Raw genomic sequence first — 66,738 nt, 5'->3', positions numbered from 1 at the left:
TCGGGGGCTATTTCGTCCTGAGCCCGTGTATTTTTTTCACTGGTCTCAAGTTCTCAACATACAAGTCAAAGTCAGTTTATAAATAAATATGAATATTATAAAATGGAAATATTATTCCTAGTCCAATTTCATTTATAATTATTTATCATTAGTAGGAGTCTTAATAATATATTTTGTGTTTAGCCGGCTATGGTGATGATGACGATGGCAATGATCATGATGGCTATGGTGATGACGGTGATTATGATGATGGTGATGGCTATGGTGATAATACTGACGGTGATTATGATGATGGCAATGGTGATAATGCTGACAGTGATTATGATGATGATTGTGATGGCTATGGTAATAATGCTGACAGTGATTAGGATGATGATTATGATGATTGTGATGGCTATGGTGATAATACTGATGGTGATGATCATGATGGCTTTGGTGATTATGATGATGGCAATGGTGATGGCAATGATCATGATGGCTATGGTGATAATGATGATGGTGATGGCAATGATCGTGATGGCTATGGTGATAATGCTGACGGTGATTATGATGATGGTGATGGGGATGATCATGATGGCTATGGTGATGATGCTGATGGTGATTGTGATGATGGCAATGGTGATGGCGATGATCATGACAGTGATTATGATGGTGATGTTAATAGTGGTGATGGTGATGTTAATAGTGGTGGTGATGATAATGATCGTGATGGCGATGATGACTTTGATGATTGTGATAATGATGTTGAAGGTGAAAATTAAAATATTAATTTTATTTGCGCCCTTTCAACCCACCACACATTAAAAATGTTATCCGATAGTCATTACCATACAAACAAAAACAGAAAATAAATGATCAGATATATATTTTGCGGGTCACTATAAAACAAAAACAAACAGAAAAGAGAATAAGGGAAAGAATTTTGTAATTATTTTATTTTTTAAAAATACACATGAACTGGAGTTACATAAATTGACAAAAGAAACATCAAATAAAATATTACTATCAAAGAATGCCTGGGGATTACCAAAATAAATTGATGTTTAAGGCTCTTCTCATGTCATTGATTAGTCCATGGTTTACAATTTAAATAAAAACACATTTCAGAACTTTTACAACCTACCGCCTGCAATACAGCCATGAAATTTAAAAGCAGGGATGGGAACAATCATATTTTCATTTTTCAATGACAATACCAATGCCAATCGCTTCCCCCCCCCCCCCCCCGAAAGTTTGTATTTTCACAAATATACATTTGAGAAAGAAAATGTATCTTCTTTGTTAAAATGATATCAAAGCCTGGCCAAAAATGACACATAAAGACACTTAAACCCTTCCCACTGTCCCCTATTCATTCTAGAGGTGGTATTCTATAGTGTACTTGAGTGCGTATCCGCATCCAACTTGTACTCTGCAGCTCTGTAGACTTCTATTATTGAGTAGCGCATAAGTATGATACACAATAATGAGTATATGGGGCAATACAACACCTCTACGTCCGGGGGTTACGCACCAGAGTCTAATACGTGGATATCCCTAATCACCGTCTATCCTCCGTGCGTGTTCATGTACAGCGCACGGACACAGAACATCGATAATCGACGCAAAGCTAGATTTAACGTAGTATCCCCCGGTTGGCACATGACGTCATACTCTGATGACCCACGCATATCGTCTGTGTCACCGCTGTTGAATATGTTGGAATGAACATGGTGTTGTATTTACCGTGTTCCTGACTGGTATAAAGAAGTAAAATAAAGGAAACAGTGATGGTTTGAAAGTTTGTATATTTATCATCACAATGAACCAAATTACTTTTTGATGCAGTAGCGTTTTCATATATTTTTTTAATGCTGCATATCGTTAAGTTGCTATGTTTTTTAGACTGTTTTTAAATGCTCTTTTTAGAGCATGTTAACGTTAAAAAAATATCTTGATGTTTTGTAAAGATGGATTATGTGGTCTATCTTCTTTATATTGGTACATAAATGAAAAAAATCCATAGAGAAACATTGATGTAATCGTAATTTTCATGTACCAATGTTTTCTGCTTAATGTCCGTTTTTACCGTACATAGCTTGCATACGACTTGTGTAAATACGAGCGAATTCGCGGACGCTGCGGACTGACTGTGAGTGTGGACACACCTTGTGTATAATATTAGTGTGTTATTAGGTTATGGCAGTGCGTGCAATGTGAACACAACTTCTTATCAGAGTTCTTAATCCCCTCTCCCCCCAAGCTTGACCATCCACTGCCATGCATTACACGCACACAGTGTAGATAGAGTATATGCTATACCCAAATGCTATGTTGAGAAGTGTTAGAGATAGAATGTGTTTGTTTTTGACCCATGCTGGAAATGGTATCTTAGGCGGGAATGAAAGTTTGGTAGAGTCAGCAAAATGAGAAGACAAAGGATTTGAGTTGGGGAATACACTTGTTGAGAAACACATGGTCAAATTGTCTAATAGTTAGCTAGTGATGGATGGGTTGATGAAATATTGTAGTTGAAGACTTGCATAATCACTGTCTGGAATTCTTTGAATTATATTGTTAGGAATGATAATTCAGGTTAAATGTTATTGGGAATTACTCTCTCTCTCTCTCTCTCTCTCTCTCTCTCTCTCTCTCTCTCTCTCTATATCTCCCTCTCTCTCTCTCCTCCCCCTCTCTCTTTATATTCTCTCCCTCTCTTTCTCTCTCTCTCTCTCTCTCTCTCTCTCTCTCTCTCTCTTTCTGTATGGTTCACCCTTTCTCTTTCACTCTCACTTTGCTTTGTATATAACCATGAAATGAATATACATGTATTTAGTAAAACTATTGGTCGTTGATATAGATTAGAATATGAAATATGTATGTGTAGATGAGATTCCAGTTAGAGGAAATCGTAATGGGTTGTAAGTTTGCTAGAGCTATATAATTAGTGCAGACTGCAGACTAAGACTATTTGCCAGTTCTGTGAATATTGTAAGGAGTTTAGGATATAAGTTGTTGAAGATGTATCTTTTCAAGCTCAGTAATCTCGCTGAAAAAGATAGTATTAGATCAAAGTGATGCAGATGACTATCGGAAAATACATGAGCTATAGTTAAGGAAGAGTTATAAGTTTATTCAGTATTAATGTGAAGTCCTGAGACAAGAAGTAACTTGTGAATTTAGGGATTAGTGAAGGCTGAGAGTAGAATTACATTCTAAGAGTCTATGTGCACAAGGGATCCTCAGTCTTGGAGCGTAAAGAGTAGAAAGCTTATTAGGCAATAGTATAGGGATGATTATGCCAACATTCTTGTATTAGGTCTATATATGTGATTTCTTGAAAGAGACGCTACGTGAAGAGTTATATGATTAGAAGCTAAAGTAGATTGACTGATACCGCAATGTTATAGACATTTGATAAGGGTTAAGTTATTTATTAGTAGCCAAGCTATGATTATGAGATCGATGAAGAGTTGCACTTTTACATAAAGCATGGAAGTAAGGATAGTTTCGTAGAGATAGTAAAGTAATGAAACTTTCCCAGATGATGTTCTTAGTGATATAGAAAGAGAACACCGAGAGCTAATGAATTCAATGTATGTGAAGAGGTAGATTTATTTGTGTTTAATACTTGAAGAGTATTGTTATGCCATTTGATCGTATATATGTTATTGTAAGAAAAGACTGTTAATGTAGAAGATTAAGTAATAAAGACTTTGTTTTTGCCACGCATCTCAGTCAACACCTTTCTTATTTTGTCTTCCTTTCATAGGTATGCCCCCTCCCTCGGGGTGTGGGCGCTACAAATTTGGCGACCTTGCCAGGACGGCCATCGTCGAAGAGACACGAGGACGATGTGTCGTCCTATGACACGAACAGTTGGATAATCGAAGAAGCAGTGATGTAACGATTAGGAAAAAAAGGACCAGAAGTCAGAGAGCCGGAGAAGACCATCCCTGATTGGAAATGAGGTTGGCTCAGCATCAGAGAGAATGGGACAAGCTGCAGAGAGGAGAAAAGGCTACTACGAGCGTGCAGTATGCAGCAGGGTGCTACAGCAAGGGGATAGGGCCCTGGTGCGAAGTCTGGCCCCGCCAGGTGGCCAAGGAAAGCTTCACCCTTACTGGGAGGAAATAGATGGCGGAGCAGTGAGTGGAGTCAAGGATGTCCAGGGGTTCTCCAAGCTGCCACCCTCAACAGCCCAGCCACGGCCTGCACCGTTCCAGTACCGGTATGACCTACCATTCTACCTCCCCATCAAAGGCCATTACAGATGCAGACGCAGTAGCCCACCAGCAACCAACCCACTACTAACAGCAGATGACAGAAGACCAGCTGAAATTTTCCTAGCAAGCGAGTCCATCATTGAGGAATGCCTCAAACTGATTTTCTTTTAATTTTTACATTAGATGCATCGTTATATAGAATCATGTGTGCTAGCTGTTTAATAAACCAGAAATACGAGTAACGCGAAGTAGTAAGATGAAGCAAGTTGTAAATCGTTTCATGAATTGTGGTGTATAAGCCTATAAGGAAACAAGCGATGACACTCGATAGTGATCAATATAGATCTTTGTGATAAAGTCTTCGGGATGAGTCGCGAGCTTCCCAAGAAACCTTCACCGTATGTCAGGCGCGCCCGTAGAATGGGTTAATGTTTCGCAAAGTTTATTTGTATGGAAGAAAAAGCCACGTAATTCTGATACGATATTATGATATGTAATTCTGAGACTTCAAGTACCTATTAGGTTTCGCTATAACAAGTTGCAACAAGTGTATATATGAACTCGATGTACTACATGTATTTCGCAGAAGAATTGGAGCACGATGATCTGTCAGCGTTGCAAGCACATAGACTTTCATGGACTTTGGTGATAAGTCTCACCTCCCTGATCTGTCCTAAGTTCATGACGACATTGAACGAGAACTATATGAACATTAGATTGTTGTGCTATATTAATGAATTGTTGTAAATGTTTGGAAGTTGAAATGTCCAGGAGACATTTATTTTTGGAGGGGAAGGTGTGGAGCCCCACAGAATACCCCCCCCCCTATTTTTTTGTATATCTTTGACTATGTATGTATGACACAAGTATATTTCTAGCCCCCATATAGTCCCTCCTCTTAGTTAATTAGGTACCCCCTCCTGCGAGAGTGGCCTCACCCACAACTAACCTAAACACACCAGCTGGGATACCAGGAGTGGCTTCTCACTTTGTTTTTGCCACGCATCTCAGTCAACACCTTTCTTATTTTGTCTTCCTTTCATAGGTAAGAAAGAATCTTATATTATTCAATTGTGTTATATTCTTGTTGTTCATAATATGTGTATTTCTAAACTATTAGCTTCACTATTCACATATCTTGTATTACTGTGTAAAAAGAGATATTAATGATCTTTGCCAATGACTTGTTGGATTATATGACATGTGGACTATGAGAGGAAATATAAGAAATGCCATGTGGGAAGAGATGCCATGTGGGAAGAGATAATGTCATTGATGAACTTAGTAATCACTTGTAGAAATGATAGGAAAGTATTATCGTGTGTGTGAGATTGATGATTATGTTGTTTGATTTAGACAACATTTTAAGTAAGTTTTGAGAAGAGAATATACTTTATTACTGTCAGTATATTTGTCTTTTGCTCGATATTCATGTGTATATATATATTCTTAGCCAAGGACATGTGCCATTTACTATGCATTATGCCAAAGCACATTGTTATATATTCTAGTTTGGTTAGATACAGTTTTAATAGCGAAATGAGTGGTTCAAGTCCAGATTATCTTTAACTTTCAGTATTATGGTATGAGTGAGTGTGGACACACCTTGTGTATAATATTAGTGTGTTATTAGGTTATGGCAGTGCGTGCAATGTGAACACAACTTCTTATCAGAGTTCTTAATCCCCTCTCCCCCCAAGCTTGACCATCCACTGCCATGCATTACACGCACACAGTGTAGATAGAGTATATGCTATACCCAAATGCTATGTTGAGAAGTGTTAGAGATAGAATGTGTTTGTTTTTGACCCATGCTGGAAATGGTATCTTAGGCGGGAATGAAAGTTTGGTAGAGTCAGCAAAATGAGAAGACAAAGGATTTGAGTTGGGGAATACACTTGTTGAGAAACACATGGTCAAATTGTCTAATAGTTAGCTAGTGATGGATGGGTTGATGAAATATTGTAGTTGAAGACTTGCATAATCACTGTCTGGAATTCTTTGAATTATATTGTTAGGAATGATAATTCAGGTTAAATGTTATTGGGAATTACTCTCTCTCTCTCTCTCTCTCTCTCTCTCTCTCTCTCTCTCTCTATATCTCCCTCTCTCTCTCTCCCCCTCTCTCTTTATATTCTCTCCCTCTCTTTCTCTCTCTCTCTCTCTCTCTCTCTCTCTCTCTCTCTCTCTTTCTGTATGGTTCACCCTTTCTCTTTCACTCTCACTTTGCTTTGTATATAACCATGAAATGAATATACATGTATTTAGTAAAACTATTGGTCGTTGATATAGATTAGAATATGAAATATGTATGTGTAGATGAGATTCCAGTTAGAGGAAATCGTATAATGGGTTGTAAGTTTGCTAGAGCTATATAATTAGTGCAGACTGCAGACTAAGACTATTTGCCAGTTCTGTGAATATTGTAAGGAGTTTAGGATATAAGTTGTTGAAGATGTATCTTTTCAAGCTCAGTAATCTCGCTGAAAAAGATAGTATTAGATCAAAGTGATGCAGATGACTATCGGAAAATACATGAGCTATAGTTAAGGAAGAGTTATAAGTTTATTCAGTATTAATGTGAAGTCCTGAGACAAGAAGTAACTTGTGAATTTAGGGATTAGTGAAGGCTGAGAGTAGAATTACATTCTAAGAGTCTATGTGCACAAGGGATCCTCAGTCTTGGAGCGTAAAGAGTAGAAAGCTTATTAGGCAATAGTATAGGGATGATTATGCCAACATTCTTGTATTAGGTCTATATATGTGATTTCTTGAAAGAGACGCTACGTGAAGAGTTATATGATTAGAAGCTAAAGTAGATTGACTGATACCGCAATGTTATAGACATTTGATAAGGGTTAAGTTATTTATTAGTAGCCAAGCTATGATTATGAGATCGATGAAGAGTTGCACTTTTACATAAAGCATGGAAGTAAGGATAGTTTCGTAGAGATAGTAAAGTAATGAAACTTTCCCAGATGATGTTCTTAGTGATATAGAAAGAGAACACCGAGAGCTAATGAATTCAATGTATGTGAAGAGGTAGATTTATTTGTGTTTAATACTTGAAGAGTATTGTTATGCCATTTGATCGTATATATGTTATTGTAAGAAAAGACTGTTAATGTAGAAGATTAAGTAATAAAGACTTTGTTTTTGCCACGCATCTCAGTCAACACCTTTCTTATTTTGTCTTCCTTTCATAGGTATGCCCCCTCCCTCGGGGTGTGGGCGCTACAAAAAAAAAGGAGAGAGAGAGAAGGAAAAGCCTTAAAGGGAAAGGGAAAGAGGAGAGAAAGGGAAAAAAGAAGAGGAAAAAGAAAAGAAAAGAGGGAAGAAGGAGATCGGGGGGAGGACTTGCCTCCCAGGCTGTTACCTCCCCCCCCCCCATCAAGAAATAAAAGAGACGGAAGGAAAGGGGAAGAAAAAGGAAAAGAGGAGATGAAGGAAGGAAAAAAGAGGAGGAAGAAAAGAAAAGAAGGGGGACTTATCAGTTGCAATTTTTCCGCCAACAAGCTGTGGATCAGGGGGAAGGGGAGGGGGCAAAAGGCCCTTGCTCCCACCCGCCGTCCCGGCTAAAAAAAAAAAAAGAGAGAAGGAATGAAAAGGAAAAGAGGAGAGCTAAAAGGGAACAAAAAAGAGGAAGAAGAAAAGAAAAGGGAGAAAAGAAGGGGAGATCAGTTGCGGTTAATCCCGCCAACAATGTGTGGAGCGGGTGGGGGTCAACATGACCTTGCCCCCCCCCCCAGCAAACCTGAAGAGAGAGAAGGAAGGGAAGGGAAAGGGAAAGAGGAGAGAAAGGGAATGAAGAAAGGTAAGGGATATCAGTTGCAATTTTCCCGCCAACAAGGTGTAGATCGGGGGGGGGGGGGGGGGGGGGGGGCTTTGGGGAAATAAAATTCAAACGTGGTTTATTTCTAATTCCATAACGGTGGTTTACAAATAATGCTGGAATGACATAATTTTCCGAGATTTTTCCTCACTTTTAAGTAAATTATACTTTTTTATGCGTTTGTTGGAAAATGACAAATTCCTAAATTTACAGCCAGGCAAGAAAATGCTTCTTGAGATGGCTACATGTCAGGGCCCGCAGAACGGCGGGGATCGGGATCCTCGAGCCCCCCCCCCCCACACTTTAAAAAAAATATATATTAAAGAGAAATAGAAAGAAAGAGCAAGAAAGAAAAAAATAGTTAACTGCCAGTGTCACATTATAATGAGGTATCAAAATATGCTCATCTGACCATGATTAAATGCCTTAAACACCGAGGGCTCTGCCCCCTGGATTCCACCTAGGGCCCTTAGGCGGGCCCTTAGATGCTCATCTGACGGTAATTTAATGCCTAAAACCCCTGATTTCTGGGGGCTCTGCTCCCTGGACCCCACGCCAAATATTGTCCTGCCAGTGTCACAAAATAATAAGGTATCAAAAAATGCTCATCTGACCGTAATTAAACGCCTAAAACCGTTGAGCTTCCGAGGGCTCTGCCCCCTGGACCCAACCAAGAGCCCTAAGGCGGGCCCCTTGATACTCATCTGACCGTAATTAAGTGCCTAAAACCCTTGAGCTTCCGGGGGCTCCGCCCCTGAACCCCACGCCAATTAGTGACCTGCCAGTGTCACAATAATTAGGTATCAAAATAATGGTCATCTGACCGTAATTAAATGCCGCCTAAAATCCCTGAACTTCCGGGGGCGGACAAGGTATCAACATAATATTATGTTCATGTGACCGCAGGCGCGTAGCAAGGGGGGGGGGAGAAGTGAGGTGGTCCCCCCAAAAAAGAGAGGAGTGAAAAGGAAGAGGACGTAGGAAGAAAAGGGAGTAGACAAAGAACATTTTTGACATTCAGTCGAGAACGGTACAACGAATCGTCTTCTTTCTCTGATGATTTAATGAAACGTAAAAGTTTCTCGCGGGATGGGGAAACTGAATTTAGACGAGGATTAAAAGTCATAACGGTACAACGAATCGTCTTCTTTCGCTATAATGTTTTAATAAAACGTAAAACTTCCGCGCTTCGCGCGGGAGAGCGAAAATAAATTCAGACGAGGATTATTTTCGTGAGCGGTACAATGAATCGTCTTCTTTCTCTAATAATTTAATGAAACGTCGAAGCTTCCGCGCTTCGCGGGGGAGGGGAGGGAACTGAATTTAGACAAGGATTAAGAGTCGAGAACGACACAACGAATCGTCTTCTTTCTCTAATGATTTAATGAAACGTAGAAGCTTCCGCGCTTCGCGCGGGAGGGGGGGGGGAAACATATTTCAGACGAGGATTATTTTTAGGAACGGTACAACGAATTGCCTTCTTTTTTAAAATAATTTATTGAAATGTCGAAGCTTCCGCGCTTCGCGGAGGAGGTAGGGGAAAAACTCGCCCCTCCCTGCACCCACCCCCCACATTACTGCTGGTCACCATTACGTACCAATATTTGGCTCGCATAATTTCAAATTTGGGCCTCCCCCCCTAAGAAATCCTGGATCCGCGCCTGGAGCACAACATCGCATGGGGTGAAATATATGAAAAACGATGGGGCGAAGCAGAAGCGGGGGTGCATGGGTCGTGGGAAGGGTCAGAACCCTGGCTCGTAGAGTAGGAAGCATTTGCAATTTTATTGAACCACATTTATTAGGCGCATTTTCAGGCACTTCCTGGAGTTATATGACGTAAAATTGCTTTATCTTACCCCCTCCAAGAGTAGGGATCTTTTGCAATTTGACAAGCAAATTTGGCGCATTAATGTCCACCGGCACTTTCGGAAAAAACGAGGCTTTCTGATTGGTTTGAATTTATAGAAAAGTGATCTGTCACTTGGAAACGTCCAAGCTTCCGCGCTTCGCGCGGAAGACCCTTCATCCATCTCCTAAGGGGAGTGCGCTTTGCGTGCTCTTTGCGCTGGTTTATAGGGTTCAATTCGTAGACATTGGGACATTAAATTTTGTCGGTAATAATTGGTGGCTAGTTTTGTCGGTAATTGATGGCTAGTTTTGTCGGTAATCGGTGGCCTCTACACCCCTCCCCCCCCCCCCCCCCACTGAAAAAGGTCAAGGACAATTTTTTTTTTTTTGTTCCAGCCAGAGGACATATTCAGTTCCCCCCACCCCCCCCCCCCCCCTCTACCGCGCGAAGCGCAGAAGCTTTTACGTTTCATTAAATTATTAGAGAAAGAAGACGATTCGTTGTACCGACTCTTAAACATTGTCTAAATTTTCAAAAATGTTCGTTTGTCCGATAAACAGTCACAGTTTGTAGAGAGAAAAATTTGCCGACCGACCGACATAATACATCTCACCGACTTCAAACCGACTATACAAACTTCAAACTGCACACGAGTCGAGCTAGAATACCGACACAGCGGACCCGACACGACAATATATCTATGCGTATCTTTCTTGCCTCCTGGATATGGTGACTCCACCCAACATCCCCTCTCTTCTCCTCTTTTCTCATGCTCTTACCCCCTCTCTCTCCTCTCTTTCATCCTCCGTTTCTTTTGTTTCCATTTTCTCTTCTTTTTTTCCATTTACTCTTTTTCTTTCTTTTCCTTTCTTTCCTCTCCTTCCTCTTTTTTTTCTTTCTTTCTTTCTTCTCTTCTCTTTCCTTTCTTTCCTTTCTTTTCCTTTCTTTCCTTTCTTTTCCTTTTTTTTTTCTTTCTCTTTCCCTCTCATTTTTCCCTCTCCCTTTTCTCATTTTTCCCGACAGCAGCGCAATTTTAGCGACAATATCCTAAAAGGTGTGGGGGGGGGGGGTGTCACACCCCACACCCCCACACCCCGCCCTTTAGCGACGCCCCTGGTTGTTAATGCAATTCCTCATGCTCTCGCACCTATAGCTCTCTTCTATCGTTGATTAATTCACTTTCATTTGTTTTTCCTTTTCTCCTTTAACTCACAAAAATTCTCTCTTTCCCCCCTTTTCCATCTTTTTTGTTTGTTCATCTTGTGACTTTCCCGGTAAAAAACACCTTCTTATAATATCATCCCACTTTTTTTCTTTTCCCTTCTCATTATTCTCCTTCCCCCTTTTCTCTCCTCCGTCTTACCCCCTTTCTTCCTTTTCCGCCTTTTCTCTCCTCTCTCTTCCTCTTTCTTCCTTTCCCCCTCCTCTTTCTCCTCTCCCCTTTTCTCTCCTCCCTCTTTTCTTCTTCTTTCCCCCTCCTTTTCTCCTTTTCCTTTTACACCCTTTCCCTTCCCCCCTTTTTTTAACCGGGATGGGGAGGGGGACGTGCCCCCTGGGCCCCCTGAATCCGCTACTGGTATACTGACTTAAAATAAGTCAAAGTTACTTATATGAAATTTGAAGACATAGACTAGCATACTCAGGTGCGGATCCAGGAACTTCTTCCGGGGGGGGGGGGGGGGGGGGGGGCACACGGTGGGAAAGAGAACATATGTATATTTTTTTTTAGTCCCCCAAAAAATCGCAACGACTCAGCCAGCCGCTGAATAAGCAGGGGGGGGGGGGGGAGTGCCCGTTCTCCTCGATCTCTGATAAGTGCCCTTTTCCCTTTTTAATTCAAAGCTCTAATAATGCATAATTTAAGGGTGCCCCCTTTTCCAGAAAGTGTCTTTTTTTGGAGCCACTCCCCACTTTGGAAGATTCTCCGCCGCCCCTGGCCTGCCCCTCCATTATGCGCCCAATGATAACTATACTCCCCCGGATTTTATGCGCATGCTACTTATACCAAAAATCAGACGGTAGAGCGCGCGCTCAAATTTGTGAGTAGTTAATCTTTGCAATACAAGTTGTTTGTGAGCTCGTGCAGTGGCGGAAGTTTTGAAAACTGAAGGTTTTGGAGTCACATTTCATCGGAATATGGAGCACGAAACGATAACATCCAGAGGAAAATCGTTCTACTGTGACATTTGCCATGTGAAAATAGTTACAGGTACTTTTCAATTACTTTAAATGTCCGTTAATTAAGTATGAAAGAATGTCGTTAACTTAATGTCATGTGATTAATGAGTTAAATAAAATTGAGATGGTAATTCCGGTCAATATGAATATGGCTCACGCTCGCGCTCCGACGCACAGTACAGTGCAGTGGGCTGCGTTACAATCGTGGCTGTGTATTAAAAACTGTTCTATTGATTCTCAACATTTCAAACACCACTGTACAAAACTCATCTGCTTTCATTCAGAATCGTTGCTTCAGTAATTGGTGACAATTGACAGATGAGACCTAAATCTAGCAGTAAACGGGTAGATCTAAATTCAACTTAACGATGTTGTTAAAGGGATCGTTTAACATTGATAAATCTGAGATAGGGTCTAGATCTAGAGTAAAACCACCAAACTTCGGACACCGCCAAACTTCGGACAAAAATTACTTCAACGGCTCGAACGCAAAATATGAGCCTAGAGTCTAGCTCAGGCGGGTAACTTGCATGCATTTGATACTACTAACCTACATCGTTAGTACAGAAAGTTAGGGCAGGTTGCCGTCTGCAAAACTCACCAAAAACATCGAATTCAGAGACAGATTTCAGGTTACCTGGATTTTTACAGTCCCTTAACAGGGGAGTTAAGGTATAGAGCCTTCAATATATCGATTACAAACAAATCCTTGGCATATTTCACGTGGTTTCTGCCAAAATTATGGGAGCTTATGAGATACTTTTTCACTCTATCGCGAAAATTTTCTAATGGCGGCCGTTACCACGGACCTAGGGGTACTATACAGGTACCCCTACCAGAAGATGGCGCTCTTCCAAACTTCGGACAGGCAACATTGAGTGTCATTTTGACTACGAAAAAATAGCGCTTTCGTAAGATTTTAGCACCAAAATATTGTGTGAGTGTTGTGAAAAACACCTTTCTGATAGTTCTACCTAAAATAAATCTACCCAAAACGAGAAAATAATACTTTTTTCATGAAATCAACGCAGTCAAACTTACCCCCGTTGTACCATTTTTTGATCCGGTTTCCAAACCTCCGATGAATGCGCACTTTAGCGCGTGCGCTATACGTGCGCTGTACGTGCGCTATGCGCTATACGTGCGTTATACGTGCGCTACTCATGAACGTCCGAAGCTTGGCATGAAAAAATGTTCGGCGGGTAAGTAAATAATTCTAGTTTTCCATTTCCTTTACTAATTTTCTTTTCATGATATACATAAACAGTATTTGCACAATAATAGTATATTTGATCTTTCAATAATTAAAAAAAGAATTTAATGTTTTCCCCCGTTTTGTCTTAAGTGTCCGAAGTTTGGCGGTTTTACTCTACACGGTCCTACATGTTATCAATGTCTGTGAGATGGTGTAATATTGAAGCCCTAAAAAAATCGCGCTTCAAAATGATCAAGAAATGCCTCAAAAAATTAAAAATCTTTGAGTGACCGGTCTTACCATAGCTAGGCCTACTCGTTTTCCCCAACAGACTTTTGTAGTGTTACGAAAACCGTCAGGCGAACGGTTTTCAAAATTTGTAATTCCAATCATAAATATCTTGATAATCAGACAGGCGATCGGCTTGTAAAAGTCATGGGGTTCCTGACTGACCTTAAGGTTTATAATTATCATTGCATCATGAGCTAAATCCAAAATTTTGTTTCAGAATCTGAGACAAAGTTACCGGATCCCTCTTATCGTGCCAAGAACACTGTTCTGTGCATGCGCTGGCGTGCCACGCACACATAATCGGGTTTCTGTTGACTTGCCATGGACACATAAACTCTCATCCGCTCGCGTGCCACGGACACATTTTCGTGCATAAGTACACAAGCTAATTGTTTATGCCTATTGTGCGATGCGCATTGCGTGCACGCATGAATGCTTACTGTATTTGTGGAGGGGGTTTATTGTTGTTTTGATTTTGCGTGCTTCATGTATACCGTTACATTGGATTTTCCTGAGAAAATTGCGATATTTAATCAACAAATTTGTCAGTTTTGATCATGGCCCCTCAGATTGTGTGCTGGAAATGAGACAACGGATTGGTTTGACAACTCACTGATAGTGCTTATTTACTTTACCAAAATTACAGATTCATGAAATGATATTGGTACCAACAGAAAGAGGGTTAAATTTCCTACAACTTTAACGTACAATTCTTTTTTATACAATATACAGATGAGATGTTATAGTGGATCAAACATAGTAACAATTTAAACTACACGCACTTGAACCAACCCTAAATTAACTTAGCACACAGGAGATTAGTAGCGGGCACAATAGGGATTAGCACTGTGGCACTGGGTGAATTGCATAGGGGCAGCTTAAGAGTTAAGTGACCGAATACTGGGCGCTCTACCCTAGTCTACAATTGAGAATTCAAATTGTGTTGTGCTTGTGGGTCTAGATTCTCCTGTCAAACTAGACATAAATAACCATCTGGTATGGGTCATTTCTTTAATTAAACTGACATTTGTTGACAACTTGACATTTGTTGACATTTGTTGACATTCCCCATACACAGACGGTATCCCAGACAGTATCCCAGACGAATCGCACCTTGCAGAGAGATTGAGCCGAATCGGAACCTCTTTTGGCTCCTGAATTTTCGGCACTTGTTCAGAACTCAGAGTCAGAAGCCTATCCAAAATTTGACCGTAACTCGGGCGTGGAGATACCCTACTAAAACTAACCCTGTAAGTTGGGGATTTGATCGGATCGGGAGATTGAAGCGACACCCTCGCACCTGTGATCTGTATCGGCAAAAATGATTGACAAAAAACAAAAAACAGTTTCTCTTTTTTTTTTTTTTTTTTTTTTAATCCCGAAAAATTTTCAAGTTTTTGGCTATAATGTAGGCATTATAATCCAAGATGGCGGCCCCGCATGTTTTGGACCAATATTATTAATTTCAAAGTCATGAAAAGGCACTAAATATCAACAAACATGGTTACAACAACTCCAAATGACAAAATAATTCCAGCTATGCATTTTTTAAGGCATTTGATAGCCCAAAACTTGAAAATCTTCGGCATTTAAAAAAAAAAATCTTTTTTCCCTTGTGTTCATTTTCAATATTTGACATTTAACGGCATGAAAATAGTTTAAACATTAACAACCAGTAAACTAATGGAGGGAGTTTTAGGCTGGTGGCAGTTTTTGCTCTGGCCGAACGCATTTTATTTTTTTGTACCACAGCGAGCCCTTGCTTTAGCATCAGCAGGTGAACGCACAGGGTGCGCTCCCTACTGACTACGTACGTTCATGCGGCCAAAAACTGCCTCGATAGGCCGAAAAGTACCTTCGAAACAATGAACATGAAAATGAATATTGTCATGGCAATTCATGATTTTTTTTTCTGGGATTCTTGTTTTGTTTGAATAATAATAGTATTTGCTTCTTGATTTCAACAAGAAATGATAATAAATAGGAAGTAAAGAGTACCCGGTAAACAAATAAGGTTTTGTTTTAAGTGGCCGAAAACTCCCTCCTTTACTCTACAACAATATTATATGAGAGAATTATCCAAGGTATGAGTGATTTTAGGTATTAGAGTCATAGAGTGTTTAAGTTAAAAGTAAAACTGATACTTTTTGCCGATACCGATCAAACGTGTGAGGGTTTCGCTCCGATAAGATTAAAGCCCCAACTTGCAGGGTTACTGGACTTAGCATATTTTACTGTACATTGATAAGTGCTTTGTCCACACACCATATCTGCACTTCATTGCACTCCTTGCAGCTACTTGCCTAAGCAGCCTATCCTCCCAGTATAGCTTCCTGAGTATTAAACCCTGTTACGGATAATCGGATCAGTGGCCGATCGCTGGGCGATTAACATGAATCGGATGATAAAGTCTGATCGCCGATCAATAAAAAGCAAGAAAAAGATCTTGTTTTGAATCGTATCGACCAGCAGATTGAAACAATGGTAGACCCTTCTCAAAACTTTGAGAAAATGATAAGCTTAACTTTAGAATATTCACATGTATGTCTGTTGGTTATTCAATGAGCCAACAAAGCCTTTATTGTAGTCTGGAGTCCGTTAGTATTTTAGATGAGCTTTCGCACATCATCTTTTGTATGCTTCTACTTGCTCTTGCCCATCACACATCCAAATATCCTGTTTTTAGTATATTTAACAATTATTTTCATACATTTTTTAGAGCAGCAATAGACCGGAAGCGACTTGGTCACCAAACTATCCCAAACTGCATTTAAAATGGGGCTTGAAGGTAACATGCAGGTATTTTTAATATATTAGCGAATGTGCACATTCAAAATCATTGGGTATATTATTTTTAATGGACGATAAGAAAAATTTGTGAAAAAACACAAAGTTCTTATAAACTAATTGATTTTCTTACTACAGGTAAAGCTGTTGAAGATCATGTCCAAGGAAAGAAACACCAACGTCTGATTGCAATCCAGGCTTCAAGACAAAAGCAAGCAGAATGTAGCATATTTGTGGGGGGACTCACCAAGCTTGTCTCCGAGTTGGAACTCTCAGATTATTTCTCTAAATTTGGCAGTGTTGCTCAGGTCATTGTGGACAAGGATAAGGTAAGACTGCTTTGTCTACCATACATGTTCTAGATTAGGTTTGGCAAGGATTTCATTTGTACCCTTTCTCTGCTTTAACGCTTTTCATTTGCTATTATTTAGCACTGAAATACTCAGAAAGTGTATAATATTGCCATTGATCATGCACTCATTTTCTGACTTTGTGATAACTATCATTATTAAATGAAAGATGTACAGTTGCAACCAATTCTAATTCTTAATTACCCCGGTACATACATCATGTACATGTATACCTAAACTTTAACATTTCAGACAACTTTTTTTGAAAGCACCTTCTTAGACTGGTGTTTCTGTCCTTAGTGTGAATTATTATCTTTCAATCAGTTGAAATGATAACTCATTTAAATAAAACATTGCATTAAACTTCTTAACCCATTATGAATGTATTTGATACAACACATACAAGTATATCCCATATACTCCGGGCTAAAACATTTCTCCTTTAGTATCAAACTGGCCAAATTGTAATAATAATGATAATAATAGTGTGAACTTATAGAGCCCACACACTTTTCAGGGATGCTCATGGGCGTCAGCAACAGTTTTGAATGTGTTCTCCCCAGGGAAAGTATGCCATCGTGGAGTTCAGTCAGAAAGAGGATGCTGAGAAGGCAGCAGAGGAGGAGAAGCAGAAGATGAATGGGAAGAAGATCACGGTCAGACCTAGAGAAAACAAGCCCTTTGCTCTCAAAGGCAAGCAGCAAGCTTCTGCAGGAAAGAAAGCCAAGACCGCCAGAGAGAAAGAGATGGATAATGTCCTGGAAGGACTCCTGGAAGCAGAAGATGTGAGTATCAGGATGATCAATTCAATTCAATTTAATTCTGGTTTTACTGGCAAAAATAGCACATCACAAAAGTTAAAAGTTAGAAGATCAATGCTGTCATATTTACAATAAAAAACACCCACATTTTGATGTGCAATACGTTTAAATGAACAATTTGTAGTTATCAATAATGTATAAAAGATGGAAAAATACAACAAAATGGTAGGCAAATCAAAATTACAAATATAAAAAAAAACATTTGGACACTTGAGGTGTATTTAAAATGATGAAAGAGATCAGAAATGAAAAACAGTATAAACAAGAAATTGACCTCTCAAATATATTAGCACCTATTAGCCTCTATCTTAGTCCTTTGCCTATTGAATTCTTTCTTTTCCCAAGGAACGAGGAGCCAGTCTGTTCCCTCGGGCAATGGGTTAACAATTTTGTACATTGTAGGTTGTAAGACATATGTTCCATTGGTCCACATCCTACATGTACATTAGCCTTTTTCTTAACTTTAACCCTGGATCAAACACCAGACCTAACCCTTACCTGTAACCCCATTTTTAACCTAATGTAACATGATTTAAATTTCCTTTTTCATTTCAGGAAAACATTACGCTCATAAAAATAAATAAGTGTTGTGATTTATCTTATCTGTGAGGGTTGGAACAACATTCTGCATGTTTCAAATGTTTCAAATTCAGAAAATTATTAAGCTATGACATAAACTCTTATATGCTAGGGTTTGAACAAATTTGGGCATTTTTCAATTTATGGTAATGTCAATCAAACTTCCTCTCTGTTTTTATATTTGTGATAGGTTTGTTCTCAAATGACAGCCCTAGTCGAGGAAACATGTCTGGACCAATCTGATCTTCAGCTCCGGTATCTCATCTGCGACTTGCTTCAAGAGGTGTTTGTGGAGATGTTTCCCAAGTGCAGAGTTTTCCCATACGGCTCATCCGTCAGTGGATTTGGGGTCAAAGGTTGTGACCTTGACCTTCAGATTGACCTGGGTCGAGACAGTGAACAATACAAGTACAAATTTGCCTCCATGTTCCCTGATGAAGATGACATGGAGACCAATGAAGAGATGGTGAGATCAATATGAGATCAATGATTTGATATACTTGTGTCCTGGGTGTTGCAAATTATATGCAGTTATTTGGTTCTCTCTCTATCCTCTTTGCTCGTGTCTGCTTTATATTTCGTACATGTTCAAAATTTGTTGACAAGCATGCAAATATTGCTTGTACTTGTAATTTCACATATTATCTGTATAAGAGTTAATGCCCTTCTGGCACTTAACGGGCAACATGTTAAACAGAGCAAGACCGCCAAACCACTGTATAAGTTGCTTATTATCAAGCATTTATGCTTTCTTAGCAGTCAGGTAAAAATTACACTCCATAAACATCCATAAGTAACCACTTTTACATGAATCTACATGTATCTTATGTCTAGCCCTCCTATAGTAGGGCAAATTCAAGCTGTTTTGTCCCACACATAACTGACTATATCAAAGACGTCGGTATACCTGATTAATTTGATAGCCCCATGGTAATGTATGGGACATGTTAAAAATTGAATACCTTGACTTCATTTAACACGATCCCAATAACTCTTCATATGCAGGCAGCAGGTACCTCAGATGCTGATGGTACATCCTCTGAACAGCCAGAAACAAGCAATATGACACATGAGGAGATCCTTCAGATCTTATGTCGTCTTCTGAAGCAGTGTGTCCCATCCTGCCAGCATGTCAGGGTTATCCCAAGCAGTCGTAGACCAGTCATCAAGTTCATCCACAAGGAGTCTGGTCTGCACTGTGACCTGTCTCTAGACAACAGGTGAGATAAGGGTTCTATGCTTGGCCTACAAGTGCTTCGTTGTCAATTTCTAACTCCAACCAAGTCCTAAATTCAATCCTAGACCCAACACTATTTCTATTTTTAACCCTAAACTTAACATGAAATCCATTTACAATGATAACCTTGTGAATAACAATGTGAATAGCAGTCTTATATGCAAATGCGGCTGCTTATAAATAGGGTCTTGTGGAAGACAGCCATTACTTGTGAAAATGTGCTACCATATATAAATATCAGGAATAAACAAATGACTTTGTCAAATTCTCAAGGTAATAATTTTAACATACCGATCAATGCTTCATTGTCTTGTAGACTTGCTCTGAGAAACACAGAGCTCCTTCACTTCTACTCCTCACTCGATGAGCGCGTAAGACCGCTAGTATGTTGCCTGCGTCAGTGGGCAAAACACCAGCAGCTGTCGGTGAACCAGCAGGGTCCAGGACCCAAAATGACCAACTATGCCTTGACTCTCCTAGTAATCCACTACCTTCAGAACACACAGCCTACATTACTGCCAACCATTCATCAACTCAGGGAACTCGCAGGTAGGTGTTTGCTTTCTTCACCTTCAGTATTTTCCATATTAAAGACATCTCGCAGATTCTCATGGGGAATTTGGCACCATTTAGCTATTTACTTGATAACTCATGTTATCCATCATTTAGAAAGGACTTCCGTTTTGTGACCGATGGGCTATATGTAATGCGTGCAGCCTTTAACCACATCAAAAGACTGATCCTTAGAATATGTCACTATCATGAATTCTGAATCTAAAGAATGACAGTTCTAAAGCTTTCTGAGTCTCGGACTCTCGCAACAAGTTTGTGATGGGAAACAGAGTTTCGATGCTGCTAAGTGCAAGATTTGTACACAACAACTAGTAATTTGCTAAAATTTCACAAATTCTGGCGTATGCAAACGATGATGCAATGCAAATGGAAACAGATGAGACTATGTCTTTGAAGCAGAATTGACATTACGAGATGTCTGGGACACATATGGGCCCCAAACTTTAATTCAGGATTAAAACTTTTTATTCATGAGAAATCTTGGAGCATGTAATCCTAAGAATTCCTGTCTCAATGAAAAAGGTTAGTTTTAGTAGTGCCCTGCCCTCAAGTACAGTGTATTGACAATCTATCAGTTATTTCAGTTACTACTTGGGAATTTATACACTGTAGGTATTGATATGTCAGTGAATGTATGTAATCAATATATCAACAGAAATTGCTTCCATATTGTCTAGAAACTACTTGTATCTCAGATGTTTCTGTTAAAACAAACAAAAACACAAACAAATTTACTTTCTTCATTCCAATCGTACAGGTCCAGACGAGAGTACTATCATTGCAGGATGGGACTGTTCTTTCACAACTGATGCATCAAAGGTCAGTTGCCTCGACAACACAGAGACCATAGGTAAGTAAGGAAACAGATATATTCCTTTCCGTTTAATGATAATGATAATTGTTGTTATTTTTATCCCCCGTCAGTATGCCGGAGGATGCTTTGGATTCAGCAGCGTTACGCCGCGTCCACGTCTGGTGATCTCTACGTCATCCTTGTTTCAGGGAGAGGAGAGGGGATCTTTGTCCCCTTTTCGAAGATAATGATGACACAAAACTCGCTGCCAATGCCGGGGGTTACATTCGCATTGCGATATTTTTAGTTATTATTATTATTACTATCATCATCTTCATCATCATCATCCAGGCCTTAAATTAATCGACGGCCATCGACGGCCAGGCCGTCGATGCCCCTATGACTGGCCATGGTGCCCTCCCAAAAAAAGATAAATTCACGGCCAAAAAGGCCGTGCCCTTTTTTTCAAACTGGACGTGCCCTTTTTTCGGAATTCATCCCGGCTGGCCGGCTTTTTCTATCTTCGATTTTTAAGTCTAAAATGCGTCACACGTGAGATAAAGCGATGTTTGTATGTACCGTATACATTCGCAGTCGAGTATCAATAAACTTGTACTCAATAGCTCTTTGTTTGTGTTTGTGTATATTGGTACGTCTGCATGGTAAATCGTACATACGTAAATGTGTCAGATGTATGTGTGTTCGCATGTAATGTGTGTAGCGTGCATCGACTAAGTTCGTGATTGTGTAGTGAACTAATCAAAATGAATATTCGTAACCGTTAGAAATAAACAAAACACTCAGTAACGATAAATATTATGGCAAACTGGAACCTTGTTTGAGAAAATATTCCTAGGTAAATCCAAGAACTATCACAGGAGTTTAGGTTTGATCATAACAAAATCGACCCCAAAACGTGTGAAGATTTCCCTGTCATATAGCTGAGATCGGAGACTGAACTGAGCCACAGGCGCCCCGCATGCACCGTATTTATACCGCGTATACCTGCAACCAAAATTCTCCGGGGTTGATTTCACTATTAAAGTCAGAATCCACGATCCCCAACCCTGATCGTAGCACGCGCGAATCTAAAGGCCAATCAAAGTGCGTCATCAGTTAGCTACGTATATGCGCCGATGTGTTTTGACTTATAGTGAAATCGTCCCCAGAAGCACGTGGCGCTCATGTGTTGTGCATAAATTAATTTGCACTCAAACTATTGGTTACTCAGAAAATGCGCATCGCCCAATTATGGGCATAACCCTTACCCTCATTGCTTGTGTGCTATTTGGTTTGCAAGTTAACGCTGCATGCATCTTTCGTACGTTAGTATGGTAGAATTTACTCCGTGAAGAATCAGGGAATGGGGAAAAATGAAAATAATTGTGAAATGTAAAAACCGGAAAATATCACCGTGCAACAAATGCAATTGGAAATGAGTGAATAGGACCAGGGTATACACCTCCCTGATTGGACGTAGTGTCCCATGGCCATGTTGGTAAAAAGAGGAAACGGGTAGGGGGAGGCGGAGGCTTAAATGATCCAAAGTTGGATTCAGTATCGGGGGGAGGGGGGGGGGGGGGGGGGGGGGGGGGGGGAGGTATTCACTTAAATAAATTCTGAAAAGCTGTAGACAAATCTTAATCTTCAAAATTAAGCTGATATTATTTTTTTAAATCTCATTTTGAATTGAATTTAGCCCCTGTATGTGTAATTCCCAGGTCACTGTCATTGTTGTTGAGGGGGGGGGGGGGGTATGAAGGACATTAAATTCGGATCTACTCCTGAATTTGTGAGGTACATGTATGTCCCATCCCAAACAAAAGTGAAGTCATCCAAGTCAAAACAACGAAGGGTCTGTTATATAACTGTCGTAAATTTAGTTGCATGGCGGGAGAAGCCTTGAGTCAGGCATGATTGATGATTCCCCACTACCCAACCCGACATATTTTTAATTTTTTTAAATTTTTTAAATTTTTTATTTTTGCATAGCTGCTACGTTATTGCTTCAGCCATCTAGCCATTTGTATCGTTTATGGCTCTTGCACTTGTCATAGTTGATTGTTTTATTTCTCAATTTATTGACGCCTAAATAAACATCACGATTAATTAATAATATGCCAAGAAAAGATCGTACGAAAAGAAAAAGAGATGAGGAGCTGGCCAAGAGTGCAAAGCAGTGCAAGTTTCTGGAATGTTTCATGAAGAAGAGGTTAGTATAATAATTAGTCATTCCTTTTTAAGACGTCATTGTCATATCAGAGATAAACATTGTGTTTTTAATTAACGAATGGAGTGAATGAAAAGTGTTCAATCAGTGTCATGTTGACCCCCTGGCATCCGGGCCTGGCGCAGGCACGTAGCAGTAATAAAGTATTGATTATATATTTTGTATAATGGTTGCAAACAACGAGCATTTATGCTCTCTTAGCAGTCAAGTATAATAACCACCGCCACATAAAATGGGTTTAAAAAAATGTAGCCAATGAGAAGCGTCGAAATGGACTCTCAGTGGCGCGTGCAAGTATCAATACGCCCCGTACGTGACGTGCCGGTCTATTGTGATTGGTCCATCGCTCAGCCGCCGCAGCTTTAAATGTAAACCATGGTTTAAAATTAGCGCAAATTGTAAGCGTACCTTGCCTTGCGCACGTCTAATTGGACCTCTAATGGTACGCGATGAAATACGCTTATTTTAGACTATCATGGGCACGGCCATTAATATGGGTACGGTTTAATATGTAAATGAAGCTAATCCATGGGTTAAATTCAGATTCAAACCGATCATTTGTGAATTCGGGCCATATATATCATAAGATGGGTAGAAGAATCCCTGCAATCTGATTGGTCAATTACCATGTACTTATTTTTACTGGATGCGTGCTTGGTGGGCGGTACGTGCCATACTTGCTATGACGTCACTCGTAAAGAATTGAAAAACAAAGCCGAACATGATTACTACTGGCCTAGCCTAGCTATAGATTTAGATCTAGATCTATATATAAAAATAGTATTTGATATCCTGAAATTAAAATATAATCAAAACAGTGGGCTAACCAGCTTTTTCAAATGTCCGATATTTGGGTATAGTTAATTTCAACTAAAAACCTGACGGTTGTACGGCTTGTTGATTTGCTTCCCCGGTTTGCTTCCCGGCCTCGATCGAGTGCTAGCGCTATAGTCAAACTTTGGCGCGGCGTGTGCTGCGCTTGCTTGTCTGCACACACCCGGTACCACTCGTACTCGAGACCGCCGCTTGACTATACTAGCACTGGCACTTGCAGAGCAAACAAGTCGACAAACCGCGTACACTATCATGTTTTTACTTCAAAATTCTACCCAAATCTCTGAAATTTGAAAAAGCTGGTCAGCCCGCTGTTTTGTTTATATATTAATTTCATGATATCCTATACAAGTTTTATATATAGATCTAAATTTAGAACTTATTATATAAGTATTATTTTAAGATATATTATATACGACTCGTGTCGGGTGAGTACCTCACCCCCCCCTCACTCACCCGGTACTCCCCCCCCCTCACCCGGTACCCCCTCCCCCTCCCCCCTCACCCGGTACCCCCTCCCCCCTCCCCCTCACTGGTACTCCCCATTCCCTCACCCGGTACTACCATGGCAGAGGGACAGTTATTAACCCGTTCCTTCCGGGAACCTGGTATACCAGGCTCCCGTGGAGCCCACTCACAGACGGGAACCTGGTATACCAGGTTCCCATAATAGGCAGGTAGACGACGTCTTTACAAGCCTAAAATTGCCTTTCCCTGCCATTAATTCACTAAACTAGTGGATTTGAGGGTTTATCCAAAGTATATGCTATCATTATCCATTACTCCTGTTTTGTTTACTTTGATATTATTCATTATATTTGTACTTTTTCATAAGCATGTCAAGTTTTCTCTCACATGAAATTCGTACAGCAGCGTATTGGAGCTCCGCGATGTCTGTCCCACAGATATTGACTTTCGCTGAGACCTTCCATGCACAGAATACCAATACTGCTGGTATTTCAATTGGGAGCAGCGCAAAGCCAAAGCCTTTAACGACACGCGGCACGCGCGGAACAATACACTTCACTGCACATGAAAGGAAAATCCAAAGGTCAGCTCTCTATTGTCAAGAACAACAAGCAGTATTATAAGTCTAAAGCAAGATCGCGAGGTTGTACTCGATTTAGTCTCAGAAAATGAGTTTTGATCAGGTGTATGTTGGATTTATTATTATGACATTTTGTATCACCGACCCCCCCCCTCAAAGCTCAGATTTATTATTTAGTTTGTCTCTCTTTTTGTTTGTTTATATTTTCTGGCTAAAGTATGATGTCTGACGTATAGTAACGTCAATATAGCATAATAAACATTTTTGTATAGCAGTTTGATGCAACAGAGATTTACATTCAAAAGTTTTACTTTTATAAGTATTGGACAGTAATATTCTTCTCATTTCGACTTTATCAGCCGCTCACTCTCTATAGCGTTCCCTATACTAAGGCATATGTGAGAGGGGGAGGTATATGTGAGAGGAGATATAAATTATTTGAGAAAGAGGGGGAGATAGAAAGTTATCTCCGTTCCCCCCCCCCCCCCAGCTCTGATTGTTTTTCTTTTGTGTACGTTTCTTTTTTTGTTTGATTATATCTTTTTGCTAAAGTATAATGTCTGACGTATAACATCAGGGATATGTTATAATAATTAATCCCAAGGAAGGGATGATGCCGGCATGCAAGTAAATGGCGGAATAGTAGACAACATTATGAAAGATGAAGATGGAAAATGACGTAGAAAGAGAGATAGAGAGAGAGAGACAGCGAGAGGGAGAGAGAGAGAGGAGGGTGGGCGGGGGCAGGGTAGATAGAAAGTTTGACGCAGTCTGTTCTGTATTTATTATTATGATATTTTTCTCACCGACTACCCCCCCCACCCCCCCACACACTCAGATTTTGTCATTAGTTTTTCTCTTTTTTTGTTTGTTTATATCTTTTTGCTAAAGTATAATGTCTGACGTATAACATCAGGGATATGTTATAATAATTAATCTCGAGGAAGGGATGATGCCGGCATGCAAGTAAATGGCGGAATAGTAGACAACATTATGAAAGATGAAGATGGAAAATGACGTAGAAAGAGAGATAGAGAGAGAGAGAGACAGCGAGAGGGAGAGAGAGAGAGAGAGGAGGGTGGGCGGGGGCAGGGTAGATAGAAAGTTTGACGCAGTCTGTTCTGTATTTATTATTATGATATTTTTCTCACCGACTGCCCCCCCCCCACACACCTCAGATTTTGTCTTTAGTTTTTCTCTTTTTTTGTTTGTTTATATCTTTTGGCTAGAGCACAATGTCCGACGGATAATAGTACCGTCAATATAGCATAATACAAATTTGTTTATATCAGTTTGATGCAACAGAGATTTACATTCAAATTTTTATTTTGTATAAATATTGTACAGTAATATTCTTCTCATTTTGACATTATCAGCCGCTCGTTTTCTTTTTCGCTCCCTATAATAAATATAAGGTATAATACTGTACATCATCAGGGATAATTTTATGTTATAATAATTAATCTCAAAGAAGGAATGGTGCCGGCATACAAGCAAATGGTGGAACAACATTGGCAGATAGACAGAGAGACAGATGGAGAGAGAGGGAGAAAGTGGAGAGAAAGAGAGAGAGAGAGAGAGAGAGAGAGAGGAAAGAGAGAGGGAGAGAGACACATAAAGAGAGTGAAAAAGAGAGAAAAAAAAAGAGAGAGAAACAATCATTTCCCATCATCATCTTTTTGTCTGTTACATTTTAGCATATCACATATTCTTGTTCATTTCCTTTATCTTGTATGATTGATATTATCTTTGAATGATTGCAAAAACAACAAGACCCCACTCCCCAAAAAACACACACAAACTAGACATAATACTTGTTTGGAACAAGTATAGGTGGGCTGGTCAACTAAAATTTGAGAAAAAATAGAGCAAAAATAAGCGAGATACTGCTAAAAAACAATGTCATGTAGATTAATGATGTGAACGAAATTCACGTTCCATAGGCATAACACGCAACTTAAGAAATTTCTGATATGTGCCTTTCATCGTAAATTTCACTATGATGTCGTGATCAAAATGAAAAATGGTGATGACTGAGCTTGTAGAGAATTGTCTTTGCTACAACATATCGAAATTTGGAAGAAAATCGATCAATATTTACAGAGATGCAATCAATTTTCCATAAATATGCTGACGTCATTATATGCAAATTCGTATTTTGAGTTCCAAGGCCATTATGATGATGTCACGATACACTTAATGGCCAAATGAGACATGGAATCATTTCTCCGACTCATACTCTATCTAAATATGAAAACAAATTGAAGGTCACGGCTCATTCCAAAGAGCTATAATGGATTTTGTATAGGCATGTTTTTGCCCATATATGCTATGTATTAAAAGAGCTCGCGCGCACAGACGTTTATCTTGAATTGACACTCATCTTGTTATTAACGGTCATAAAGAGATAAACATGGTATCAAATTCCTCGAAAAAATATGAGAAATATCATGAAAGAAAAAAAATGGCGATTCTATGTTTTGTAATGTTGTTACGCGCGAAAACGTGCGCGCATGCTCGTACGCGCGATTTTTTATAAAATGCTTGAAATGACCTGAAACGTATGCAAAAAAAATTTGAGACGATTTTGAGCATTTTAAATTTTTGCGCGCGCACTGACGCGCGGACGTACGCGCACGCGCGGGCTTTTTGACATGAAATTGACCGGACTGATATTGACCTTGATCATGATAAATATGAATGAGAAATAACTTACCGTTATGAAAATATGATCATGAGTAAATTTTCAGAAAATTTCACAAAATGGCGCCTAGATGACGTCATCAGTCAAGGTCAAGGTTTAAAACCTTACCGTGTTTTCTCCATATGCCTATACATATGTGTGCCAAATTTCAAGTTATTTGATTTAGCCATTTTCAAGTTATTTTGCTAACAAAAAGTGGGTCGAAATAAGAAAAATAAATAATAAATAATAAAGGCGATTTTAACAAAAATATAAGGTGGTCTGTATTAGATACAGCCCACCTGAAAAAAAGCCAGGGTTATACCTGTAGGATCATCAATGCTGTAAGCCAGGTCATTGTCATTCAATTATACCCTTACTTTACTTCCGCTCTTCTATTGTTGGGGTGTATAACCATGACAACAACCTTTACATCCGTCAACGTTCTTTGTTCCTCTTACGTAACTAAGCTGTGGGATCATGGGCCAAAGACAAAGATATAGCTCTTTTCACATATTCTATATAGGTCCCAAATACTTGCAGACATTAATTTTCTGTGTCATTTGTATTCGTATGTACTTTGTCAATACATACTTACAAACTATAATATAATTGTCAAAATTTGCCAATATATTCATACATATTGATATTATATAGCGCCTTTACATAAAACATGATCAAAGCGCTTTACATTAGTAAATAAAACAGAATATTTATTTTGCTCTCTAGGCAATACTTCCGAACTATTTCGTTTCCCCTATATCATCTTCCGCTCTAGAATCCTATCTTGTTTATATTTATTTATTGTGTATTTGTCCTTGTATCCCTCTCCATTATTCTTCTGTTTTTGAAAGAGAAAGTTTCATTCTTTCTCTTCTTTCTCTTATAATGTTATCCACCTACTTCAGTATGACCCTTTTGTGGTAAAGTATAATGTCCGATGTATATTATTTCCGTCGATATAATGAACGTTTCATTTTATTTTGATGCAACTGAGATTTACATTCAAATCAAAACTTTTACTTTCTATAATTTGTGTACAGTAATATTTATTTTGACATTATCAGCCGCTCGTTTTCTATTTTTGTTCCCTAGTATTTAAGATGTATGTTTTCATCATCATGGATATGTTATCATAATTTATCTCAAAGAAGGAATGATGCCGGCATACAAGCAAATGGCGGAACAACATTGACAGATAGAGAGAGAGAGAGAGAGAAGGGGGGGGGGGGGAGAGAGGGAGATAGAAAGTTGGATGTAGTCTGTACTGTATTTATTATTATGCTAGTTGTCTATCTGATCAACCCCCCCCCCCCCCCCCCCCCCCCCCCGTTCAGAATGTTTCTTTAGTTCATAAAAAAAATTAAAAAAAAAAAAAAAAAAATCGCAAAAGTATAATGTCCGACCAAGGAGTTATTTCCTTCGTCCGACGTATATTAGTTCTGTCAAAAAAGATTGTTTCATATTAATTTTTTGCAAAAGAGATGTTTTTATATCCAAACTCTTACTTTTAACAATTCTTATTTATATGTCGAAACGTTTTTTTGGAAATCGCGGAACAGAAAACAGTATGAGACAGATGAAGTACAATGAACGGTTTTTATAGAGTGAGAGAGAGAGAGAGAGAGAGAAAGTTGAGCGCATCGTTATATAGTCTGTACTGTATTTATTAGTATGCTATTCTGGCTCTCCTTTCACCCCCCCCCCCCTCCCTCCCCCGTTCTGGATTCTTCTTGAGTTTCATTTGATCATGTTTATATATTTTCGCTACAGTATATTGTCCGACGTAAATTATAACAGTCAATTTTGGCTGATAAACTATTTCAATTAAAATTGATGCAACAGAAACTTACATTGAAATAGTTTACTTTTTATAAACTGTGTATTTTCTCATAAAATCGAGTATCAAAATAAAAAGAGATAAATAAGAAGAATAAGAAGAAGAAGAAGAAAAAGAAGAATAAGGAGGAGGAATAAGAGTGACAAGGAAAAAAAAAGATACGGAGGAGAAAAAAGAAGAACAAAATAAGTAGGTAGAAGCGGGAAAAAAGATAACGAAGAAAAAAAACCTACAGTACGGAAGAGCTGAAAAAACTTAGAGCACGGCAGATTGCCAAATGATCTGCGCATGCGCTAAGTTCCTGCTCGTCGAAGCGACTGGCCAAGCTTTAGGTCGCTTCAACGCACACGCATTGTTCCGCGCGCTGAACAGTCGCACGGTATTGTACGGCAGCGAAGGAGTCGAGTTTTCGATTTTTAATCTCGTTTGTGGGGTGGCTATCAGGCTGAATAATTTCGGAAGGAACGGGTTAAGCCTCGCGTGAGCCACCATCATTATAAGGTGACAATTAGAGTTTTCAGTCTGAGAAGGAGGAGAACCTCACACCTCACAAGTCAGAAAATGTTATGAAATTCCTCCGAACAGACAGATTTTTCTGACCAGAGAACTATACAAATAATATGCAAATAAGAATTTTCCCATTCAACGCTTCCAAAAATAAATCCAAAGTGTCAACACTTCCAGTATAATCTGTTCAGAATCAATTTTCTTTCTTCACTTTGTGTAAAAAAAAGAGAAAAAAAGAGTGTTTTCTACAAGTTCCATCCCAACTTAATTACTGCCCTCTAGTGTCCATCAATTTTTTTAAAAGTTTTTAAAAACTTCTCATCCCTTCCCCTTGGCATTAAATGTTCTAGAAACTTTAACAGATTTTATTTGTCTAGATCTACAACAATAGTAACATGACATGGGGGTTTGGGATTCCCTTACTATATATTACCTTGTAATTAATTAATTTACTTGAAGTAAAGTACATACACTAATTATGTCTTTAATCCTTTGGATTTTAGGTGTCCCTCATCAGAGAATGTATCCAGAATAAAGCATAATCATCCTTCAAGTTTACAGGATGATCATGAAGCTCAGGTAAACACAAACAATTACTAAATGATTCTTGAGAAGAGAATTCCATAAATGTCATTCAAGATAATTTTGAATACTTACTGATTTAGATTCATGATTGTGCCCTTGTAACACATAGATGAGATATTTCACACCTTAAAATCTCTTTCAACTCATTTCCACATCTATAAATATACGCATCAATGTAAATTCTAAGCCTACTTCATTGACAATAAACTTAAAACATTTTTAAAACTCAAGTATACAATTACATAATTATCATAGGACTAATTCCAGCAATATTCTGATTTTTGTAGGTGCCAGTTTAATCATTATCAGGCATATACACTTTAGAATTAATTATTGAATATTCTTTCATCAACAGCCAGGTGAGAAGGCAGAGTCAGCATCCAAGCATGATGATGATGGTTCCACTCCTCCACCACTAGCTGCAAGTTCATCTGCTACTTCTTCTCAGCAACCTCAGATGACCAAGTCAGCATCTCAGCAACGCGATGATGGTGCTAGTCCTCCACTAGCTGCAAGTTCATCTGCTACTTCTTCTCAGCAACCTCAGATGACCAAGTCAGCATCCAAGCATGATGATGATGGTTCCACTCCACCACCACTAGCTGCAAGTTCATCTGCTACTTCTTTTCAGCAACCTCAGATGACCAAGTCAGCATCCAAGCATGATGATGATGGTTCCACTCCACCACCACTAGCTGCAAGTTCATCTGCTACTTCTTCTCAGCAACCTCAGATGATCAAGTCACTGTCCCATCCTCATGATGATTGTGCGAGTTCTCATAGTGCTAATGCTACTAGGAGAACAAAATCTTCAACTGTCGATAGCTGGGGATATGATTGGCTTAAGTACAATGAACACAACGGGTATGTGTCAAAGGTTTGGTGTAGTGTGTGTCGGAATGCCAGACATCGAGGGACCAAAGTATCAATGCATCCAGGACAAGCACAAATTTGTGATAATGATGCATACATCGTAGGAACAAGTAATGTGAAAAAGGACACATCAAAATCTCATTCCAGATCGAAGTTCCACTTGTCTGCTGTTCAAGCCACGCTCCCTCTGGTTGAAAAATCGAAACTTGCACAGCAATTTCAGACAATGCAGGACAGAACAAAGGCCAAAATGAGTAAGCTTTTTGACATCGCTTACATGGTTGCACATTGTGAACAACCCTTCACCATGTACAAACAATTTGTGCTTCTTGAAAAGAAGCATGGCGTTGACCTTGGAGTGACATACATAAATGATGCTGCATGTCGCACGTTCATTCATCACATAGCCGCTACAATGAGAGAAGACCTTGAGAAGCTTTTTGGACAGGAGCCGTTCTACTTCTCATTACTGTTTGACGGCAGTACAGATAAATCCATTTCTGAAAAAGAGGTTGTCAGCATCAAGCTCATTGAAGATGGCATTCCGAAGATAAAAGTCCTTGGGTAAGTTACAAATAAAAGGAATCACAACTATCATAATCCAATATATTAATATCGTGAAATCACGATTACAGAATGAATTTGGAAGAAGTTAGTTCAGTGCATTATCAAAAGTCCAGTCTGAAAAATGTTCTAAAATGTATAATACTGCTTCATTAATAATAACTAATATGCCCCCGCCCTTGCCAGATTAGAAATAATATATATATATATTGCACATTCATATAACATATTGCACATTCATTCAATAATTGGCATATTCGTTTTGACTTCTAAGTTCTTTAAAATTTTGATTGAAAAAATATAACAGTAGATTGAAATTCCTCTTCATATTACAGAATAGCAGAACCAGAAAGGTGTGATGCCCCTACAGTTGAGCAAGCGATACGGAAGTTGTGTGAGGACCACAACCTCAACCTGAAGAACGGCTTTGTGGCATCAGCAGCTGATGGCGCTGCAGTAAACTTCGGAGAGAGGAGTGGAATCCTGACCAGGTTCCAGCGAGAAGATGCTCCATGGTTAATCAAGATGCACTGCATTGCACACCGGCTCGAACTTGCCTTGAAGGATGCTTTCAAGAACACATATTATGTGCTGGTTAGTTGTAGAAATGTTTTACCAAATCAATAAAATTATCTTTGGGCATAAGTAATTTAATTAGCAAATGGTAATTTTTTGAGAAAATTGAGCTCAAAATCATGATCAGCACACGGCGACACATATTTATCATGAAAGCTTAATATCTCTATTCAAACAAAAACATGTTACACCAAAATATCAGAGTGTAGTTGAAGAAGGATAAGGATTTTTAGGGGGAAAGAACACTTATAAATGTAAATTGCCGATGTATAGTAAAACTATTAAAAAAACATAAAATTTTAGAGTAGCAAACCAAACTTGAAGTCCTTTAAAAAATAATGCATCACTGAAGTGTTCTTAAAGATGTGTTCTTAGCGTGATTGAAAGAATAATATGAACACACAATGAAATAAACTTGTTGCACAAATCTTAATTATAATATTATATTTCGTGTTTCAATTTTAATTTATTATAACGGGATTATAACATGATCGATGCTATAATAAATAAGTATGTTAAAATTCGTAGATGTGTACCGCTAACCCCAAACCATATTTTCATATTATTTTTTGCTTACATTTAGATCGACGAGCTTATGATGCAAATGTACTACATCTATAGACGGTCTGCAAAGAAGTGGCGGGAAGTCAAGGCTGTGGCGTCAGCACTCAACAAGCATGTAGTCAAGCCAAGTCGTTCACAGGGAACCAGATGGGTGGACCACCGTCGAAAAGCGCTGAAATGCTTGGCTACCAACTACCATTGCATTGTCAGCCAATTTGAAGAACAAGCATCCGGTCAGCGTAAAGACATCTCTCCAGCTGATGCAGCCAAAATGAAAGGGTTTTTGAAGATGCTTAAGTCCTCTAAGTTACATATGAGCAGCTACAGGGATATGGTGGAATACTTGGCAGAGCTATCCCTCGGCTTTCAGAGGGATGACCTCCCAGTGTCCAGTGTTGGCAGGAATATCCTTGTAGCACAAGCTGGGCTGAAACGGATGGAGGAAAAACCAGGCCCCCATCTGAGAACCGTCCTTGCTGCCGCAACTGAGGCAGTGAACGAGGAGGAGGCAGAAGAGAGTCCAACCTTCTCTTTCCAGGATGTCAAACTCAAGGTTACCAAGAAAGATGTTGTGGACTTTCAGGCCAGCAAAGTGAAGGTTCTGAAATCTGTGAGTACTTGCCTAGAGACTAGGCTGGCTGACTTCGGTGACGACCCGATTATCAAGGCAGCCAAGATTCTTGATCCAATCGGATATCCATCCGATGTCCAGGAAGCAGTAGACTTTGGTATTGATGAGATCCACACATTGTGCGATCACTTTAGACCCCTCTTGATGGCAAAGGGCTGTGAGGTAGAGCTGGTTGAGGTCGAGTGGATGAAGCTCAGACAGGAAGCGAAGAAAGAGAAGTTTCAAGACCTCTGGAAGAATGTCCTAGTTCACCAGGGAGATGTGTACCCCAACCTATGCCATATCATCAGGATACTGCTTGTGCTACCCACATCAACAGCGCAGGTAGAACGGCAGTTCTCTACCATCAAGAGATGCCAAGGTGACTGGCGACTAAGTCTCAGTACTGCAACAATCACAGACTTACTACGCATATCCAACGAAGGTCCAGCACCTGAAGAATATAATCCAGAGGCTGCTGTGCAACATTGGTTTGTCACCAGTAATGCATCAAGACGTCCATCTGTCCAGCCTTATGGAAGCAGAGTCACTACCCCACAAGCAACAGACTGGTCTGCTTCAGAGAGTGATGGATCTTCTGACTGAATCTGATAATAATTATAATCATATATTTTATTCTGCTTTTATATACATGTACTATGTAGCCTTTAATACATCTCATACTCATAGATATATGTTCTAAGTGCGTAACAGAAATGTTATTACCCCTGTCATATCACACATAGGAGCATCACTATCCTGGCTGTGTAGTAAAAGCTGTGCTTTTCATTCTCAACATTTCAAACACCACTGTACAAAACTCAACTGATTTCACTCAAAATCGGTTCTTTAGTGACAATTGAGGATACCTAAATAGCAGTAAAATACATTTTTTTCAACTTACTGATGTTAAAAAGAATAATTTAAAAATTCAAATTGTAAGTGAAAGTCTAGTGTCAAATTTGCTGATCAGCCCAATTGGTCCTATTGTTTGCAGTCTATGCAATATTGTGTGGTGAGTATATAATTGTGTGTAGGTCTAATAATACCTGCCTCAGAGCAAGTATGCAGTGCTAGAGGTCTATACGCATTAGCATCGACTCTCGTATGCTTTGTTGGAGTGTGTCATATGTGTGTAATTGGTTTTTTACAGACGTGTATCATTCAGATATGATTATTTACGTCTGGGGACGGACCTTTACCGTCACCATCCGAAAGACTTGACTCAGTTTCGAACCTGCGTCCTCAAGTTTGTAACTTCCATTGTTAGCTGGATTACAGGCGCAAGCCACAACGCCCCGTTAATATGATTGGACCTTCTGATTATATCCGTAGTAAGTCCAATATATACTCTAATCTTTACTCTTAGCAACATATGACCATTGTGGGTCAGTGATATACTTATTAACTTCTGGAGGCAAGATTTGGATGTTTTTTCTTCCTGTTTATTGCATAATAAATGAAAGTTCACTGCAAGTCAACTAAGCTTTCTGTGTCGATCATTATGAGGACTTCTCTCCTATGCATTCCCCGACATAACATGTGGTTCTGATTATCAAGATATCTATCACTGAATATTTAATTATATTTTGATATAATAACAGTTAGTGTCAGTCACAATATTGATTGAAAGTTTTAAACCCAATTTATTAATGGCAATTCTACTAGTTACAGGACCTCTGTGAAAAAGCTGATACTAAAAGTCATGGGAAATTGATCCCGCACAAGTTTCATTATAAAATACACATGACATCTAACAAAAATTTAAAGTATGCAGAATCAATTTTTTGGGGGCAAAGATGCCCTTTTTGTAAATATATTTTGGCCTTGGTGCCCTTTGTAGTGGCCTTGGTGCCCTTAAAAATATGAGGTACTTTAAGGCCAAACTGGCCTTGCCCTAAAAATGACGAAATTTAAGGCCTGATCATCATATTTTACATCGACAACAATGCTCCACGCTAGGTGCTCAAGGCGTTCTAATATTCCCCCCCCCCCCCCCCCCCGCTCTGCTAGGCTTACTGATTTTGCTCACAGCATTTAAGGAACTCGTTCCAACCCATTAAACACCTGGGTGGAGAGTAGCAAATGTAGATTCATGGCTTGCCAAAGGACAGAACTTTAGAAAATGTGAACCATGTGATCTACTGTAGAGGTGTCGTGGTCGAGTGGATATGTCACCGGACTGTGGATCACAAGGTCTGCGGTTCAAGTCCCGCCGCGGCACTAATGTCCTTTGGCAAGACATTGATCTACACTTGCCACTCTCCACCCTGACCCAGGATGCGAAAGTTAATGTGGTTGGATTAGCAAGGGGTGCTTGTAAAATAGCGACTAGCTGGAATGCTCCCCAAGGAGTAGAAAATGTGCATACATTTTGTTGCAGGTAAGCCTGAATCCGATGACCGGGGTAATAATATGTTCCACGCCTAGAAACATAGTATTAGGCGCATTATAAATGTGAGCTATTATTATTATTATTATTACTGTGCGAGGATGAATCCACTAGACCATGACACCTCTAAACGACAACAACACTATTGATCATGATGATGTAGCTTCCTTGTGCAGCACTCGTGTCTCTCACATTGAGACACTCCTGGTGTTCTAATGTTATTTCCTCAGTCAAAGCCAGTGGCCAAGTATGTAGCATTCTACTACTCAAGCATATCTGGTACCTGTATACCCCTCGCTGGAGATTGCCAAATGTACTTTAATGTCTTGCTGAAGTAAATGAAACATTATAGAGTGACCCCAAACAGTTGTTACACACTGGTCCTGATTATGAAAATTACTGTATAAGAGCTTTCTTTTACCATGAATGTTCAGATACGAATTGAACCCAGATTGTGTTTATTTAAAACACAATATTATATTGTATTGCTGAATTGTGATGATTTACTTAATGAATTTAAATTTTCAAATGCAGTGATGTTGCATGTCCACTTTTTCTTTGTATTTCATTCTTCAGAATCTCTGATGAAGGGGTTCTTCAGCTTCTACACCAAGTGTGACTTCGCCACCAATGTTCTTTGCCCTGTATCAGGGACCACCGTCCCTCTCACTCAATTCAAGCCCCAGATATCATCAGATTCATCATCATCATCTAAAGAGTTCAGAGTGGGACCACTCAACATCCAAGATCCTCTGGATCTATCACATAATGTTGCCATGAACATCAACGACAAGATCGCTGGGAAGATGCGAGAGGAGCTGCGCAAGGCCAGCCTGACCTGCATCTCGCTGAGGTACAGGAAGCAAGGAGAGGATCTGGAAACTGGAAGGATTCCACGTTGGGGATTCTTGAGTCTCCTGGAAGAGAGGGATGGAGGCAGGAGGAAAGTAGAAGGTGGACTATCTGTGGTCATCCCCTTGAAGATGAGCCAGGTAACTCCTGAGTTTGTGAAGCGATATGAGGATGCAGGAGAGATGAAACTTGCATGGTGCCAGCATGCTGAGAACTTTGCAATGAGGCTAATGGAAGATGTGCTTGGGATTTCATGTTTTGAAGAGTCTCAGGATGATGATATCGTTGAGATGGAAGATGGTGTTCACTCACCACAACAACCAACAGAAATCAGGGAGAGTACTGAAACACCTGGTATGAACAGTGATGCCAGCAGCAGTGGTACAACAAAAGACAATGAGTTGAGAGATGGAGAAACTGATGAAGATGTAGAACCTGCACGAAAGAGACAAAGGATTGCTTCCAATCTGGATGACGACGAGCATGAAATGTCTATGACCTCGAGTGGCAGCACTTGCATGACCTCTCCAGCTGACCTTACATCACCAACATCCTCAACTTCTTCTGTGACAGACCATGAGGGTAGCACAGTCAGCAAGGTCATTTGCTGTAAAGCCACCCACGCTGTCTGGGTCGGCCGCCGAAAATTACGACGCAAAATCCAAATGGAGAAGCCGTGGGGAGATGCACCAATTGATGAACTTAGCAAGGAGAAACTTGTTACTCAAGAGATTCTGAAGTCTAGTGCACCTCCTGCAACTGCCCTTGCAGAGTTTAAGATAGAACTCAGAAGGAAGCTAGCAGCCGACTGCACAGCTGTCATCGTTGCATTTTGTACTCCACAAAATGATGTAAACGCAAGGAATTTCGCACATTTTTTCGATGAGTTTGTTGCAAGAATGCTCAGCCATTTGAAGGTATGATTAATGCATATTACTTCATAGCTGCATTTTTAAAGAGCAGCATGACTAAGAAAGTTTATCTTTTGTTAGGTATTTCAACACATACCACTATGCATGTACATGAACTTATAAAAATGTATTTACTCTGCAGCTGTACAAAGACAAATAAGTTGTCTCTAAATATTTTTGTGTATGCCATAATGACTTAAAAAGTATTTGTCAAACAAATTTTTAGTTCATTACAGGCATCGAAATGACTTACTTTGATATTTGAAAATTATAGAAATGACGACACTCTAAATTTCCCTATGCGCCTTTCCTAGATCTGATGCACTTTCTCACAAACATCACAGATTTACCTTCAGGCTGTTGTAAAATTTCCTTCCATCAGTAGCACCACGAAAACCAGAAGGGGCTGATAAATCACAATATCGTACAAAAGTACAAAATTTGAATTATTAGATAAAAGTTAAACAAATTACATAATTTTTTTCAATGTAACTTCCATAATAATGAAGAAAAAAAAAATCAACAATTAGAAATGGTCTTTTGTCCTCAAAAGAATCGAATTATCTCGTACAATATGGCAGCTTCATTGAATTTACTCACACATAGCACATACATGTCAGTTGTTTTATCTGTATTTTGTAATTCTTTTTTTTCACAAACAAAAAGTGAATTTCATACTACCGCAGTTAGTGGACACTTCTTTTTAGCTCTTCTTGCAAGCTCTGTTAGCAGAGTTATCTGTCACTTACATAGTGACTATCCTCCTTTGATGTAGTTTGAGTCAAGTTTGTCATAAAGAAGATGATAAGCTCTCCAAAGGACAATGGAAGATGATCAAGTTTTTAATAGCTGTCATGGCCATTTTTCATTTTTCAATGATTAAAGGAAATTAGAAATACAATTTATGATCATACTACACTCTCATACCTTTCACACCCTACCTACCTGCTACCTGGCTACCTGGCTGCCACCGTCAGTTGCTGGCGATTGGCGACCACATATGCACATCTTGTTGTCTTTCTCCATTTGTTTCTATCCTGCGCTAATCTTTTGGCTTCTGAATATGTGAGACCTGTCCATTCTTTGATGTTATCGAACCACTGCTTTCTCTGTCTGCCTCTTTTTCTTTTTCCTTCTACTTGGCTTTCTATTATTTGTGCTGCTAAGGGGCTTCCACTGCCATGCAGAATGTGTCCAAAGTAACCCATCTTGAGGCGGGCCACTTTTCCAAGGAGATCTCTTTCTGTGTTTCACACCCTAACTACCTGCAACCTTTCGTTAGTCTTTTTTTTTTTTGAGTGCGTTTTCCTACTTGTTTCATTTACTTTTAAGTCTAACAAATCTAACATTATTGTTATTATAATCCTCCAAAATTGACCCACCCACATATTATAGATGTCATCATTTTCGTTGTTGGTTTCATCATCTAAATTTTTGTATTCAACGAGACATTCATTTTCCCTGGTTGCAGAGGATATGTACCATATCTTTTCATCTCCAATCTCAAACTGATGCATTATGTGCATGCCTACAACATCGTTGTTGTTTAATTCTACGACCTTTAATTCTGCTTTCTGTCAAACTTTGAGTATGTCTTGTTTAGTGAAAGGATAGATAACGTCTGGATTGTTGTTGTAACTATAAAGCCTAAGGCCTCTCTTAGATCTGCCTCAGCACCACCCCTCCTCACCACCATCCTCGTTGTCAGATGTTCCACTGTCTTTCCTACTAAGTTGTCATATTCTCCTTTCATACTTTTCACGCCCTCACCGCCTACCTGGTCATTTTTTTTGTGCGTTTTCTTACGGAAGTCCTCAACCTTGCTGCAAGGTGCACACAAATTGCCCTCTCAGCTGCTGCCTTAAGGATACCGATCAGAGTTTGCTTTAGTTCTACCAAGGTTTTCTTTCTACCTAAACCTTTGGCCATACCTCAAAAATGTGCCTAGAAAATCAAGACCCATCTCTTGTATATACCTTAATTTTTGTTCACTTGTTGAGACGAAATAACAGAAAAAGAATATATAACTCATCAGTGCGATAAGGGTACATTAATTAGTTATGCTAATTAAACAAAGTGATCATGCCCTCTACAGCTCTTGTTATTGTATGGGTTATATTGGTGTATTCATCTGCATACATGAAAGAAAGTGGGCTGTATATATGAAATATAAGTTTGCAGGCATACATGTATGTGGGAGGGGGGGGGGTTAGGGGTGGGGAGGTAATGGTGGATTTATCTCGATTACAAGAAGGCTTTTGATTTTCATTATTATTGTTTTTTTTTTTTTCGGGGGGGGGGGGGGGGGGGGCAATGGGAGATTCCCCTCATGGAAACGAAGGGTGATTGTTGCTCAGTGATTAAAATTATTATACCTGACGGTTGTGTGTCACTAGTTTGTATTTGTGTGTGTCTGGCTGTGAATGTGGGTGCAATTACTACTCATTTTGTGATATGCATGTGTGTGCAATTCATTCATGTATCGTGGATGTACACACAATTCTCAAATAGTTAAATTATAATGAAAAATACAAACTTAGTATCCTCTAAATGATGCTCCTCACAACATCTCAACAACATCCCCCAACACATGCTCAACATCACCCCCCCCCACACACACACACGTACAATTTAGTTATAGCAATACAGACACACAATCTGCCCCCTCCCCACTCGCCATTGTGACTTGCATGCACTGAATCATTCTTGTGTTTCTGCAAACACATGCAAAATCACATACTAAACACATAATCACAAAATGTTAACCACTCCCATTAGAAAAATGAAGAAAAATCTGCAAAATCAGTTATCTTTTCTTCTCATTCATCTAAAATTTCTTATGTATCAAAAATTTCTCATAGATCCATGGATGTTTTGGTACATGTAATATATAAGACAAATCTGATAATGATAACAGTAATAAAAATGATATTACAAATAAAGTTGGTTATAATAATGGTAATATAATACATGTGCTATTTAAAGATGATAACAATCATGTAACATTACAGATAATGACAACAATGGTACTAATTAATTGGAACTGATGAAAGCTCTTATGACAAAATGTCCTTGACATTGACACCTCTTGAACTTGTCTGCAGTCCTATTACTCTGGAGTAGACTTTCATAGACTTTCGTACCCCCAACATTAATTGACTTCTTCATGGCTGCAATGGTTGGAACTTTCTTGGATATTGTGTCATTTTGTGAAATTTCCTTTGAAACTTGTGAATCTGTCTAGGACCGATGTCAACTGCTTTATCCACATTCACTGACGCTGGAGCAATGCTGGTCTAGATAAAGCCTATCAATGGAACAATAATGTGTGCCGTAAAACCTCTTCTCACCGCTTTGATGAAAAATAATTTCTTTCATAAGCCTTTTTGTTTCTTGACATATGTATCTAAATTTAGGCCAAGCAAGATGAAAGATGAATGCAACACAACCGTAATTGTTGCATACAAAGCAGTTAATATGATTTTAACGTGAGGTACATTTAAGGAATTGGCATTTGTCTGGCACACATATTTTATGCAAATTAGTATGTTTATAGAGGACGCTATTTCAAAATAAGCAAATTGGCTGGTCATCTATAGCCATGCAACATCTCAAAACAATTTTTTAGTGATGGTCCTGGAGAGATGTAGAAAAATCCTTATTCTATATTTGTTATCAATTTTTAGAGAAAAATCATGTACTTTGGCGGCCATTTTGTATGATGTCATCTTAAATTGCTCAAGGCTGACAGAGTGTCAGCAATCGGATTCTTGAAATAGAAGGTTTAGGCAATCAAAATCCATTGAAAAAAAAACTATAGACCCTAAAACATGGTTAGGCCAATAATCTGGATTTGGCTGCCGGACTATCACAATGAAATGATAAAAATGCATAAATCACTTATGATAATATAATTAATGTTACGTGAGATGGATCCAAATTGTAGACTAGCCCTGGTGGGGCCCGGCCCCCCCCCCCACTCAGTGTTATTTAGGGTACGCATATGCTTGTTCCCTCTCTTTGAAGCACCCCCTATCTGAGGACTGCCAAAATTTCTGAACCCCCCTTTCGCAGGCTTTTCCTGCCTTGGAGACCCCTTAAGTCCGGAACACTGCTCAATGTATCCCCCTATCTCAGGACATGCAGACACCCCCTTTCTCTCCACCATCTCAGATAAGCTGTCATTACTGGTTGGCTCACACACCCAGGGAATACCCCAAAGAACTCTGCCTGCTAAAACTGGATTTGACTTCTGGTGTGTTTTATTCTTTAGAAGTCGTTTAGCAATTCGATCTGTATAAAATAAATAACAAGATTACTTACGTACAGACATTTAGCACATTAAATACAAACTTGTGTATTAATTGAACTAAAATTTCTGTGCTCGTGTTTTCATTTATACGGTACCTTGTAAGAATAAACTCTGCAAATTATTTCTATGCTCACTTATCTGCCAAATATATCACCACTGAATAATTACTTTAGTGCCTGATATTGAGACTTAGTTTTTTTCTAATAGAAATAAACCTTCCATTAATCTTAACTGATATCACCTGTGCTTGCATGATGTGTCCTTTCACATAATGTACCTGTAATCAAACTCTGTAACTAAGTACTTTATCCTCGTAAAGATACTCTTTCATATTTAACAAATAAGGATTCATTTGCATCACACATGCTATATTTGTTCTCAGCAATTCTAACCTTATTAAAATAATCGCTTTCTTTCCTAAGCACCAGTTAACCACCCAAGTATTATTTTATAACCCCCTTTTTTAATTTCTCAGGAGTCCAAAGAGATGAGAGAAAAAAGAAAAAAAACACCCCCTTTTTAAAGAAATCTCTGGGTGAAAAGTCAAATACACCCCCTTTTTTTTTACAATTCTTGGGCCAGACTTTGTCGCATGAAAAGTACCCCTTTACCGGACATTTTGGTAACACGCATGGTATCCCTTCATTCACGGAGTGGGGGGGCTGGGCGGTGGGGTCACTCCCCCGCAGAGGGTGACGGGTATGACCGTTACCACAAATGCAAATAACCCCCTTTTGCGGTTAATTTCAATTACATGTTGTGAAATTTAACCCTTTTTTTCATCAAAACAAGGACAAATCGTACTTTGGAATACCACTATTTACAAGATTGTAAGGGCACTTTTGCAAATTTACCCCTATTTTACCATATTTCAAGGACAAGACATTTATACCTTTTTTTCATCAACATAAAGGTGTCCAAGACCAGAGTTTCCAAATTACTTTTTTTTTCATTAACATAAAGGTGCCAAAGACCAGAGTCCTTGAATTACAAGTTCACACACAAGTAATAGTCAGACCTTGTATTCCTTACAAATTCTGTTGGCCTATTAGCATCATTCTGGCTCAGAACAAATTGACGCTCTATCGTGTCCTCCTCTTGATCCATCCTCAGTGTCCTTGCAAACAAGATTCACTTTCAGGATGACATCTTTTAACTTAACATCAACATTGGTGCTTGTATTTGTGAAGACATTTTCCTGTTTGTGATAGTCATAGAAATTTACAGTCAGGAATACATTTGCATACTTTCTTGTATCACTGAGATTCATGGGCTTGTAATACCAAGAACCCACTTGTTCTGGTCATTTTTTGATGACACTGCAACATCATCATACAAAGTGTGTGCATCTCACTCAGTTGCTGTTTAACTTACCACCACAAATTTTCAATGTTATTAGTGTGAGCTCTGGTGAGAGGATCCACAAAGTTGATGCTGTGGTTAACAGTGAGATGCTGGAAACCAGTAGCTCCTAGATCATTGTATGCTTTCCAACAATCGCTAATTATTGTTGTGTCTGGTTTGATGTGCTGAAGAATAATCGGTTCCAGTGTGGCCCTGTCATGCTTGTTCTTTGGCAATGCGACAAGAAAAGTTTGTCGGGTTTCATGGCATATGCTCCCAAACACCCACTGTCCTTCCACAAATCTCCCCCGATTGTATTTTGTTTTGCCAAATTTATAATCGTCCATTTCAACAGTAATTCCAGTGCCTCCAATGGGCCTGTTAGTGTTTAGTTTTGTCTCCAGCGACCACTGACAGACACGATAGTATGAAAAATAATCGGCTATGGTCTCCTTAGATGTTGTCAAAATGTTGCTATTATCAGAGTCACTTTCCGCTGATGAAATACTTGTTTCATACATGGTTTGTTTATACGGCATTTTGTGAATAAAACAGTACACTAATAACAAACTTTTGCGAAGAGACAAATTACTATTGCCAAACCAAGTTCCTTTGCGAATTATGGTTTGGTTATGGATTTTCCTTACAAATTTTTTGCCATGCTCTTTTTTGGCAAGTCTGGGACTTTTATGCTTGTTAAGTTTATCAAACACTGTTTTAACAAGCCCTTCTCAATTCTTTGTGCCAACACCATAGTTTGTTAACAAATCTTGATAAGCCTCTCGTAATTTGGTATAATATGTATTTCCTTGTTTAAATTTTTTTAGTTTGCCTTTGCCTCTTCCTCTTGTTCTTATTCTTCTAGCTTTTTTTTTAGTCCTCTTTGTTCACTTTCCTTGGGAACATTCGCTCTCATCCTTTGTACATCTAACACCCTAGTATACCTATGTCGCCTCATCTATCACACTTCGCAGAGTCTTACATTCTTGTTCGCGAAGATTAACGACTTCCCTATGCTCTGCTTCCAATTGATTGGGCCACCTCTCTCCTAAAGTCATCTAATTCTTCTCTTGAGGCCCTTATCTCTTCCCTACATTTGTCTAATTCCTCAAAGGTAAAAACTACACTCTCCAGCATAGACATACCAATTAAACTGCTACTACTAACTTGTAATTTCTCTTCTGCCTCATTACCGACACGGCCATGATAGACCCTGTGCTGCTCTGGTTTGGAGTTCAGATTCCAAAGGCAGTAAATTCTCTTCTAATTTCTCCTTAGAACTAGAAATTCTACTCGCCTCTTTCTGAACACCTGAGCGGTCCGCTTCAAGAGTAGAAATTGTAATATCCGAGGCATTGATATATTTTTTAAGTTCCTCTACTTCTCTAAAACTTTTCTTTCTCTGTCAGCTCTATTAAGGCGGGTCTTAAATACCGGAACACAGGTCAAAGCAACTTCAAACTTGAATTTAACAGTTTATGTCTTTCAATTCCTCCCATTTCTATCCCCTCTCATGACGAACCTTCTCTAGACTACTCCAAAATCACCTGTTGCAAAAATCCTCCGCGAGCATCTCTACCCTCAATGGTCTCTGGCTACAGACTAATTCCCTCTACTATCTGTCTTTCACACAGCTATTTTGAGGCAAGATGAACACTATCAGCCAGTGAGAGAGCTTTGCTTGACTTTCCAATCTTTTTCTGCTCCCTATGAACGACCTATTGTTGGCTCTTCAGTTTACCCACTCCTTGGAAGACTGGTGCAAATTCACGCTTCAAGTCAGCATACGACTGTAATGCATTTACATGAACTCCAACATACATCACTCCCAACTCTCTAGCTGTGCTTGTACTCGGCAAAGGTTCTCCCGTCTCCTTTATCACTACAGATTCTGCATCAGACTTCCTATCTCTCACTTCTACCTTGGCTTCACTTCTATGATTGTCAAGGGTGTCTTTGATGTATATGGGTATAGCTTCTTGCTACATCTAGTAGATCTATAGGTTATCTTTTCCATCTTCAACTGTTACCACAATGTCTGGTCAATGACATTACAATCACTCCATGAATTTACTATAACTGGCACCTCGGAGAGGGGCATGGCCTAATTCGTCAGTGGGCTCGTCCAACTCGATTGAAAATTAAAAGTCTATTGAGAATTTGTCAGAGCTTATCAGAGAGCTTTGTGAAACTTTTTTTTTGTCAGCGCTGACTAATTTATCAGCAGACAAATATTGCTGAAACACCCCCCAGTTCTTATTTTTATGCCTCCGCCACCGAAGGTGGTGCCGGAGGCATCATGTTTTCGGGTTGTCCGTCCGTACGTCCGTACGTCCGTCCGTACGTCCGTCCGTACGTCCGTCCCGTTTGACCGTTATCACAATATCTCAAGAACCATTTAAGATTTAAACTTAAGACTCGGGAATAGTATTTATCACCATAGGAAGACGATCTGATTAGATTTTGGAGTACGTAGGTCAAAGGTCACAGGTCACAGAGGTCAACTTATGAAATTCCTTGTATTGAGTTTGTTAGCGCGATATCTCAAGAACCATTTGAGATTTAAACTTCAAACTTAAGGATAGTATGTATCACCATAGGAAGACGATCTGATTAGATTTTGGAGCACGTATGTCAAAGGTCAAGGGTCACAGAGGTCAACTTATGAAATTCCATACATTGAGATTGTTATCATGATATCTCAAGAACCACTGGAGATTTAAACTTCAAACTTAGGGATAGTGTGTATCACTATAGGAAAACAATCTGATTACATTTTGGAGCACGTAGGTCAAAGGTCAAGGGTCATAGAGGTCAACTTATGAAATTCCATACATTGAGATTGTTATCATGATATCTCAAGCACCACTGGAGATGTAAAAACTTGAAACTTAAGGATAGTATGTATCACCATAGGAAGACGATCTGAATAGATTTTGGAGCACGTAGGTCAAAGGTCAAGGGTCACAGAGGTCAACTTATGAAATTCCATACATTGAGATTGTTATCATAATATCTCAAGAACCACTGGAGATTTAAACTTCAAACTTAATGATAGTGTGTATCACCATAGGAAGACAATCTGATTAGATTTTGGAGCACGTAGGTCAAAGGTCAAGGGTCACAGAGGTCAACTTATGAAATTCCATACATTGAGATCGTTATCGCGATATCTCAAGAACCACTGGAGAATTTTCACTTCAAACTTAATGATAGTATGTATCACCATATCATAATATCTCAAGAACCACTGGAGATTTAAACTTCAAACTTAATGATAGTGTGTATCACCATAGGAAGACAATCTGATTAGATTTTGGAGCACGTAGGTCAAAGGTCAAGGGTCACAGAGGTCAACTTATGAAATTCCATACATTGAGATTGTTATCATGATATCTCAAGAACCACTGGAGATTTAAAATCCAAACTTGATGATAGTACATGTATGTATCACCATAGGAAGACAATCTGATTAGATTTTGGTGCACGTAGGTCACAGGTCAAGGGTCACAGAGGTCAACTTATGAAATTCCATACATTGAGATCGTTATCGCGATATCTCAAGAACCACTGGAGAATTTTCACTTTAAACGTAATGATAGTATGTATCACCATAGGAAGACGATCTGTTTAGATTTTGGAGCACGTAGGTCAAGGGTCACAGAGGTCAACTTGTGAAATTCCATGTCTTCAGCTCGTTATCGCGATATCTCAAGAACCATTTGAGATTTTAAACTTCAAACTTAAGGATAGTATATATATCACCATAGGAAAACGATCAGATTAGATTTTGGAGTACATGTATGTCAAAGGTCATAGAGGTCAACTTGAAAAATTCAGACTACATGTATAGGACTTGTCATGATATGTCAAGAACCACTTGAAATATGTTCCGTTACTTAACCCGTACTTAACTGGGCTATTTTGAGCACCTCCCTGACTGGGGGGGGGGGGGGGAGGGGCCGATTGCCTCGAAAATTGGCACGCGTCTTGAGAAATTGCGCAAAGGAAGAGACCTTACTATTATTTTGCTGAAAATTGCTTATTTTATCAATTATGCTAATTTATGCAATTGCATAAAGGAAGAGACCTCACTATAATTGTGCTGAAAATTACTTATTTTATCAATTATGCTAATTTATGCAAATCAAATTCATGAATAATGATTTTTATTAACAATTACATAAATAAAGCTTTTACAGAGTTGATTTTGTGGCAAAAAGTTTCTAAAAAGCCTATCGGGCATTATCACATAAAAAAATTGTCCATGTCTATTTCAATTCTTATGTATTTCATTGTTTTATGAACTTCTTTTGTATTCTATTGTTATTAATTCTTAATCTTATGTATTGTATTGTTTTAGGACTTCTGATACTTGAGGTTGTTACGTATCAATATTTTGCTTGAATAAATGATAACTAAACTCTAAAGAGTAAAATTATGCTGATTTATAGACCAAACTAGAAACTTCACTTTGCCATTCATTTTGTACACAAAATGACAAATTTCTCAATTTTCGGCTTGACCAAAAACTTGGTGTCAAAAGATCCGTAAGACTTGAAAGAAAAAACTCATGAAGCAGCATCGCCGAAAACATGGCGGTTCATGCGCAACAAAATTTGTTTGGGGGGGGGGGGCCTCCTCCCTCCCTCCTCCCCCCCCCCCCCCCCCCCCCCCCCCCCCCCCCCAGTTAAGTAAGGGTTAAGTAAGGTGTTGGCTTTTTAAAAGTTAAAATCTCTCTAACCACCTACATGTAGACATATAAACATAATAGGTAGATGATCTGATTACATTATGGACTAATTACATGTAGGTCAAATGTATAACCATAGGAAGACGATTCGATTTTTAGAATACAAAGAAAAGAACGGGATGGGTGGGGGTAAAGAAAAATCATTTGACAGTGATCATTTTGTTTGACCCACAATTATGTTTTATCAACCTATGAAATAATAAAATATTGAAGCGTTTAAAGTAATTATTCAAGTTTTAATCAGTGGGATACTATTGATTGAATGTAGTTAATACCTGGAAATGAACTTTTGGACCACTTACCTTAGACTGCGATCCAAATGACATCATGATCACTATAGTAGCTTGCAGTTTGCCATGTGGTGCAGGGTGTGTTAGAGTATACATGATCCAGCAGTGATCCACTGACATGTGTTGGATTGGTGATACATTGCTGAAATCCATAGTGTTGCAGTTCATGCTGGACTGCCATTGAATGCTGATCTTTTAGCAGGTTAAGATTGAAGTCTCCAACAATTATGGCCGGTATTTCTGTTGCTCCTACTGACCTCAGGAGTAGGCTAAATCTGTCACTGAATTCTACCAATGAAGATTTGGGATTTCTATAGACAGTCACCAAATGAAATGGAGAGCTATTGACTGGATGTAGGATGATGCTCTGAATTTCCATCCCAGGTTTGTCTTGTGATGAATCCAAGGTCTGATACCTTACAGATGAGCTGATATACATGCACAGACCACCACCCTTCTCTGTGTTGGATCTATCTCTGCGTAATTGGTGATAGCTTGGCAAATTGTACATGGAAGCAGTGTGATGTGATTGAAGCCAGGTTTCTGTAAGACACACAGCAGTACATTTGTCAAGGAATGGAAGTCCCTTGAGATCATCGTAATGAGCAGGTAACGATCTTATATTGTGCACAGCAATGACTTGTGTTTGGCAAGGATCCTTGAGTGCAGTCTCAATTTCAACATGGAAGAATTGAAATGACATTTCATTGCTCATTCTCATCAACTCTTTGGTCACAGCTTTGCTTGCTTTAATCTTACTTGGTGTGAGCTGCAAAAGATGAAGACCTGACATCTTTGGTACTCTACTCAAAGCAACGTAGCATTGTCCATCATTGAACTTCCCTTCCATAGATACTACTAGATCCTTGACAGTGAGTCCTTGCACCTTGTGTATAGTGGTGGCCCATGATAGTCAAAGAGGAAATTGTTGCCTTTTTATTTCTAGTCCGGGATTACGTGCTGAAATTGAAAATTTTGCTTCTATAACACCAATAGGGACTGCAGTAGGGTGTTGAGCCTTATTCATAGAAGTCTTTTCTCCAGCCATTGCCCCAACTCTTGGATTGTCAAACTGGACTAAGATTTCCTTAGGACTGGTAACTGAAGGATTGAATTCATTGAAGCTGACAATTGTTCCTAATGCACCATTTACAAGACCATCGTTCACATCAATATTCCTAATGAGCATTACTCTTGCCCCTATCTTCAATTCTAGGACAGCTGGCAATCCACCAGTGAAACGTGAGTCTTTGTTCATTACATGACCTTTCAGGGTATTAGGTTTCCTATCTATAGCAACACATTTCCTAATTCTTCCTTTCAGGTGTGCAAGTTTGTCCTCATTGTATGCATCAACCTTTGCGTTCGTTGAGTACACATGCAGTGCATCTGACAAATCATTCTTGTCTTCTGACGAGATACAGCATTGCTGCAAATTTGCCACATCGTCTTCTGTGTGGACACCTTCTCTTATTCTGTTCAGAAGTTCTGCAAATTCTTTATCATCTTTTTGTCTCATGATTTCTGTGAGCTCTGCTATCATGAAATTGTCCTGCCATAGAGATCCTGCCAATCTAGCGAACAGGTCTTTTACTTCTTCAAAGACAAATCGCTGACACACTGGGGCTAACTGGTACAAATCTCCGAAGGCCAAGACTGTTATTCCACCAAAGATGATGTCTGTACCTTTTATTTCCCTTAGACGCTGATCTATTGTCATCAACATGTCACATCCTACCATCGATATCTCATCCATGATCAGGATTTCAAGATCTTGTAGTTTGCATCGAAGTGTGTTCCTTTTTTCATCACTCAACTTTTTGTATCCTTTAGTTTGGCCAAGAGGAAGGAGAAACAGTGAGTGCAAAGTACTTCCATGAATGTTGAATGCAGCAGTTCCTGTAGGTGCTGTCAACAGTACTCTGTGTGCATCAGGATTGGTTCCTTCCCTCTGCAAGGTACGTAGAGCCATTTGGTGAATTGCTAAAATCAGATGAGATTTTCCTGTTCCTGCTCCTCCAGTTACAAAGAGGTGTATGGCATTGGCTTTGCAGGTTGTCTTGCCACTTTTCAAGATATCAGTGCACCAGTTTTTCATGTAGTCAAACACTTTGCGCTGTTCCTGGTTGAGAGATTGAACTTTACTTCTATATATCTCATCAATAAGATATTCAGGTCGACATTCCACAGCCAAAGGTAGTGATGCACATATTTCAGATTCTTTTATGTCTGTGTCTGTGTGTTCAGAGCTCGGTTGAAGGAAGCTGTATTCAGGGTGTATTTGACACTGTTCTTCATTGACCTCCGCGTTTTCTTGTTGAGTTCCTGTATCTAGCGTGTCCCAGGCATGAACAGGAGGCCCCTCTTCTTCATGTCGTTCAAGAGCATTTTCAATGATTTCTGTGAACGATTCTAATGCTGATCTTTTTGACTCAATCTGATCTGATATCGTGTGATAATGATCAGCATAAGTCAGATGATTGTTCTTGAGGTCAGTTTCCTCATTCCTCAATGGTAGGTACAGCATGAGCATGTGGTAGTAATTTCTCTCTTGTTCTTGATTTTCACTGAACTTGTGATACCTGACAATACAAGGCTTGTTACGCTTCTTCATGTAGCCTTTTTTGTCTGTTAATTTGATAGTTTGCTTCAAAGTTGATGATTCTTTGAGTTGATTCAGTTGGAAATCATTCTCAATTTCCATGTCATCAGTTTTGTAGGAAGGGACGTACCATCTTGCAAACTCGGCTACAATGTTATGCTATGTCTTTAATAGATTTTTATGCCTCCGCCACCGAAGGTGGTGCCGGAGGCATCATGTTTTCGGGTTGTCCGTCCGTACGTCCGTCCGTACGTCCGTACGTCCGTCCGTACGTCCGTCCGTCCGTCCGTACGTCCGTCCGTCCGTCCCGTTTGACCGTTATCACAATATCTCAAGAACCATTTAAGATTTAAACTTAAGACTCAGGAATAGTATTTATCACCATAGGAAGACGATCTGATTAGATTTTGGAGTACGTAGGTCAAAGGTCACAGGTCACAGAGGTCAACTTATGAAATTCCTTGTATTGAGTTTGTTAGCGCGATATCTCAAGAACCATTTGAGATTTAAACTTCAAACTTAAGGATAGTATGTATCACCATAGGAAGACGATCTGATTAGATTTTGGAGCACGTATGTCAAAGGTCAAGGGTCACAGAGGTCAACTTATGAAATTCCATACATTGAGATTGTTATCATGATATCTCAAGAACCACTGGAGATTTAAACTTCAAACTTAGTGATAGTGTGTATCACTATAGGAAAACAATCTGATTAGATTTTGGAGCACGTATGTCAAAGGTCAAGGGTCACAGAGGTCAACTTATGAAATTCCATACATTGAGATTGTTATCATGATATCTCAAGAACCACTGGAGATTTAAACTTCAAACTTAGTGATAGTGTGTATCACTATAGGAAAACAATCTGATTAGATTTTGGAGCACGTAGGTCAAAGGTCAAGGGTCACAGAGGTCAACTTATGAAATTCCATACATTGAGATTGTTATCATAATATCTCAAGAACCACTAGAGATTTAATCTTCAAACTTAATGATAGTGTGTATCACCATAGGAAGACAATCTGATTAGATTTTGGAGCATGTAGGTCAAAGGTCAAGGGTCACAGAGGTCAACTTATGAAATTCCATACATTGAGATTGTTATCATGATATCTCAAGAACCACTGGAGATTTAAACTCCAAACTTGTTTAAATTGCTCTATTGCGGAGGCATCATTTTCGACTGCGCGCAGTCAAAATTCCATCTAGTTTTTATTACTATACAATCATTTTTTTTTTTTTTTTTTTTTTACTTCTGTGGCTTCATCTGCTTCATCTCTGCCCTCAACTCCTTTACCTCATTTGACAGATATTTTAGTTTCATCTCAATATGTTCTGTTAGTTGAACAATTCTCTCGGCCTTAACATTGATTTGCTCAATTGCTCCCACATCTAGGATCTTGTCAACTTCCATTGTATAACAGTCTCCTCTGATGAGCATTGCTTTCAGGATAATTTCGGTAGTTTCCAAGATGGGGTCCATCTTGTCCTGAATATTAAAACAAATAATATTGTAAGAGATGGTGGAATAACTTATTTCAATATTTCCTAAGTACTATGTTAACAACTTTATTTAACCCCCCCCCCTCCTCCTCAAAAAAAGAAAGAAGTGATATCGACATGTTATCTGAATTTCAGTTGAAATATATGTTTTTATGGTACTCTTCCTGGTAAATAAATTCAACAGCAAACTAAATCCCTCTAAATCAGAAGGGCATAACTTTTTAACCATTTTTTGTTGTTGAAAATATAAGTCTTCCCAATCAGCAGCAGTTATTCTTTCACTCAATATAAAGCATCTTTGTCATGTGGGCCTTGTCCAAAGGCTATGCATGAGAGAGCACACATTTAAAGTCACAAGAGTTTTTTTTTTTTTTTTGGGGGGGGGGGGGGGGGTCATTTTCATGAATTCTGTTTCTGGGGCATATTCAATTGCTGTTGTTTATCATCCATTGTTAGACTCCCATCCTAACCCTTTTTTTTCATCAACCCTCCTAATTTTTTGCAAAATCCGTTCAGTGTGCTAAAATAATTAACATCAGATATTAAATGACGATTTTCCCTTTAATTTGTGCTAATAGTGTTACCTTTTCTAAGCATCTTAGCACCAGACTAAATTGATATACTCGCATTCAACGTGCCCTCGATTCCAGCTAGAACTGAAGAAACGATTTTCTGGAATGCGCTAGGTGCTGAGTTCAGTCCATAGGGCATACGGCGATACTGAAACATGCCTATGTGTGTGTTGAATGCAGTGAGATGGCGGCTCTGCTCTGCTAGCGGAACCTGGAGATAGCTACGTCTCATGTCTAGTTTAGAGAAAACTTTAGCTCCGTGGAATGAAGCTGAAAGTTCATTCATAGTAGGAAGTGGATACTTATCCGGAATGATTGCCTTGTTGACTGCCCTCAAATCTACACAAAGTCTAAGATCTCCATTCTTACGGCGTGCGATGACCAGATTAGACACCCACGGGGATGAATCGATGCGCTCGATGATGCCATCGGATTCAAGCCTATGAAGTTCCTTTGAGACTTTATCCCTGACAGCTAACGGAAGTCGACGGAGACTCTGTGCAGTAGGTGGGACTGAGGAATCCACCCTTGGTGCATGGCAATATCCTTTGCATTTACCAAACTCGTTAAAAAGTGCAGCATAGCGTTCTCTATACGCATTGTCTATGAGCCGAATGCGTTCACCAGTGTGGTCGTTCATCTGAAATCCTAGGGCGTCGAACAGATTGACTCCCATAAGGCTCTCGCCCTTCGCTATGTAGAACGTAAAGCTGTCGAGATGTACATCCTTGTACCCGACAAGAAGCTCAACCGTGCCCAGAACGGAAATCAGTGTAGGTGGTTCACCATATGCTATGAGCTTGCTCGATGTCGATGACAGGCTACAATGTGAGAAATGTCGATGATACAGTTTATCACTAAGAATTGACACTTTGGCCCCCACATCAATCATCAAAGAGAGGTTAGTACCAGCAATCTGCACTTCACATTCTTTGAACTGACCTGAATTTGCTGAAGAAATCCGGTCTGAGAGTGTGAACACGCTGCTTGCTATGTCGCCCTCTATTGGTTCATCAACGTGTCGAACTGAAGATGCACTTTTCTTGGTAGATCTGCATACGCTAGAGAAATGGTTTATCTTCGAGCACGAATTGCAACGTTTTCCAAACGCTGGACACGCTTTCGGAGGGTGTGTCCGTCCGCAGTTCGAACACGACTTCGAGTTAGCATGGTTAGAGCGGGCTTTGTTATGATATGGTCGTTTGATGTTCTGTACTGGAGTTGCCTGATGTGCAGTATGACTATGTCCTGTACTGGCACTCACAGTCACATCGTGTTGTTTGAGGAGCTTGGCGTCCAGCATTGCGGCTTCGATCTGGATCGCTAGATCGAGCGCCTTCTTAAGTGTCAGACCGTCATCCTCCATTAACAGACGTTCTCTAATACGGGGAATAGACGTCTTCTCGATTAGTTGATCTCTAACCAGTTCATCGTTTAAGGTGCCAAACTTGCACTTGGATGCCAGTTCGGTTATGGCTGCCACATATTGTTTTACTGGCTCCCCATGACCTTGTACTCTCTGTCGGAAACGATATCGTTCGATCATCACACTTGTTTTTGGCCCAAAATATTTCTCAAGTTCATCAACAGCTTTATCGTACGTACCGGTAGTAGACACTTCCAGCTGTCCGAAGATCCGCTGCCCCTCTGCGCCCAAACAGTGGATCAGGATTGCGCGGCGGCGGAGGTCGGGTATCTCCGCTGTGTCCAACCCGCTTGCAGTCAAATACGTTTTGAAGCTCAAAATCCATCGTGACCAAGGCACAGGAGGTTCTCCTGGGGTTGCTACGAATGGGTTAGGTGCTACAAGACCTATTCCAGCCATTCTCGTCGCCAGATGTAGTATTTAGGAACTCAGAGACATAAAACTAGATACAATGAATTTAGAAGTTGAGATGATTTAATCTATTCCAAGATGTCCGATCATATTGTGTTCATGTGTACATAAAGGGGATTGAGCCCTCGACGTTGACTGTTAGCACAGTCTTACAAACACAACAGTAATACATTAAGTTCTAGTTCTGGTTTGGGTGTATTGTAAACATCTTGTTTAAATTAAAGGCAAAATACCACCTCTTGGTCTTGTGAACCATTTCTCCTTATCTTAATAATCTTGACAAGAAATTAATGTATACATGGGCATCGGTGAATTCTCTGGAGTGTGGGGAGGGGGGGGGGGGACACAATCAGCCATTCAGCTGCCTGAAGGGCTGTTGGGGGGGGGGAGGCCATTAATATCTTTTGTCTAATCATAACCTTCCTCATCCCCAACATTCAACGTATTCACATACTAAAAAGGGAAAGAAAATGGTCACTTTTCAATTTTTCTATCTTTTTTAGTAAAATTGTAGGGGTGGGACATTTCATCTGGCACCCCTCAATGTTTTATGAAAATTGATTTTAAAAATACAATTTTCTCCCCCATATTTGTCTCTCTCCCCCCCCCCCCCCCCCCATATTCCAAATCATGAGGGGGGAGGACATTGTGATACATATACCGGTACATGTATATTCCCCAAGAAATATATAAGAGAAGACGTGTCCAAATCAAAACCCTGTCCCCAAAGTCTTTGGTCATAGATTTTTTTAAAATCAAATTTGATGGTATTAATTGGGAGTCAAAAAGAGTAATAATGAAAGTGACTCTAGGGGTCTAGCTACTGAGGTGCACATACATTGTACATGTTCAAAGCCATCCCAGAAGATGCTTAAAGTGCTGTCAAATTACACATGAGCTATCCGCAAGATTACCAGTAATTTTGCTGCTATTTTGCGGACAGCTTTAATACCTGCGTATATAAACAGGTGTCAATAATACTATATTGAGGTTCCTCCTATTTTACGCTAATTTTGCTGATAGGACACCCGTTCATATCAAAATACCATAATATTGCGGTATTAATTACCGTATTTTGTGGCGTATTTGAACAAGGGTTACGATAAAACGCTTACCGATATGCATCGGCAATATTGCGGTATTCGTGTACCCTAAGACACTGATATGTTTCAAATCCATATAGTAAAGTCTAAACAAAAATTTGTATGCAGTTTAATGTCAAATATACACGTACATGTAGCAGACAAAATGCAAGCTCAAGGCTACAGTATATCATCCCCTGAAAATAACATGGAAAACAAAATTCTCTGGAAATCTCAAAAGAGCCTTTAACATATTCAATTAAATTTATTAATTTCATGATTTTTCCCACAAATAATACAACTGTCGACATTATTCCTTTTACAAAGAAAGCAGTTCCTTTATGATACCAAGATAGGGGGCTGCCTGCCCCATACCCCCTAGCTAAGGAAGATTCCTGTCTCCTACATTGTTTACCTCCTAATGGAAAACCAAAACTTGTATTCATTAATGTTGTTATTATTAACACAAAAAGCAAATTCATCCTTTAAAGATGAACTCTGTGAACTTTCCAGGTTGTTTACATGTTCTCTGAACATTCCAGGTTGAAATGTATCACAAATATGTATATGTACATTGTTGTTAGATAGATAGATAGATAGATAGATAAATGGTATTTATTGATTCATTTCCATGTATCGCAGTTACAAGTAACTGAATTGTGCATGAATAAAACATTGATGGTGAAGACAATTATACATTTCAAGAGATATCACAGTAAAAAGTAACTGAATTGCACATGAGTAAATTGCTGGAAAAAGCAAGTATACATTTCAAGATGTCACACTACAATCTACATAATTATGAAGAGCGTGTATATACCATTGATCTTATACAATATTTCAATTTAAAAATTTGAGTTAAAAAAGAAAGAGAGATAGGAAAGCAGGAGAGAGAGAAACAAAGAGAGATAAAGAGAGAGAGAGAGAAAGAGAGAGAGAGAGAGAGAGAGAGGGGAAGAAAGGGGACAGATGGACAGAGAGGGAAAACAATTATGTACATGCTGATAAAATACAAAGATACATTGCAAGACAAATATGAATATTATTAGGTGAACATTAGAGATATTAAGATATAAATATAGATATGCATCGCATTCTTCATGTCATAAAAATTACATTGACAAACTTGGTAAAAAATCAGACCTCAAATTTATGAATTAATTATATACTATTTGTTTCAAAGTATATTAAATACAATCATAAAAAACTTTTGTTATACAAGCGTATCAAATCTGGGATTGGGCTATTCTGCATACGTTTAGTTTTGCACCTGGGTTCAGGGATCTTGTTAGTTCTTCGCAAAGTTCTATTGTGTGCTCTTTGGGGTATAAATTGTTTGAACTGGTTTGTGCATGATAGAGTTTTTTTAAAGAAGGTAACACATAAGTCATTTCGACGACTTTCCAATGTTTGTAATTTCGATTTAGTAAGAGCGTTTGCGTAACTATGGTAATCCTTTCTAAAGATAATCCTCAATGCACGTTTTTGTATTCTTTCTATGCGTTGTTTTTGTGCACTAGTGAGGCCTCCGCTCCAAACTTGAGTAGCATATTCAAGGATTGGGCGAATATAGCCAATAAAAATAGTAATCAGATCTTCATGTGAAAAACCGAACTTCCCTAAAGAACGGAGCGTATATAGTTTCGCATTCGCTCTTTTTTCAATATCTCTGACATGGGCTTCCCACTTCAAATCGTTTTGTATCGTGACACCAAGTAATTTCACCTGTGAAACAGTTGAAAGAACACAATTTTCGAGAATGATGGAAGACTGATTGACTGGTACTCTTGAAAAGCAAATGTCCATTTTGATACACTTCGCAGGATTCAATTGCATTTTATTAGTATCAGCCCACAAAGATAAACATTCTACAGCCTCTTGCATGTTTGAAATTTGGTTCGTTTTACGACACTCAACTAGGGTTAGATCATCGACATATTTAAACATATGTATGCTTTCAAAAGATTTGAAATCATTTATCATCACAAGAAAAATTAGGGGCCCAAGTTTCGTACCCTGGGGCACACCTGCATTTATTTGACACCATTCTGAGAGATCACTGTGATAGCGAACTCTTTGTTTACGTTCAGAGAGAAAATCAGATATCCAGTAAACTACCGCTGGTCGTACACCGATTTCAATTAACTTTTTGATGGCAACTGTATGATCTATTCTATCAAACGCTTTTTGAAAATCTGTAAGAAGTATCGTCGATGACGTTTTTGGTACCTCAGCATTTAAAAAAACATAATGAAGAATATTAATCAAACAGTGTGAGGTCGATAAACATTTCTGGTTTCCAAACTGATAGGGGTCAATATGTTGGGCAATGTCCTGATACATCCACTTTGCGATGAAACCTTCAATGACTTTAGCAAAGTGATCTGTTAATGATATAGGTCTGAGTTTGTCAATACGTGCAGGATTCACCTTTGGGATCGGTACTACAATAGCACATTTCCATGAGGCCGGAACTTTTTCTTGACTAAAAGAAGCATTAATTATATAGGTTAAAGGTCCCGAGAGTTCAACAGAAAAAAGACGGATTAGGCGTGCTGAAATATTATCTGGGCCATTCGCCGTCGAGCATTTGATTTTAGAAAGAACTTTATTAACCTGCCAAGGACATATCTCGGGTAAACTTTTAGAAGGTAAGTATGCAGGTAAAGCTGCTAAATTTAGTGGTTGTAAATCAGAAGAGACAGATATGAGATGTTCGTTTATGGCATTCGCAATTTTATCCCTCTCACTAGGATCTACACCATCAACTGGGATATTGAGTGATTGACGACTTCCCTTTGTGAGAATGCGTATTTCTTGATACCATCGTGAAGGATTACTTTTCTTAAGTTTCTGAATACGTGACCTGTAATATTTAACTTTTGCTTTCTGAATTGATGAATTTACTTTGTTTCTTAAACGTTTCCACAAAATTCCCTTACCCTGATGAAATGCAATTTGTCTCTTATGAATCAGAGATTTAATTTCACCTGTCATCCAGGGCTTATCTCTAAAGTGCAATAATACCTTACGAGCTGGAAAATGAATGTTAATTGCATTATTTAAAGTACTATAAAAAGAACCACATCGAACATTTACATCAACATCTTCAGTCACTTCTGGCCAATCATAAGAAGATATCCACTTCAACATTTAACATACATCAACACATTCCACTCTATGCAAAACAGCGTCCAAATGACAGTATGTAAAGTAGGATCACTTTGTCACCTTATTTGCATATATACATCTAAATAAGGTGTCAATTTGACATGATATGTAAATAAAGTGTTAGTTCAATCGTACTTTGCATATATGCTGTACTCTTTTATCCTAAATTTGCATATCCTATTTTGCATTGAGTGTGTACATGTATGCCAATAATGATCTACACTATTAAACTGGGTGTGCAAAGTGCAATCAAGGAGTTGACCGTTTGGTCTATTTGGCCTACTGCCATTTGGTCTATTGTCATTTGGTTCACTTCCATTAGGTTTATTAAGTCTTCTTCCATGTGGTCCATGCATTACCGATTGTACAACTCACCACTTTGCTTTAATAACCATTTGGTCTACAATGCAGATAGATTATTAATAATTTCATCTACTATCAATTGGTCTACTGACCATTTGGTCTACAATTGATTATTCTACTGACCGGTTGTATGTTAACCATTTGGTCTACATCTGTTAGGTGTATTGACCATTTGATGCCCTACCATTTGGTCTACTTCTGTTTGGTCTACTACCCACTGCTCTACTATCATTTGGACAGTTACTTCAAGGATATTAATATTATTATGTATAATTAGACCATAAGGCCATCAAAGTCATACATGTACATGTACATGTATGTAACCCATCACCTCAAACGACGATAAAACGCAAATCTGACAATGGAGCAAACAGAGAAGAAAGACTGTATAAACTGCTCATACATAATGTCTATTAGCAGGGGCGGCGAAAACGGGGGAGCAGTGGGGGGGGGGGGGGGGGGGGCACAGTGCCCCCCCATTTTTCAAGCACCCTAAAAGTGCCCCTTTTCAATACTAAAAAGTGCCCCTTGTTCGAACCTCAAAGGGCCCTTTTTATACTTAAGAGGGACTTTTTAAACTTCTTAAAAGGGGCACTTTCACTTCTTAAATCATTCAACCATGAACATTGGCACTATCAAGTGCCCCTTTTTACTTCATAGTATGTCTTTTCAAACCCAAAATTTTCCTGCTCGGCTTGGTCGCCATGCGACCTCAGATTTAACAACTACCAAGCAGTATGTATGAAAAGTGCCCCCTTTTCTTACCTAAAAGGACCATTTTATACTTGAAATGGACTTTTAAAACTTCTTAAAAAGGGCACTTCCCATGCTAAGAATTTTAAAAGTGCCCCTTTTAACTTCATAGTAGCTAGGCCCTGTGTCTTTTCAGACCCAAAATTTTCCCGCTCGGCTCGGTCGCCATGAAACCTCCCATTTAAGAAATAACAAGCAATATGTATCAAAAGGGCTCCTTTTTCTTACCTAAAAAGGCCCTTTTTATGCCTCCGTTACGAAGTAGCCGGAGGCATTATGTTTTCGGGTTGTCCGTCCGTCCGTACGTCTGTACGTACGTCCCGTTCTCGTGATCACGTTATCTGAAGAACCGATTGATGGATTCCTTTCAAACTTTGGTCATGTATGTATCTTGCAGAGCCGATGAACTGATTAGATTTTTGGGTCACGAGGTCAAAGGTCAAAGGTCACAGGGCTCATTATGTATGCAAAAACAGCTCGTGATCGCGTTATCTGAACAACCGATGGATGGATTCCTGCCAAACTTTGGTCATGTATGTATCTTGCAGAGCTGATGAACTGATTAGATTTTGGGGTCACGAGGTCAAAGGTCACAGGGCTCATTATGTATGCAAAAACAGCTTGTGATCGCGTTATCTGAAGAACCGATTGATGGATTCCTGCCAAACTTTGGTCATGTATGTATCTTGCAAAGCCAATGAACTGATTAGATTTTGGGGTCACGAGGTCAAAGGTCACAGCGCACATTGTGTATGCAAAAACAGCTCGTGATCGCCTTATCTCAAGAACCGATTGATGGATTCCTGCCAAACTTAGGTCATGTATGTTACTTGCAGAGCTGATGAACTGATTAGATTTTGGGGTCATGAGGTAAAGGTCAAGGTCATGCGGCTCATTATGTATGCAAAAATAGCTTGTGATCGTATTATCATTAGAACAGATTGATGGATTCCTGCCAAACTTGGATCATTTATGTATCTTGCAGAGCCAATGAATGGTTCATAAGATCAAAGGTCATGGGCTCATTATGTATGCAAAAATAGCTTGTGGACGCATTCTCATTAGAACTGACAGATGGATTACTATTTAACTCAGGAAATCTTGCAGAGCCAATGAACTGAGTAGATTTTAGGGTCATGAGGTCAAAGATCAAAGGGTCATATATGTATATGAGAAATTGCTTGTAATCACGATATTCTGAGAACATGTTAATGGATTACAATTGAACTTGAATTTCAAAAATTTCTTCCGTTTCGGTTTGTAAAATTGCTCTATGACGGAGGCATCATTTTCGACTGCGCGCAGTCGAATTCCATCTAGTTAAGTAATGCAATTGTCTTAAATAGCATAATTAGCATAATGAGCTAATTAGCATATGACAATAATGGACTTTATTGTCATTATTTATCTAGAAATCCTGAAAATAGTGCAATGCAACATTGTAAATCACTTTTATAAAGACAACACATTAATTCATGAAAATATATTCCATAAAGATGTAGTATAATTAGCCTAATCAACATAAACAGTAAATTTGCATATTTGCATCTATCGATATACTGTAGGTCTAGTTTTATCCAGAAAAATCTGGAATGACAATTTTAATGTGTATTTTCTTTATGACAACCAATCTTTATCTCAGCGGTCAATCATGTTTAACAAAAAAATAATTAGCCTAACTAGCATAATAATTAACCTAATTAGCTTATTAATCAGGCAATTGCCTCATGGCCTTGTGAATTTATGTCCGACAAGACAAAATACATAGGTATTCATTTATATTTTCCCACGGTACCACTGTTTAGAGCAGAAAAACAGTCATGACAGAGACCAGTGTTATTTAAGATAAAAAGAAATGGTTTGGGTCGATTGAACGATGGTTACGGTCGCAAAGAATATTTAGAATGTTGTTCTTTTCTTCTTTTTCATAGAGTTTAGGTATTGGGGACAGATTTCAGAGAATTCCTAGTTTCTGTTATCTGGACATATTGGTATTTTGCAATCTAAAAGTGCTTATACTCAGATGCATAGGTAATGAATTACCAAGTTACAATCCTTGCCTATTTAATCAAACCTCAGCGGAACATTGGTTGCAAAGTGCAACTCCTCCAATTCTTCTTCGTCTTGAGAGTCTTTGTTAATGTCGTCATCATCTGCGCCACCTTCTGACTTGTTTAGATTGCAACAGTTCACTCCTGACCTGCAGTTGCAGTACACAGAGCAAGACAATCTCTTATGACGACTGCTCTCTGATCAAGAGAGCACAGGTAGCTGTGAAGATAGTACGCAATCTCACAAGCTCCATGCTTGGTTATCCCTTCATGTGATAAGAAACACATACAATCCCAAGAGGCAAGTTTAAAAATTGTGAAATTGAAGTCACTCAGGAGCCTCTAGTAAAATAATTCAGACCTTGTCGACTTATAGGCAAATTGGAAAACTTGCTGCAAGTCGAATATATAAAATACATGTGTGCTTTCCTTACATGGTCTTGCTTTTGCAGCTTCCTTCAGCTCTCTAACTTTCTTCTTCTCGACAGTATGCTTCAGATACTTTTATTTGATGCCTTCCTTTTCCATTGTGGTCCCACAGTGATAAGTCTCACAAAGACTACATGCATCTTTCTTGGGCTTGCGAAACTTCAAGAGCCCTGTATAGGGAGTACGATGCTACATTTCCTTGGTGTTACTGCTTGTACATCATGGAAAATTCAGATTAGGAGATAGGTACTATCACTTACTTCTCGTCTTACAGTAGTGAGACTCCATACGTGGGAAGCGACTGATATGGGCTTTTACACCTGCCTGAGCATGGCATGATTTTATTAAATGAATTTGTATTTACTGCCTGCCGAAGAATTTGATTGTGTATGCCCTCATTTTCATTTTCAAATAATCCACAAATGACAACTTCTCGTCAAATATATTTTCCCTATCTCTTCTAATCAAATTAATTTTATTTGCCCTACCTTCCAAAGGCTTTTTATCTGAACAAAGACTATTATTAAATTTTCAGAATGATCTTCCATGCATATGGGACACAAAGAATGCCACTCACTTGACTGAGTGTCTTCCAGTCCCTTACATCTTCTAAATTGTAACTTCCCTAATGCAGAAGGGACGAGGTTTGATTCTTGCCATGCAAATGATGCTGGCCAACTCACATGGTCCATACTACATTGTATAACACTCAACAGCAATACAGCATCTCTCTCTCTCTAACTGCCCATGGTTGGTCACAAAGTAGCGGAGGGCGATGACTTGGATGGAGCAGGAGTGTTGTACAAAGCATTGTAACGTGGTTGCAACGATGCTGTTCTTGTTCTGTCCTATGCACCCATCAGCAAAGATTTCCACTTCCTTGACTCCTCTCTGATCAAGAGAGCACAGGTAGCTGTGAAGATAGGATGCAATCTCACAAGCTCCATGCTTGATTATCCCTTCATGTGACAAGAAACACATACAATCCCAAGAGGCAAGTTCAAAAATTGTGAAATTGAAGTTACTCAGGCGCCTCTACTAAAATATTTGAGACCTTGACGACTTATAAGCAAATAGAAAAGTTGCTGCAAGTCTAATGTATGAAATATAAGTGTGCTTTCCTTACATGTTCTTGCTTTTGCAGCTTCCTTCAGCTCTCTAACTTTCTTCTTCTTTGCAGTATGCTTCAGATACTTTTATTTGATGCCTTCCTTTTCCATTGTGGTCCCACGGTGGTATGTCTCACAAAGGCTGCATGCATCTTTCTTCGGCTTGTGGAACTTCAAGTTCAGGTCTTGGAACACTGCCCGGTATGGGGAGTATGATGCTACATTTTCTTGGTGTTACTGCTTGTACATGTTGTTCATCATGGACAAATTCAGATCGGGAGATAGGTACTGGCACTTACTTCTTGACCTACAGTAGTGAGACTCCATACGTGGGAAGCGACTGATATGGTCTTTTACACCTGCCTGCATCATGGCATCTTTTATCAGTTGACTGTGTTCCCCCTCCTTGTTCTCACTGGCACTGAGGATCTTCTTCCATTGGATTGGTTGCTTCTGGTTGGTGTTGTCTATCTGAATCTGTTTAATCTGAACTCCTGTAGCAGCACGCCACTTTCTTTATGTATGCTTGATGCTCATTCTTTGGTAAGTGTCAGTGACAAAATGAACCTCTTTGGAATTCTGACGTACTGCTAGCTTTACCACTTTATCAAACAAATCTTTTGCTAACAGATGAAAGGTAGCTGGTGCAGATGAACGCAATGCCTGTAGCATAGCCATACCATCTATGGTCCAAACACTTTCTTGTGGAATGCTGTCCACAATCACTGTTGGCTCAGCAGATTTCTGCAGATGTGCATGATTAAAGCCATGTCTGTCTTTACTAAAGTTCCTAGTTCTGTTGCTATAGGTAATGACAGCGGTCCAAAGCAGTAGGTCATCATGTGATTTCCACTTCCACTTCCTTGACTACTCTCTGATCAAGAGAGCACAGGTAGCTGTGAAGATAATACGCAATCTCACATGCTCCACGCATTGTTATCCCTTCATGTGACAAAAAACACATGCAATCCCAAGAGGCAAGTTCAAAAATTGTGAAATTGAAGTTACTCAGGAGCCTCTAGTAAAATAATTCAGAGCTTGCCGACTTATAGGCAAATAGAAAACTTGCTGCAAGTCGAATGTAGAGGATAAATGTGTGCTTTCCTTTAGCTCTCTAACTTTCTTCTTCTTGGCAGTATGTTTCAGATAATTTTCTTTGATGCCTTCCTTTTCCATTGTGGTCCGACAGTGATAAGTCTCACAAAGACTACAGGCATCTTTCTTGAGCTTGTGATACTTCGATCAAGTTCAGGTCGTTGAACACTGCCCTGTATAGGGAGTATGATGCTACATTTTCTTGGTGTTACTGCCTGTACATGTCGTACATCATGGACAAATTAAGATTGGGAGTTAGGTACTGGCACTTACTTCTTGACCTACAGTAGTGAGACTCCATACGTGGGAAGCGACTGATATGGGCTTTTACACCTGCCTGAGCATGGCATTATTTTATCAAAAAAATGTTTTTACTGGCTGCCTGCCGCAGCATTTAATTGCTTATGCCCTCACTTTCATTTTCAAATAATCCAGGAAATAACAATTTCTTGTCAAATATATTTTCCCTATCTCTTCTAATCAAATTAATTTTATTTGCCCTACCTTCCAAAGACTTTTTATCTGAACAAAGACTATTATTAAATTTTCAATATGATCTTCCATGCATATCGGACACAAAGAATGCCACTCTGTTGACCGAGTGTCTTCTAGTCCCTGATATCTTCTGATGTTACTTCCCTATTAAACGCAGTAGGGACAAGTTTGGATTCTTGCCATGAGAATGATGCCGGCCAACTGTCCCGGGATCATGATCTCACTAACATGATCCATACTACATTGTATAACACTGTGAGCAGCATCTCCCTCTGACTGCCCATGGTTGGTCACAAAGTAGCGGAGGGCGATGACTTGGATGGAGGAGGAGTGTTCTACAAAGCATTGTAACGTGGTTGCAACGATGCTGTTCTTGTTCTGTCCTATGCACCCATCAGCAAAGATTTCCACTTCCTTGACTCCTCTCTGATCAAGAGAGCACAGGTAGCTGTGAAGATAGGATGCAATCTCACAAGCTCCATGCTTGATTATCCCTTCATGTGATAAGAAACACATACAATCTCAAGAGGCAAGTTTAAAAATTGTGAAATTGAAGTCACTCAGGAGCCTCTAGTAAAATAATTCAGACCTTGTTGACTTATAGGCAAATTGGAAAACTTGCTGCAAGTCGATATAAAATACATGTGTGCTTTCCTTACATGATCTTGCTTTTGCAGCTTCCTTCAGCTCTCTAACTTTCTTCTTCTTTGCAGTATGCTTCAGATACTTTTATTTGATGCCTTCCTTTTTCATTGTGGTCCCACGGTGGTATGTCTCACAAAGACTGCATGCATCTTTCTTGGGCTTGTGAAACTTCAAGTTCAGGCAGTGGAACACTGCCCTGGATAGGGAGTATGATGCTACATTTCCTTGGTGTTACTGCTTGTACATGTTGTTCATCATGGACAAATTCAGATCGGGAGATAGGTACTGGCACTTACTTCTTGACCTACAGTAGTGAGACTCCATACGTGGTAAGCGACTGATATGGTCTTTTACACCTGCCTGCATCATGGCATCTTTTATCAGTTGACTGTGTTCCCCCTCCTTGTTCTCACTGGCACTGAGGATCTTCTTCCATTGGATTGGTTGCTTCTGGTTGGTGTTGTCTATCTGAATCTGTTTAATCTGAACTCCTGTAGCAGCACGCCACTTTCTTTATGTATGCTTGATGCTCATTCTTTGGTAAGTGTCAGTGACAAAATGAACCTCT

General features: G+C 39.2%; 3 protein-coding genes across 3 annotated transcripts; 2 read left to right on the top strand and 1 right to left on the bottom strand.

Annotated features, from left to right (window-relative positions):
• Positions 1-11,919: 11,919 nt before the first annotated feature.
• LOC105437981 lies at positions 11,920-34,422 on the top strand. Its single transcript, XM_030972106.1, has 12 exons — positions 11,920-12,098; positions 16,479-16,669; positions 17,254-17,475; positions 18,281-18,556; positions 19,096-19,310; positions 19,644-19,876; positions 20,658-20,750; positions 22,824-22,905; positions 30,339-30,414; positions 30,776-31,857; positions 32,193-32,451; positions 33,017-34,422. Exons 1-12 carry the CDS (start codon positions 12,026-12,028, stop codon positions 34,211-34,213), a joined length of 3,999 nt encoding a protein of 1,332 aa, XP_030827966.1. The 5' UTR covers positions 11,920-12,025; the 3' UTR covers positions 34,214-34,422.
• Positions 34,423-34,913: 491 nt separating this feature from the next.
• Positions 34,914-37,774, top strand: LOC100893106 (speckle targeted PIP5K1A-regulated poly(A) polymerase-like). The gene is made up of 2 exons (XM_030999992.1): positions 34,914-34,941; positions 36,576-37,774. The coding sequence occupies exons 1-2, from the start codon at positions 34,914-34,916 to the stop codon at positions 37,772-37,774; spliced, it is 1,227 nt and encodes a 408-aa protein (XP_030855852.1).
• A 14,540-nt stretch (positions 37,775-52,314) lies between these two features.
• On the bottom strand, positions 52,315-54,965 carry LOC105440197 (uncharacterized protein K02A2.6-like). Its single transcript, XM_030999991.1, has 2 exons — positions 53,196-54,965; positions 52,315-52,554 (listed from the first exon to the last, which is right to left on the bottom strand). The coding sequence occupies exons 1-2, from the start codon at positions 54,963-54,965 to the stop codon at positions 52,315-52,317; spliced, it is 2,010 nt and encodes a 669-aa protein (XP_030855851.1).
• Between the last annotated feature and the right edge of the window lie 11,773 nt (positions 54,966-66,738).

The sequence above is a fragment of the Strongylocentrotus purpuratus genome, unplaced genomic scaffold, assembly GCF_000002235.5.
Source record: "Strongylocentrotus purpuratus isolate Spur 01 unplaced genomic scaffold, Spur_5.0 spur5_scaffold_6, whole genome shotgun sequence".
In the NCBI taxonomy this organism is placed as follows: Eukaryota; Metazoa; Echinodermata; class Echinoidea; order Camarodonta; family Strongylocentrotidae; genus Strongylocentrotus; species Strongylocentrotus purpuratus.
Note: the sequence above shows the minus strand (reverse complement) of the source record. Positions and strands in the feature narration are given on the sequence as shown.

Bases quoted from the DNA above. Each gene is read 5' to 3' on its own strand.
- LOC105437981 (XM_030972106.1), top strand. From the start codon at position 12,026: ATGGAGCACGAAACGATAACATCCAGAGGAAAATCGTTCTACTGTGAC. The intron at 12,099-16,478 runs GTACTTTTCAAT...TTCTTACTACAG, and splicing joins CCATGTGAAAATAGTTACAG to GTAAAGCTGTTGAAGATCAT. The intron at 16,670-17,253 runs GTAAGACTGCTT...TGTTCTCCCCAG, and splicing joins TCATTGTGGACAAGGATAAG to GGAAAGTATGCCATCGTGGA.
- LOC105440197 (XM_030999991.1), bottom strand. From the start codon at position 54,965: ATGGCTGGAATAGGTCTTGTAGCACCTAACCCATTCGTAGCAACCCCA. The intron at 52,555-53,195 runs GCGAGTATATCA...TTTAATATTCAG, and splicing joins GAATCGAGGGCACGTTGAAT to GACAAGATGGACCCCATCTT.
- LOC100893106 (XM_030999992.1), top strand. From the start codon at position 34,914: ATGATTGGACCTTCTGATTATATCCGTA. The intron at 34,942-36,575 runs GTAAGTCCAATA...TTCATTCTTCAG, and splicing joins ACCTTCTGATTATATCCGTA to AATCTCTGATGAAGGGGTTC.